General features: G+C 39.9%; 1 protein-coding gene and 1 non-coding gene across 2 annotated transcripts; both read left to right on the forward strand.

Moving 5' to 3' along the window:
• The first annotated feature begins 23758 nt into the window (after nt 1-23758).
• Nucleotides 23759-40854, forward strand: GPR37 (G protein-coupled receptor 37). The gene is made up of 2 exons (XM_047763702.1): nt 23759-25874; nt 39519-40854. The coding sequence occupies exons 1-2, from the start codon at nt 24849-24851 to the stop codon at nt 40335-40337; spliced, it is 1845 nt and encodes a 614-aa protein (XP_047619658.1). The 5' UTR covers nt 23759-24848; the 3' UTR covers nt 40338-40854.
• Nucleotides 40855-44752: 3898 nt separating this feature from the next.
• Nucleotides 44753-44896, forward strand: LOC125117825 (U4 spliceosomal RNA). Its single transcript, XR_007132733.1, has one exon. It is a non-coding gene; the product is annotated as a U4 spliceosomal RNA (small nuclear RNA).
• Nucleotides 44897-72089: the final 27193 nt, after the last annotated feature.

The raw sequence follows: 72089 nt of genomic DNA on the forward strand, positions 1-72089 counted from the left end.
TCTCCAGAGGTCACTTCCCATCCCATCAAGTAAAAAAAGAAACTCTTCAGAAAATACGCTGATTTGAAATCAGGGAAATAATTTATAGTGGTAAAGTGTGTGTGAAGATTACAGGTACAAATTTCAACCTGGATTTTACAAAAGTGGAATCTATGGATTATAAATGCTTATTTAATGTACTCTAAAGACAATTTTTTTCTTTTCTTTTAAAGGCCTCACCTGCAGCACATGAAAGTTCCCAGGCTAGGCGTCAAATGGGAGCTGCAGCTGCTGACCTATGCCACAGCCACAGCAACACCAGATCCGAGCCACATCTGCAACGTATGCCACAGCTTGCAAGAGTGCCACCCAATCCTTAACCCACTGAGCGAGGCCAGGGATGGAACGTGAATCCTCACAGACACTATGTTGAGTTCTTAACCTGCTGAACCACAATGGGAACTCCCAAAAACAAATTTATAATCATTTTGGGATTACTGATCTTTTTTCCCCTCAGTAGCCTTCCAGGATGGCAGATAAGGTTCAGTATGTCTAGGGAGTTCCCGTCGTGGTGCAGTGGTTAACAAGATTGAGGGTTCAATCCCTGGCCTTGCTCAGTGGGTTAAGGATCTGGCATTGCCGTGAGCTGTGGTGTAGGTCGAAGATGTGGCTCAATTCCCGAGTTGCTGTGGCTCTGGCATAAGCCAGTGGTTACAGCTCCGATTAGACCCCTAGCCTGGGAACCTCCATATGCTGCGGGAGCAGTTCAAGAAAAAGCAAAAAGACAAAAAAAAAAAAGGTTCAGTATGTCCAGGTATGTAATCTCACAGGAATCCTTTTGTTTTTTAATTTAATATTCTGATCTATGATTATATCAACTTAGTTTTTCTATATCTGACTCTCTGAGTTGGGATTTTTCCCATCACCGAATATTTATTGAGTAGTCAATGTGTTTCATCTCTGTCTTCATTTCTATTGGTCCAATGAGAGGTGCCTACAGTTAGAGACAGTTACAAGATACTGTGTCAAGTGCCATGAGAGGGAAGTACAAGCACACAGGAAAGACAGGATGTCAGAGAAGGCTTCCTGAGAGATGTAATCTCTAAGGTGAGACTTAAAGAATGATTAGGGTTCAGAGAGTGAGGGGGGGGTGGCTACAAAAGAACATTCCGGGAAGAGGAATCAATATGGACAAAAACCTAGAGGTGGAGAGAGCATGGACAATGTAGTAACCCCCAACCCCCCACCAAAACTTAGTCTACCTGAAATAACAGATGCAAGAACATTAATTAGTGAGTGAGACAGAGGCTTGTGAGGAAAGCAGATGCAAGATCATGGAAAATGTTTGACATTTAGGAACTTGTATCAATGACCAGAAATGATTACAGCCTTTTAAAGGGGGGATGGCATGGTCAGATTTCCATTGTAGGACGATCACTCTGGCTGCATTGTAGAGAATTGGCTGGAGGGTGAATTTGGCAGGACGAAGGTTGGGAAGATGAGTGTGGATGCTGTCAAGTAATCCATGTAAGAAGTGCTGGTGATGGACTGGGCTGGGGACAGTGGGATAGAGAAGAGTACAGATTCCTGAGACAGATAAATGATGGAATTACAATTGGAGAGAAGGGTAATTGGAACGGCCTCTCATTCCAACAGTAACTGCTGTAAAATGGGGAAGGCAGAACTTTTTGCAGCTGTCCAGACTGAGATTGTTGAGAGCAAAAACCAGGCCTTATTATCTTTTCTTTGCTTTCAGGGGTTCTTGCAATTTTATGATACTGTTTCGATGTGTGAATTCATTTATTGTTTTCTTCTTGGGCTTCACCGAGAATCTTCTGAATCAATACAGATACCCTTTAACAGTTCTGGAAAATCTGTAGGCATCATCTCATCATCTCTTCAGATATCTTTAATATGCTTTCTAGAATTTGAATAAATGCTTGTACCTTTTACTCTGCCTACAGTCTCCTTACTCTTGCTTTCACTTTCTGGATAATTTATTTTCCCTACAGACTCATTCATTCTCTCTTCAGCCATGAAATCCTATATAATCCTTTCACTGGGTTTTCTAACTTTAATGTTTGTCTTTTCAGTTTCTTAAAGTTCTTTTAAAAAAAAATTAAAGCCAGGACTACGTTTAATTACAATTTCCACTCAAACTTTCTTCCGACATCAAGAGCGATAATGACTTGGACTCGTGCTCAGCAAGAAAGCTCAGTAGTGGCTGTAAATCCGCAGAGGAGGCATCAAGTTCTAGACAGACAAGTTTCTTTGTTATGCTCTTTTAAAGAGAGGATTTGTTTCTCATTCACCTTTACTCTGAGGGTTTCGTATGCTGGGGCCCAGGCTGTTTCCAGGCTTTAGCCGTTACCTCTCGCCTGCTTGCACCCCAGTCCTGCCATGGGGTTGTCAGAAGCCACTGATAACAAAGCTAATCTTGTCACTTACCTCCCACAATTCTTGTTTTCACTTCAGGACTCTCTATTCCTCAGTTTTGTGCTAGGCAGTTTAAAAGATGTTTTTGATGTTACATCTAGTATTTCTCTTGTTCCAGCAGGAGGACCATTCAGGGTATCTAACTTGAAAGCCTTCAAGTTCACTGTTGAGCAGGAAGAAGGCAGCTTCTGAGAGAGAAAAAAACACAAGGACCTTCTCAGAGTGGGTGGTGAAAGTTCCTGGGAGGGATGGAAATGGGAAGGGTTACATGGGTTACTGATACCACTCAGGATGAGGCAGGAGTCTCGTCTCTGAGGAGTGTAGAGGGGTAATCAAGAATTAAGATGACTGGAGTTTCCATTGTGGCACAGCGGAAACAAATCTGACTAGTATCCATGAGAACGTAGGTTCCATTCCTGGCCTTGTTCAGTGGGTCGAGGATCTGGCATTGCAGTGAGCTGTGGTGTAGATCATAAGTGTGGCTTGGATCCTGTGTTGCTGTGGCTGTGGTGTAGGCTGACAGGTGCATCTCCGATGCGACCCCTAGCCTGGGAACTTCCATGTGCCACGGGTGCAGCCCTAAAAGGAAAAAAATAAAAGAATTAAGATGATCATGATAAGAAAACACTGGCCTATGTTAAAGAAACATGAAGTGTCTCTGAAGAGTGTGGAGGTGTAATCAAGAATTAAGACGATCATGGTAAGAAAAGATTGGCTTGTGTTAAAGAAACATGAAGTATGCCTCTCAGAAAGAGTGCATTTTATATTATCATGGGAAAAAATTGCTTCTCATCAGCAAGTGCTTGAGCGATCTGTTCTAGACAGATCTACATTAAATGGATCTTATATGGTTAAGACAAAAGATCCTTTTATTAAAAATGAGAAAATATGCTAATCGTAATTAATGAAAGCAGATAATGAATTTGAATCTTATCTGTGAATGTAATGTTTATTCCTTTTTATTCCCTGGAAAGGGAAAAGAGCTATAAAAGGGAAAGAAACTAGGGTGAAAATTAAAACTCATGGGAGGTAAAGTAAAATGACAGTAGTACTTCATCTTTGTGGGAAAGAGGAAAGAGAAAGTGAATGGTCGAGGTTATAAAGGAGAAAATGGGGAATGTGGACAATAGGATATGTGATAGAAATGGCAAACAAACATGTGAAAAGATGCTCAACATCACTGATAATTAGGGAAATGCAAATAAAACCACAATGAGGAGTTCCTGTGCTGGCTCAGTGGTTAACAAATCCAACTAGGAACTATGAGGTTGCGGGTTCAATTCCTGGCCTTGCTCAGTGGGCTAAGGATCTGGCATTGCCCTGAGCTGTGTTGTAGGTTGCAGATGTAGCTCGGATCCTGCGTTGCTGTGGCTCTGGCATAGGCTGGCGGCTACAGCTCCTATTAGACCCCTAGCCTGGGAACCTCCATATGCCGAAGGTGTGGCCCTAAAAAGACAAGGAAAAAAGAAAAAAAGACAGATATCCTGTGATCTGACTTATATGTGGAATCTAAATTTCAAAACAAAAGGACAACAGACTCATGGTTACAGAGATTAAAAGGATGGTTGCCAGAGGGGAGGGGGCTGGAAGGAGCCAAATAGAGGAAGGGGATTAAGAGGTACAAACCTCCAATTACAAAGTAATTAAGGCACAGAGTTGGAATACACACAGAAGGAATGGTCCATGATAATGTAGTAATTCATATGGGGGCAGATGGCTACTAGACTTATGGTGATCATTTCATAATGTATGTTAATAAATCACTGTGTAATATACCTGAAATTAATATAATTATAAGTCAACTAATAAAGATAGAAAAAGCAAGTGATACCATGGCCAAAAAGAAAACAAAAAGATAAATGTCCAATAGTATAAAAGAAAAAGACACTAGGAGAAATACACAATGAAGATGCTTGAAAAACTGAGAGACTACCTCAAGAAAAAAACTAATAGACTGAAGAAACAGAGAGATGAGGAACAGAAAATGTAAAATGAAAAATAATTCAGAAAAAAATGAGAGAGGCGTTCCCGTTGTGGCTCAGAGGTAACAAATCTGACTAGTAACTATGAGGATGTGAGTTCGATCCCTGGCCTTGCTCAGTGGGTTAAGGATCCGGCATTGCCGTGAGCTGTGGTGTAGGTCACAGACGCGGCTCAGATCCCATGTTGCTGTGTGAGGTCCGAGTAGACCCCCAGCCTGGGAACTTCTATGCCACACGTGTGGGCCCTAAAAAGCAAAAAGAAGAAGAAGAAAATGAGAGAAATCCTGAAGGAAGGAAAGAAAGTGTAATCGGGCCGTGCCTTTTGGATGAGTTGTGACAATGTTTATGCGTGTCACCAAACAACACAACTTCAAGTCTTTGGGGGCACTTACAGATTATCCAACCACAGGGAATTGAATTGTCTTTTTTTTCTCCCCCCGTGGTAGTCTAGAAAAAAAGCAAAGGTGAAGGATAACCTTCCCATAGACAGTGAAATTTTCATAAATAAAACATTTGCTTAGAATTTTTTTTAGTTTTTATAGGATTTGACCTCCTTTTAAAAATTCCTTAAAGTGATTAAAAAAAAAGTATCTTTCAAATAATATGTAATTTGAATAAATATCTAAAGAAAGAAAAATTAAGGATTTTCCGTGTTTAGCTCCCTACACAGGCAGGCCCTGTAGAATCTTATTCCCATTGTGATATGGAATTACGCGTCAGAGCGAAACATCAGATCCATTTATTTGAAGACACATAAAACATTTACAATCTGATTCTTGCATTTGTACAATGTGTTTAAAAATACTTTGAGATATATTCTAGGTTGGCAAACATGCAAAAAACATAATTTCTTGGATGATTTTGCACATCCTTTATTAGTTTTGAAGGGGTTAAGGTTCACCTCATTAAAAGTGTATAAGGATGGGCCTCTCAAAGGGACTTGGATTAAAGGTGACAGCATTTCCACATGTCTAACTCCCTCTATGGGGACTGCCATTTAAATGACCGATGGATTATTTCACCAACAAAGAGAGAAAAGAAACCCTTCACTCGTGCAGTGTGTTAATATGGAATAGTGATAGCCTCTCTTCAGAACTTGAGATTTCTACTCCATGTAGAGCAAGTAGAAGAAGATTGAAGGGCAAACCTCGGGAGCAACCTTATTGCGCAGTGCACCTGGGAGTAAGTGGGGATCTCAAAGAAGCCCTTGATGCTCACCATCTGGGGGTGTGGGGTCTTACTTGCTGCTAAAGTCACAATGACTATGGTGCATCCTCCAGATTTAAGGTGTCCTGGTTTATCATTGCACACAGAATAGTGCCCCATTCTTAACTTCCCATTGTCAATCAAAACAAAGAAAATAATGTCTCACAGAAATAGTTTGCCTCTCTTCTCTCCCTCCAGTCTGTTAAACCTCTTAGCTAAGCAAGTAAATGCCCAGCCTAGATGTATCCCTTTCTTTTTCCTCTGGTCCCAGAAGATTTGGACAGATATCTATATCAACACTTGATAGACCCCATTTCAAGTGTAGATCTTCCTTTAAAAGATGGAGTAAACAGAAACATAAAAGGTCATTACCTAACTTATAAAAATAAATTCCCATTCATGAAAAGTGGAAATATTTTCTTCTCAAAAAGAATGCAGCAGGAAATTTTAAAGAAATTTTTTCTATCTCTTTAAATAAATGTGTACAACTGAGGGAGCTCCCTTTGTGGTGCAGTGGAAATGAATCTGACTAGTATCTGTGAGGATATGGGTTCAATCCCTGGCCTCGATCAGTGGGGCGGGGATCCGGCATTGCTGTGAGCTGTGGTGTAGACCAGCAGCTGCAGCTTCAATTCAACCTGGGAACTTCCATATTCCATACGTGTGGCCCTAAAAAGCAAAAAAAAGTACCATGGTTACAATTAGAAATAGTATACAGAATATTTCCAATGGAGCAACCAAATGATACCTATTCAAGATCCTATACAACACCTCTCTTTATTAGCTCCCTCTCTCCTTTTGCTTAAATGTATGTCAGCATTTGAAATAAAAGGGTGGGGGCTAAATTTTTGGCTCTTTAAATTCTGTCAGCTAAGTGTCCTCCAAAATATTGAGTACATCCATCTAAAAAATGAAGAAACATATTTTAAGGTATTTTGTGCTGGGAGCAGTTAATGTGGAAATTAAATGGAGGGAACATGTGAAATGTGCCTATCCCATGAAGAATTCCAAGTAACATTTTGGTTTCCCACACTGGCCTTTTTCTCTTCCTTTTTCCATCACCTCTTACCAATTACTGGTTCATTTTTCTTCTTCACTTCAAAATTACATTTCTTTAAATAAACATGACCTTTGACCTTTGGCATTTTCTAATACCCATTCCATTTTCTACTTCATAACTTGCTGTCTCACTGAAACCCTATCATTTGTTAAGTATCTGACCAGTAAGTATGACTTTCTTTCTAGTTACCTGCTTTTGATTTTCTCTTGTCCTGTACACTAAAAACTAGCATTTCTCCTTCTTGAACTCTTAATTGGCACTGTAGGTGCTTATCCAGACCTTACCTCCAACCTCAGTTCCACACCAAATTCATTAACTAGATGAGTAACTGGCAAAGGATTGTGGTGAAAGCATTGTTAGTAAATGTTTTAGTCTGAAATGTAGAGTGAAGTGGTTACGTGCATGGGGTCTAGAGCCAGGCCTGGTTGAAATTACGGCTTCACCCCTTCCTTGAAGTGTGAGCTTGGTCAAGTTATTTCATTTGCTTCATCTCAGCTTAAATTTTCTTGAAATCCTAAGGTCTAAAGGAGAAAATGAATGTAATGCAATTAGCAGAATGCCAAGTACATAATAGCGAATATTTATGTAGCACTCAGTGTTAATTCATATTAATTTGAGAATCTTCCAAATGAATGATGAGAATTAAAGAAGAGATGTGACATTACTGAAAATTACCTTAATTATGTTTGTGTTTATCTTTTAGTCTCATACTTTTCCAGAACAACTCTTTTCTTTATTCAGAATCTTGTAAAGTTCCTAATGAAAGTTGAACTCTCATGACTAAGATTCAGAAACAGTAGTACATTTTCAGGTATTCATCGACAGAAAAAAATAATTTTATCACAGAATGATCACTTAAATATACTCACTTTAATTCTGCAGACAAGTCTAAAACCTCTATTAACCAGAATGAATCTTGTGAAATGAGTTGTGATGGAAGTGGCAGGTGAGGTTTTTGAGTACCAGTGTTTTCTTCCAGCATTTCGAGTATTTATATTTCATATTTCCCCTTTTATCAATAAATGAAAAATTATCTGAGTATTATTTAAACTCTCTTGATCTTCAATATGTCTAGAGGTAAGGCAGATCTTTCGGCGGTTTGTGTCATTTTCATTACAAGACTAAAGCTTTAAATTTTAATATTTGGCACCCATACATCTGTCAAAACTCATTTAAACTCATCCATAAACATGTCATTTACATGTTAGTTAGGTGTCACAATTTCCTCTGTAACAGTCTAAGATTGGAAGTGCATATAAATCACTACCGAACAGATTTCTATTAATTCCAAAACCTCATGTGAAATAATGGGTGTTTTTCTGAAGAAAATCTGTAGCCAATGTGCAAATTATCCATTTTGTTTATACATGCAATCTATAGTTGATGTTTTAATTATACATTTGTTTATACATAAAACTTGGATTTCCAAATCAAGGACCGTAAATAGAAAAAGATCTAGCCAAACGAAAATGCAAACTTGCTGTCATCAAATTCATCAGTGTGGCAGCCGGAGGCCAGAAATGGATCCGCCCTGGCAATCTGACACAGTGCATTTCCTACTTCAGGGCAGGCGAGGGCGCTCTTCCCCACAATATTCTGACCTAATTCTCCAGGAGCAAATCAGGTGTGAGAAGCCAGCCCGGCTGGAAGAAACACCCCACAAGTTCAAGCCCCATCTTGGCAGAGTCCTGCTTGGAGACCTTGAGAAACAAAATTAGACCTGTCACAGCTAAGGATGAGAGGACTTTTCTCAGTTCTGCTGAGGTTCTCATAAATTGCAAATGGTTTTGGAGAAATAGTAAAGTAACGGTGTCCACTCAGAACTAAAGAAAAGGAGTTCCCGTCGTGGCGCAGTGGTTAACGAATCCGACGAGGAACCATGAGGTTGCGGGTTCGGTCCCTGCCCTTGCTCAATGGGTTAACGATCCGGTCTTGCCGTGAGCTGTGGTGTAGGTTGCAGACGCGGCTCGCATCCCGTGTTGCTGTGGCTCTGGCGTAGGCCAGTGGCTACAGCTCTGATTGGACCCCTAGCCTGGGAACCTCCATATGCTGCGGGAGCGGCCCAAGAAATAGCAAAAAGACAAAAAAAAAATAGAACTAAAGAAAGGAGGGCTTTCAAACTGTTAAGAGCATCCAAGTGCATTCCCAGCCAACAATCTTTTTTGTCTTTTGTCTTTCTAGGGCCTCACCCTCGGCATATGGAGGTTCCCAGGCTAGGGGTCTAATCCGAGCTGTTGCTGCCAGCCTATGCCAGAGCCACAGCAATGCCAGATCTGAGCCGCCTCTGTGACCTACACCACAGCTCATGGCAATGCCAGATCCTTAACCCACTGAGCGAGGCTAGGGATCAAACCTGAAACCTCATGGTTCCTAGTTGGATTCATTTCCGCTGCGCCAGGATGGGAACTCCCCTGCCAACAATCTTAAGTGTGCTGGAGCCAAAATATAGCAACTTCCGTGTGCCTTCTGATCAGGTTTCCCCTCGGTAATTAGGGCAACATTTACTACTGGACAAGGTTCTGAGATGTGGAAGATTTCACAACTCTGAAAATGTCGCGGACTTTGAATTCTGGGTCTCTTCCTTCACATATCCTTTAAGAGTTTGAAATGCAGAATAAAAGTTCATGGTCTTTGGAGGGTTGAAGCTTTGAACTACCTCTGCCCCCTTTGAAGATTCTGTATTTTGGTTTTGCTGGAATCAGCCTGCATTATTTTTATTCTGCTTTAAATTGTGCTATGGTGGTCATAAGCCTCATTACTTAAAGCACTGCTGATAGCATAGACATATTTATTTATTTTAGTTAACAATAAGAGGGAGATTCGCATACTCCCAGCTTTAAGACTGAGTACCTACAGATGCCTATACTGATAACATCTAGGTCTATTTTTCATTGAACTATTATTATCTTTATTATTATTATTATTTGCTTTTTAGGGCCAAAAACCTCCGTACCAGGCTAGGGGTCTAATCAGAGCTGTAGCTGTAGCTGTTGGCCTACACCACAGCCACAATAATGTGGGATCTGAGCCACATCTACCACCCACACCCCAACTCCTGGCAACACTGGATCCTTTACCCACTGAGCAAGGCCAGGGATCGACCCTGCGTCCTCATGGATGCTAGTCTGATTCGTTACCATGACGGGAACTCCCATTGAACTATTATTTTTCATCTTGTCTTTCTAAGTTAGTTTTATGTGTTCTATATTATAGAAGCTTTGGGGTGCTATTCTATTATCCCAGGCATTGTTAACGCCCAAAGAGCACTTTGCTCCTGCTTTTAGCAAATCAATGGGCATTTCTTAGTTTCCGAGATAGGCTGAAAATAAAAACAGGGTTGACCCTGAATTGTGATAGGATGAATTAAATAGTTCACAGTAAATTTGTTCTCCGAAATGAATTTAAAAAACCCATCATCTGTAAACAGGTTATCATGTTGAAATGATGACGTTTTTCCATAGGTTCCTAACATTCAGAAAATAATTGAAGGGGCTGTGGATGTTTTCAACGAGGAGCAAGGAACATGGAATGAAAAGGCATTTTATTGGCAACTCAACATCTACCTATTCTTCCACTAAAATCTTTAGCTAGGGTGACAGTTTGTGCCCTAGAGGGGGAAGCAGGAAACTAAGGACACCTGAGTCCTGGGTCTACCACTAATTAGCTGTAAAACTTCCAGGTTTATTTGCCACTCTTGAGTCTCAGGCTACAGGATTGTAACATGTGCAGGATTAGGCATTGCAGATGGCAAAGTCATTTGAGAAGTTATCATTATTCACAGTTACATGGTATTGATTGGAAAAGTAAAAGCATATATGTATCTACATCTAAACATACAGCTATAAACTCATACCTATATGATAGATACAGATAGAGAGAGACACACGTGTGGCCAGTAAGGCAATGGTGAACAGGAAGTAAAGTGTAAGAAAGGAAGGGAAAAACCAGTTTGTGGGTAATAATGCTCTCCTATTTCTTTTCTTGGCAAAGTTGCTTCCAAGTTCCTTGAGTTAAAAGGAAAAAAATTATGTATGGAATAATTCTGTCGCATGGAAATAAGTTTTGTTTCTTTTCCAAACTGGATGAATTACTTTGACTTAATTAAAGTCAAAATGTCAAGGATATTTTTTTCCAGAAACTAATACATAAATTTGACAAAGCGCTTTTCCCCGACATCTTTTCAAGTTTGACAGGCTGCAGCTTTGCCTGCAGTCCGGAAGCTTTGCACAGTTCCTAACAACTGACCCATTTATTTCTGGTGGCCAAGGAGATTCTTGGGGCTCCTCCTCCCTTCCTGCTCCTCCCTCTCCCCCTCAGCCTCCACCTCACTCTCACCCAGTCTTTCACTCACTCCCCCTACTCCTGACGTCTCTCCTTAGGCCCACACTGTTCTTTCCTGCCTGGAAGCTCCTTGACCCATGAATCTCCTTTATCATCTTTCTTTAGCTGTTTCTTAGTTCGTCTCTCTGCCTACTCTATTCTATTCTATTTTTTTCCTCACGCTTTCCCTTTATCTGTCTCCTTTATTCCTTCTTCATTGAGGGCAATATAAATTGGACCTATAATTTTAAAATATTTGGTGTATAAATTAATAAAATGGTGCGTTTCATGTTCTAATTTCCAAATAGGGTAACTGATTCTTTTAAAATAACAGTCAAACCACAGTAATTAAAAGAACGCTATGTGTGACATGTGGGTGTGCACACTGCCCTTGTGTGTTATTAATCAGTCAGCTGGTTCCCAAGCGGTGCAGAAGTCCTGCTAAGACAACAACGCAGTGTCTCAGGTTGCCCTGAGGGATCCACGCTCCGCCCTCCTCTCCGCTGGCCACGCCCCCTTGAGGCTAATCTGCATGAACTCCTTCAACAGAGCTCCTAGGCCCCAAGTCTGGCTTAACGAATGGGAGTTCTGGGAGGATGCAGGATGAAGGTCACTGCTCAGTGCAGGTCGAACCCACTCGTTCTTTCTGAGTTCTGGTAACTCTGGTAAATCTAGCTAAAATGCAATGTAAATGTCATAGTCCAAGTATTATAAGCAGTAATTTTATCTCCTTAGAATACCTCCTAATAGATGTTCTGCCAGAGTCCATGTGGGAGCAGCAGGTGCAGGTGTTTCCAGACAGGAGCATCCTAATTAGCTGCCTAAATGTCCACCTGCTGGAGTTGAAGTCCACTGGCAAAATTTGCTCTTGCTTCCAGGAGGTCAGACTTTGGTTCTTTCTATTCAGGCCTTCAGCTGATTGGATGAGGCCCACCCAGTGTACAGAGGACAATCTGCTTTACTCAAAGTCCATCAATTTACATGTAAATCTTACCCAAATCCACCCTCACAGAAACACCACTTTTAATATACTCCCCAAATGCCAATCTGTATCTTTTCACCTTAATAAAATCATGAAATATTTCAGATCAAATGCATTCTGAAAATTTTAAAATGTATGTATTTCATGACTGTTACCTGCATGGCCCTTGGCTCAATCCTGGCTTTACGCAGGTAAATAGATTTCCCATAGTCACAAAACTTACACTTTGATAGTAAAATAAATATATTCCTAAGATCGTATGATTTTTTTACATGCAATGTGAAAAGAAACGACCTAAATTTTCTCGCCTCGGGGTCACAGTTCCATATTTACAAAACCGATTTCTTCTTTTCTTCACAATGCTGACCCTATAACTGTTCCATCAGCCTCCCTGACCTTTTTTTTTCTTATTGTCTTTTTGACTTTCTAGGGCCACACCCAAGGCATGTGGAGGTTCCCAGGCTAGGGGTCAAATCGAGCTGTAGCAACCAGGCTACGCCACATCCACAGCAACGCAGGATCCGAGCTGTGTCTGCAACCTACACCGCAGCTCACAGCAACGCCAGATCCTTAACTCACTGAGCGAGGTCAGGGATCAAACCCAAGTCCTCATGGATGCTAGTCGGGTTTGTTAGCCCCTGAGCCATGTTGGGAACACTCCCCCGACCCCCCGACCCCCGACCTTTTCCAACAGTCACATCCACGCGGATCACGGCTGAGTTAGTGTGACCAGGACGTCAACACTGTCGCTTGTTCATGTGGAGGAGTCGGTGTAATGCTCAGGGCTCGGTGTCTTCGTTTCTAAAGCGAGTGTGATAATGTCAACGGTGTCGCCATGGAGTGGTAATGAGATTGGCAGAAAGATGTCAGGCTTTAGTGGCAAATGGTCAGGAAATGTACAGCGACAGAAAAAACAGAGACCAGTTACGTAAAGCAGGGGTTTACACAGTGAGGTTTCAGAGGACAGTGTGGTTTCTCACATTCCCCCAGCACTCCCATTCCTGAAGAGTGTGAGGATCCTGCTGGGGTGGGGGGGGGCGGAGAAGCTGCCTTTGCCATTTTCAAGGTTTATTTAAATCCCCTACTGCTGGTATCAGCCAGGCTGTCCTGGAGACCCTGGCTACATGCCTGCCTCCTTACTGGGTGTAAATAACTAGCACAAAACAAAATTAGCACCTTCCTGAGTGTTTACATGGAAGTGGATGAAGCGAGGTTCTATAACCAACAATCAGGCTTCAGCAGGCCTCAGCTTTAAGCCCTATGAGCATCTCTCCTGCAAACAAGTAGCTCACAGAGATTGGATGTGGGAATGTTTAAAGTACCCAGCCTGTGATGGGGACTCAATCAGTTAAAACTAGAATTCTGTGATCTGAGTAATATTGGCTATGTTACTATATCATTAAAATGGCAGGAAATGATACTATTCTAGGACCTGGGTTCTCTTTATTGCTAAAGTCACTCCTTACAGTAAATTATTATTATTATTGTGTTATTCTGTGTATTATCATTTAGTGATACATTTAGAGTATTTTCAGATTTTTCATATTCCCAACCTCTTGTACATTTACTATATCCTAAGTTTCCTAAAAAAGGAACACTATTCCTCTTTGAATGTAACTATAATGGTAGTTATATAATTGTATTCATAATTTTTCTCAGGAATAACAGTATTTATGCTCAAGATGATTATACAAATAATTGGTTTTAGTCAGAATGAGCTTTCTTTTGATTTTCTCCAAGAATAACAAACGAGGGTACTTGTGGAAACATTTTAAAAAGCCATTCAGTTGTATTATAGTCCAGCTGAAAATGTGCATAACTTGTGATTGTGTTTTTATATTTACTGCTTTACTATTTTCTTTATATATGATGTCATATTTGTGCTTTCCATAACCTCGATATAAAACCACTTTATAGTCAACTCCAATTGCCCTTACCATGCGAAGAAACTGTTTAAAAGGACTGTTGTCTATTGGTGAAATTAAGAAGTGATTAAATATAGAGTATGAGGGAGTCCCCATCGTGGCTCCGTGGAAACGAATCTCACTAATATCCATAAGGACGCAGGTTTGATCCCTGGCTTCACTCAGTGGGTCAGGGATCAGCATTGCCATGAGCTGGGGTGTAGGTCGCAAATGTGGCTCAGATCCAGTGTTGTTGTGACTATGGCGTAGGCCAGCAGCTACAGCTCCAATTCAACTCCTAGCCTGGGAACCTCCATATGCCGTAGGTGCGGCCCTAAAAAGACAAAAACAAACAAACAAACAAACAAATAGTATGAATGCAAATCTGATTGTTCCATGCCACTCAAATAGCATGACCCTTTATGACACACACCATTCATATAGACACACACATGCAGAGAAGCACACACAAACCCGAAATATTCCATTGACTTTATATATCTCTTGGGATAGAGGCAAAACCCTTTACCTCGCCTGTGAGACCCTTCATGAACCGGCTTCCTTGCCACTCTTTACCCCTGGGCACTCTCTGCTTTAACCACAGTGACTTCCTTTCAGGCCCTTAAGTGATGGTACCCTCTCCTGCCATCATGCCTTAAGACATGGTTAGCTCTTCCCTTAAAGAGTGGTTAACTCCTACGAATTCTTCAGGACATTTTTATAGAAGTTCTCTTTGCTTCAGGATTTGATAAAATACTCCAACCATAGAGTCTAAGCATCACACAGCTCATCATCCAGTTTGTCTCCACTGCAATGTCACATTTGCTTGTGCAAACACTTACTATGCCCGCCTCCCCATCTCCATCAGACTGTGGGATTGGTCCTTGTTGGTTTCTGCTCACCAGGACATTCTCCCAGTGCCTGGCACTGTGCTTTGGAGTGGTAGAAGCTTGATGAATATCTGTAGAAAGGGTGAAAAGTGAACATGAGCAGAGTGTGAAAACATAAAAAAATGTTGGCCAAATTCCAAACTCATATATTAGTACAATTGAAAGTCAGAAAACATAATAGACAGTTTAATGTATCTATTTGCAATATTGAAATTTAAAGATTTCAGTGAATGAAGTCTGATTTGTTCCTGCCCCTGCTTTTGATTCCTGAGGGCATCTGCTAATTTGCTGATTGCCTTTGATGAAAATATTTGCATTTTGTTTAATTTTTGTTTGCTTTCCTATTGTCCTCCGGGAACAGAATGCCTGTCTGACTCACCCTGACAGATCAGCTATGGCAGGTCTGCTGTTATAGAAAATTCTCACCCCAAAGGCTGTAGCTCTCCTGCAGGGAAGCCTCATGAGCAAACGCTGTCATTAGCAGCCATGCATTGCTGAAGACACGCCGTGAGAAAAGATGTCAGGCATTGTTTCAATGTACAGGTTTTAGTGAAAAATTATGAAGAATTTTCAGGGTGTTGATTACAGATTGAAACAATGACAACCTTTAACGTAAATCCTGAGTTTCCCTTATCATTTTTATTTTCTTATTTTTCTTGTCAATTTTAAAAAAATGAATGTATTTGCCCCCGAATTCTTTTAGGGAAAGCTGCTTTCGTCAGAGAATTTTTTAGCCCAATTATTTCACTTCACTTTTTACACAGTCTATTTCATATTTTTTGATTTAGGTTCATCCAAAGAAACCTTCCCTAAAGCTAGGACAATAGGGATATCAAGCTTCCTTATATAAGATCTCTTTTTTTCCTTTTTAAAAAATGTACATACAAGTACACTGCACTGTTTTGTGCGTAACAGATAGTCAGGGAATATTTATGGAATGAGTAAACATTTAAAATAGTTATATATCTGTATATTTCTCCCCTAACAAACCATCTGAAAAATAGGCACACTTCATTTAATTTGGTCAAGACAAATATTTTTTAATATTCAAAACTATAAACTACAGCAATAATCCTTTGCTCTGTGTGGGACAACAAAGCTGGATGAGTGGGCTTATTTGACCAAAAATGAATTCCCTTGAAAATAACAGTAATGAGAATAATAGTCAGGATTAAAAGCAGATTGTTAATGGATACTGCTGAGATAATTATCTTCAGACTCTTTTCTTTTTTTCCTTTTTAAAAATTTTTTACAGCTGCACCTGTGGCATACGGAAGTTTCCAGGCAAGGGGTCAAATCGGAGCTGCAGCTGCTGGCTTATACCACAGCCACAGCAACACCAGATCTGAAGTCACATCTGCTACCTACACTGCAGCTTGTGGCAAAGCTGGATCCTTAACTCACTGAGTGGAGGGAGGCCAGTGATTGAACCCACATCCTCAGAGATACTGTGTCAGGTTCTTAACCCGCTGAGCCACCACAGGAACTCCCAGGCTCTTTTCTTCCAGGTTGTTATAGTTCAGGGTGTATCTATGTTTTGTTGATAATGAAAGAAGGATTTGGACAGAATGGAATCAGTAGAAGTTCAGGGGTAAGACATAGTGGAAAAGGAGCCGCAAATGATTATTTAATATATTAGCCTCTAAATAAATAGTTATAATAGAAAGTCTCTCCCTAATGCATAGACCCAGTTGTTGGTCACATCACTGAAAAGTGGTGAATGTGAGAAATCATTAAAAAGTGATTGACACATACCTTAAATATCCTCTTCTAATCTAGAACATACAAATGTATTGTTTATTCACCAACCTTTGGAGATAAGGCCAAGAATTTGACTGATGTCTTCTGACTGAAGGTCATCTTCTTTCTTACACAAACCACACCCATGATGCATCATTTCCAGCTTGAGTTTCGTTAGAGTAGAAAAAGAAGTTAACACTTACAGAGCAAGCTAAAAGCATGAGCATTTTGTCTCTATCATAATATTTTACAGTTGGTTCACCTAATTTAACAGTATTTTTATTAATTCTTTATGATATTCAAAGGAACAACTCTTTGTTTTCATGAAAACGCGTCCATTTTTATACAATGTTAATTTACATAATCACAATCCCAAGAACAATTGGCTTCATGGGTAAATAAACACAACTGATTGAGCCTTTGGTACCCAACAGAGTTCAAGGAGCAGAAAGGGAACAGAAGTGATCCGGTTGCCTAAAGAATAGTCAGTCTAATAGTGAATGGTTAGGCCTTTGGCAGCCTGTGTTTCACAGGTGGAATAAAGAGCATTAGTGAATCTGACAATTTGATTAATTCTCTTAAAAATTTACTTTTCCATTTTTAAAGATAACATGTTAATTAATGAAATTTGAAAAAAAAATATAAAGTAAAAACCACACCCACATCCATAAAGCACCACCTGGAAAATCACTATAAATACTTTTCACCATTTCTCTAATCATTCTGAACCTATAAAGTTCTTTTATGCATGGGCCACATACAACATAATAGTTTTAAACACAGTCCATGTTGTTAGCTAATGGTGCATGTGTCATATAAAGATAAAACAATATGTACTTATAATGAGCCCATCATAACTCATGAATATGAGTAATGATGTTAGACCATCTAGAGTTTCTAGATTTCCTTCTTTTCCATAAATGCCCTTGTAGAAAAGAGATTTTTTTTTTTTTTTGGTCTTTTTGCCATTTCTTGGGCCGCTCTTGCGGCATATGGAGGTTCCCAGGCTAGGGGTCCAATCGGAGCTGTAGCCGCCGGCCTACGCCAGAGCCACAGCAACACAGGATCCAAGCCGCGTCTGCAACCTACACCACAGCTCACGGCAACGCCGGATCGTTAACCCACTGAGCAAGGGCAGGGAACAAACCCGCAACCTCATGGTTCCTAGTCGGATTCGTTAACCACTGCGCCACGATGGGAACTCCTGAAAAGAGATATTTTTTAACACACAATATAAAGGATATGAGTCACTAATATGGAAATTATATAAACACAAAAATTTTATTAAATCTTTGAATATTCTTTAAACAATGCCTTAACCAATTACAAATGAAGATACATTGGTAGAGAAAGGTTAGAGATGCTTCCAAGTTTACCCTACTAGTTAGTTAATATAGAGTCTGAATTAAAATCCATATCTCTTCTCAATATTGTAACATATACTTGTGCCTGATAAAAGTCTAGTTTTTATGATCTAGGTGAACAGAATGCTATAATGGACTGAGGATATGTTTTCTTCCTAACTGTAGTTTCATCCATTAAAATGGCAAATTTCTTGGAGTTCCCATTGTGGCTCAGCAGTAAGCGTACCCAACTAGTATCCATGAGGATGTGAGTTCAATCCCGGTCTTGATCAATGGTTTAAGGATCTGGTGTTGTCCCAGGCTGCGGTGTAGGTCAATGACACAGCTCAGCTCTGATCTGGGTTGCTGTGGCTGTGGTATCGGCCGGAGGCTATAGCTCTCTTGCGACCCCTATCCTGGGAACTTCCATATACTGCAGGAATGGCCTTAAAAAGCAAAAAAAAAAAAATTTTTTTAATTTAAAAAGGGAAAGAAAAAAGAAACACAACTATGGATTGCTTTTGCAAGATGGAACCTGAAATTAAAAGAATTTCAGAACTTGTTAGAAATAAAAGTTCCCCTGGAGAGTCCCCTGGTGGCCCAGTGATTATTAAGGACCTGGTGTTGCCGCCGTTGTGGCTTGGGTTCAACCTCTGGCCCAGAAAGTTCTGCATGCTGTGGGCGTGGCCAAAAAATGAAATAAAAGTAACCTGTATTATTGCTTCAAAGTCCAAAGTTAAAAGTATATAATTTTGAAGCCCAGTTTTAGATTGTAGACAACTCAAAATTAAGACCTACCTTGGCTCATTTCACTTGTCGGGCACCTAGCACGGCACCACATAAATGATGCATGACTGATCCCTGTTGTTTGACCAATTGCCTCCAGTCGTTTTTTTTTTTTCTGTAATATAATCTCCAAGTCTTTCTCAAATGTTGTATACATGTATTTTATTTCCCTTAACCTTGGCCTGGAAAGAAGTGTTTTCTTCTCATATCGCTCACATTTGGTGCTAGAGTCAGGTAAAACTTGAACTAAGGATCTGGGACAATAAACTGTGTCTGCGTACTTCCCAGAAAAGGTGTGTATGTGTGGTTGGGGGTAAGAGAAAACAAGCGGTCTGGTAAAAAAAAAAAAAAAAAAACCTTCTATCTCTTCACTGATAGTCAAGCAACCAAAATAAATCAGCGAAACCACAGTTACTGCAGTATCTGCTGCAGGTCGAAGCGTGCTTTGAATTTACAGTCATTAGTTTCTCAGTTATTACAGCTCTTTGAGTCTGTGAACATTCATGATTTTTTCTGTTTGCAACCCCTTCTCATGTTGGGAAATGCCCCCACAATTCTTCTGTGAACTCATTTCTCTGTATAACTTGCAGGTGTCTGTGGACGCTGTCTGTTTCAATCTGCTCAGGCCCTCTGACCACATCTGAGAGATCCAGGCACGGTCATCTGACTATGTCGGGTCTTTTGCTGGGATACAGGAACTAAAAAAAGGGAAATCGATATCTTTCTCTCTCTCTCTATTGACTGAATATTTAATGTGTAAATGTGTAAGATGTTGGCAGGTGTATTTTATATATCTGAAGTGCATAAAAAACTGGAATGTTGGAAGAAAGAAAAAATGGTGCCTGGTAGAAAGAAGTAGAGACAAAGTAGAGACATGAATCATGATTCCGATTAGCTTCCTCTGCCGCCTCTATTCACTCCCCGTCACACCCTCAGGGCATTCTGTAGGGCTTCCTTGCAAGGTTTGCTCTCAGAAAGTCCACTGGCTCTTGAGTCCATTCATATTGGGTCCCCTTATTGCTTCTGACCTATCTCTTCCAACTCCATTCCCAGCCACACTGTACTACAGCCACTGTTACAAGTCTATCATGTTGAATTTTAGTTCTGCCCTAGTTTCTTCTGGATGTAGGAGCCTCCTCTCCTCCTCTTCCCCCTCCCCACCTCCCCCATGTTCACTTGTAAGTCTGTTTCAAACTTTCTTCTTCAAGGGCATCTTCTTTGACCCCTCCTCCAGTCCCAATAAGATCTCTCTGTGTTTTCATAAGCAACTCCTTCTTTCCCTAGTTGAGAGCTAACTCTGTCATCCCGTATTCTAATTAGAAGCCTTCGTACTTAATTGGATTCTCTACTGCAGTCAGAGCTTCTTGTGGGTGTGGATCCCAGCTGTTTTGCTCACCACTATACACCAACACACATAGCACCGTTCCCGGCACAGAGGAGTAAGTCCTGTTGAATATACAAGAGTAACATTTTAAAATATCACAGAGTAAGTAGATCTCTCAGTCAAATATCCGTAGGTACTAGTAATTAAGCACCCTTCAAAAAATAAAATTGACATTAAGCTTTTCTTTTAAGAATAAAAATTCTCATAATTTCTAGCAACATTGTTCTATACACCTCATTCTTTTTCTTTTCTCTCTTTCTTTACTGGAGTCAGTCCCTCTGCTTCCAAGTTCTTCCTCCTGTGCTTCAGTAACTAATCTCCTCCCCTCCTGCCCTTTTACCGTCCTTGTCCTTTAGGAAAACTCTCTGAACTAGTGGCCCTTCCTCTTCACTCACAAAGTATTTGGTTTTTAGTCCAAATTCTGTTTCTACTGCATGGCATAATATAGGGCAACCTTGGCCTCGGTTGCTTTGTTTCTGTAATGAAGGGGTTGTTCTGGATAATTCATCTTTAATTTCTTTTTTTAGCAGCTAAATTCTTCTATGACGTCCAGTATATCCATGGATGGGAGTCGTGTCAGAGAGTAAATGGAGCTTCCTTTCTCCAGTGAGCTAAGAAGCATTTTGCAACAAGGAATCCACCTCAGCTTCACTACATAAAACGAGCCAGCCTTGTAATCACCAGGGGCGCCTCTCTTAGAAGGTAGACGCCCGTGAGGGGCCTGGGTCATATGATCACTTCAATGTCCTCTCTTTAATAGGCTTCTTGGTTATCTGAAAATGGAAATGTTCAGGGAAAATGGAGTTCATGAAGGGGTAAACAGGAAGTTGGTCCTGAAAAACCCCTCCGTGGGCCAGCTGGGGCCTTGGAAGTAGCTGCACGCTCGACTCTGGAAATGCAAACACTAAAGAGCTAATAGTCTCCAGGATCTAAATTTGATTACCTTGGCCACATCTTATCCCCCATTGTCTTCCGGCTGCACCCACAGCCTGCGGAAATTCCTGGGCCAGGGATTGAACCTATGCTGCAGCAGCCCGAGCCACAGCAGTGACAATGCCAGGTGCTTAACCTGCTGCGCAACCAGGGAACTCCTACCTTGGGCCACATCTTAACATTTTGTTAACTTGACCATTCAAAATTTCTGTTATCAGACCAATTTGTTGTAATCATCACACCCAGTCCCACCCTCTCCACACACTGAGTTAAATATAAAGCAGATCTCCTAAAAAGACTGATCGCAAATCAGCAAGAGTATACCATTAAAGTCCATTGTTTCTTATTCGTTGACCAATTTTTAGGGTAGAATTTTATGACTCTCACAAAGCAGACCTCGTTTTGGCACCATTTATATTTCAACTGCTAATCAAGATAGTAATGGTTAAAAGTGCCAAGACTCAAGGCTTAGATGAATCCACTGAATCGATTGCTGGAGGTAAAATTTAGTAGCTTGCCAAGAGAGCCAAATCAATGGTGCGTTCATTCTTTTAAAAAAAATCCTTCTAACCATCTCAGAGTTTCATTTTTCCTATAGAAATGCATGCTCTTCCTTACTGGCTTTGTATAGAAAAATGACATTCTAGTCAGTTTGCTAAACATTCAAATTTACTAGTAGTTTAAATTTTTAAACAAAGATAATGCTTCTGTGGTTTGCTTTGACTTGCCTGTACATTTGAGTATTATTCAGTATCAACATTACACAGAAAACTGAGATTCAAAGAATAATGCCTGATCGGAGATGGAGCAAAAGTAGAACAGGATGGTTCTACATTGGAGAGTCTTAGAAGGACTCTTATGGATACAATATACAGCTTGGACCCAAATAATGGAGGAAGAAAGTAAAATATGTATCTTTATAATATCACATTTTCTTTGGGTAATTGTTGAAAAGTTCTGCCTATTGTGATTATTTACAGGTTTTAAAATTAATGTGAAACTGTAGGGAGGGGCAAGAGATAAATTAGGAGGATGGGAATAACAGATACACACTATCCGTATCAAATAGATGATTAACAGGAACCTACTCTATAGCACAGGGAAATCTACTCAATAGTTGTCATAACATATATGAGGGGAAAGAATGTATATGTGTGTGTATGATTGATTCACTTTGCTTTGCACCTGAAGCTGATACAACACTGTAAGCCAAAAAAAAACAAAAATAAAATAATAAAATTAATGTGATATAATTGCTAGGGGGAATATGTTGTTTGAAAAGTTATGAGGCACAAAAGAGCCCAAGGTAGTCTGGTCTTCTGCTGTATCATATTAACTCAGTGCCAATTAAGTATCTTTGCTTCTCAATGGATTTTCATCAAAAAGTAGGGCTACATGTCACAGAAAATTTACTCCTAAAGAGCCAGGAAAGGTTAGAATGTTTGTTTATATGTGTATCAATTAATCCTCAATTTCACCCTTTTTACATTCGATTTTCTTTCTAATTAAAAATTAAGTCTTGATTATGCAATATAGTGTAGTTTTCTAAACATATTTTATGTAGTCCAATAGCTACATTTTTTGTCATGAATAAAAGACTATTTTAATTATTGTTGTTTCATTTACAAATTTAAATACCTTTGAGTTCCCTGGTGGCTCAGTGGGTTGTCACTGCAGTGGCTTGAGTTGCTGCTGTGGCATGTGTTCCATCATTGAACCAGGAATTTCTGCATGCCATGGGCATGGCCAAAAAGAAAAAAAAGTACATCCATGGTAATTGACAGGTGGTTTGAAAAAAACCGCAAATTCATTATCTTTTCATCCTGCAGGTCAGAAGTCTAAAATGATCATGCAGGGTCTTTTCCTTTCCTTTGCCAGTTTCTGGAGACCTCCAGCAGTCCCCTAGCTCAGGGTGTCCCTTCATTCAGACCCTTCTGCCTCCCTCTTGTAAGGACCCTGGTGACTTCAATGGACCCACTTGGATAATCCATGACACTCTCCCCATCTCAGGATCTTTAACTGAATCTCATCTCCAAAGTCCCATTTGCCATGTAAAGAAACATTTTCACAGGTATTAGGCATTCGCATGTGAACATCTTTTGGAAGGCCATTTATTCTGCTATCACAATCCACATTATTTCTCGTTGCATTTTCTCCTGTCTCTCTAGATGTTCCCTTTTGTTCAAAATGTGTTTATTTCTTCCTCTCTCACTTACTCTCGCTTAATCAATTGATCCGATACTTGTTGTATTAGCTATTCCCTGAAAGCTGTGGCAGGAGTGTGGGGTTTTACAGTATGAAGGGTGGACAGGCCTGGTCAGCCATGCTGGAAGTTCTGTTCAAGTTAATGTCCCCCCACCTGTCACTTCCCACTACATCATCCAGCAAAACTACTTTCCTTGTGCTCTGAGCAGTCCTAAAGTAACCCCTGACAGGATGCCTCCTGACTTAGTGTTGCTCAGCTAATGGTGTATCCTGAGCATCCTCACTGTGTCCCACTCCCGGAAGTGTTCATTATTTTATGATAAGAAGCCTCTGAGCTTCCTTTTTCCCCCCGTCCTCACCTCTTGTAAATATGAAGGAGGTGAGCCCTCCACCTCACCACTCCCTCCGTACCCAGGCCTGGGCACGCACAGAGGCCACAAAGGATCTGAAGCGAACGCATGAGCCTCTCCCCCTCTTCCCGCAACCGGGCTCTGGGACCGGTCGGGCGGGTTCCGACAGCTGGGGAATTAACATGTCCCGCCCATCCCAAGCCTTGAGCCGCGCAGGCTCCGCGCCTCCGCCCTTGTTCCCTCGCGGCTTCCAGCTCCTACGAGTGAGAGCCGCTACAAAAGGCCTGAATGAAACGCATGTGGGTTTAGTGAGTCGTAAGCCACCAGGGGATCCCGTCTCCCTACAAACCAGCATCTCTTGCAGGAGGCAGAGGAGGGGGAGGCGGCAAGCAGGGGAGATCTCGGCTTCGCCGGCGCGCGCAGCGGCTGGAGCGGCGGGGAGAGGCCGGGCCACCTCCCCCTTCCCGGCCATGCACCGCCTCGCCCGCGGCGGTTCCAGGCACCACACTCTCCGCCCGGGCTGCGCCCGCTGTCGCCGCAACAAGCTCCTGCGGCTGCCGGCACCGTACATCGAGGATCAGCGCCAGCTCTCTCCGCCCCACCCCCATCACCGATTCCCTGCTCTGCGGGGACGCGCCGCCCAGCAGCCCGCGCCGCCCCCTGGTCAACTTTGAAGGAGAGGAGAAACAACTTTGGCAGTGGCCGCGGGTTTCGAATCCCGTTTCTTCTCGGCCTCAGTAGCCTCGGGAGTCGCAGGGGTTAGGTGGGGCAAGAGTTTCCTGGGCGCATCTGCGCGGCATCTGGCTGTTTGCAACCTGTTTCCAGCGAGCGGGAGCGGGATTGTGCCTACTAGTCATCTGAAGGATGGGAACTTGTTTTTCTTTCCCTTGAGCGACCGCGGCTTGCAGCTGGAGAACGCAGTAACCAAAGGACATAAATAGGCAGAGCAACTGTTACCAAGAAGGCTACCAGCCCAAGGCAGGGAGAAGCGTGGGGCTTCGTCCGGGCTTTACCCAGTTGCTACATTAATCAACAATCAGGTGTTGTTGGTTGCAAGTTTTCAAGGTCAGCCACCGAGTACAGCGAATCCCTCTCTGAACCTTGGAGATACGCAGCGCTCGGGGAAGATGTGGCTGAGAAATGCACGGATGCCAAACGAGCAAGGCTTGTAGAGGGGGAGGGTTGTGACCCCCCAAGCCCCATCCCCCAACCGCCCGGTAATCTCCGGTTCCTCGCTGCCGGGGCGGGGGTTAGTATGTGACATGTGTCTAACTCTCAGCTGCAACTTGGGCAGCAGGTGTCGGTCCTAAGCAGGAGCCACCGCCGCCGGGTGCGCCCTCGCCCAGCCATGCGGGCCCCCGGCGCACCTCTCGCCCGCACCTCGCGACTGCTGCTTCTGCTTTTGCTTGAGGTTTCTGCTTCTCCTGCCCTCGGGTCCGCCCCTGCGCCCAGGAACGAACATTTTCTGGGGGGAAGCGGTTCATCTACACGGATCCAGCGTCGCAGCAGGGACGCCTGGGGACCGGGAAATTCGGCAGGAGACCTTTTGCCAACCGGTGCGCCCATGGAGAAGGAGCAGGCGGCAGCGGTGCTCTCAGCGCCCTCGTGGGACCTACTGGAGGCCAGGCGCAGTGACCCAGGTGCGGGCAGAGGGGCGGGGGCGGCGGCGGCGGAGCCCTCGGGACCTCCCGGCAGGCCACCTGGCGCCTGGAGGTGGAAAGGTGCCCGAAGTCAGGAGCCCCCTGAAACTTTGGGGAGAGGGAACCCCACGGCTCTCCAACTCTTCCTTCACACCGCAGAGGAGAAGGATAAGGGTCCCAGAAGCGCTGGCATTTCCGGGCGCAGCCAGGAGCAAGGTGTGAGGACAGAACCCGGAGCCGGCGACCTTTATTACTGGCCAAGGAGAACCGGGAAACTCCAGGGTTCCCACCACGACCCCCAACCCAAGATGGTCAATGGACCATCATGGCACGAAGGGCGGACAATTGCACCTCCCGGCAGGGCGCTGGCTCAGAATGGGTCCTCGCTTGAAGGAGTTCACGAACGCGGGGGTCCCCGCCGGGGCAACGGCACAAATCCGCGCTTGCGACTGAAGAACCCGTTCTACCCGCTGACCCAGGAGTCCTATGGAGCCTATGCGGTCATGTGTTTGTCGGTGGTGATCTTCGGGACTGGCATCATTGGCAACCTTGCGGTGATGTGCATCGTGTGTCACAACTACTACATGCGGAGCATCTCCAACTCTCTCTTGGCCAACCTGGCCTTCTGGGACTTTCTCATCATCTTCTTCTGCCTTCCGCTCGTCATCTTTCATGAGCTGACCAAGAAGTGGCTGCTGGAGGACTTCTCCTGCAAGATCGTGCCCTATGTAGAGGTATGCCTTCCCGGGGGTCTCAAGCTACTGGCTTCATTCCTTTCCGGGATTAATAGCATCAAAACTGCTGCTCCAGGCGCCTACCTGCCTGCTGAACCTCTTCACTTTTTCTCTGAGCCCCTCCCCTATTTCTCTTGCCAATCATTTATACACATTTTGGCATTTATATCCTGGGCACAAGGGGTGGACCCAAGCAGTTTGGCCACTCACCTTCAAACTCACCTACTCCTGAATTGTGAAATAATTATGAACTCCTAATATATGGGATTGCTTAGCTTTTAAATTGATCTCTCTAAATATGGTTTTGTATATTTATGATTTGGAATCTATCGGAGATTCTAGGGTTAATAAGTAGTCCGTCCATGATTGTCATTACTAGAACCTCGCAAGGAAAAAAAAAAATGTGTATTATTTGTCTGCTAGGTTTCTAGTGCTCCAACAGGATTTCTTCCCCAAGAAGATTATTACATTTTTTCTTAAATATCAAAATTGGAGTAATATTTTATTTAACAGAGGAAATCTGCTTTTCTTTGTTTGGCACTTGACCTCAATATATTAGTAACATCCCAAATTAGTTTAAGCGTCTTTGGCTGTCTGCCATGCCACGCCATCTAAATTCTTATGTCGTTTCTATTTCTCTTTTTTATCCCCTTCTCAATTTTGTAAGCATTTTATATACTTTGTATGAATGAGCCTAAGCAAAAATAACACTTTGTACATCATGGCACAGAATTTATTTAACATTTTCAGAGTATATAGTATATATTTGTCATTTGTTAGGGTCCAAGGGGTTGGCTATTTTAAGAGGTTGACTCTAGGACTTCAAAATTTCTTAAGAAGAAGGGGGTACATAATAGCTTCCAAACTTCGGAAAGGAAAATCTTTCTGAGTAAAATTTGACTGTTGCATCCTACAGCTAGTGTCCTTAACCGTTATTATGGTAGTTGGAATTTGCTCTTTAAATGGCCTCTCTTTAAGCACCAGCTCTTGGAAGGAGCCCAAGTGCTTTGTTGCCAGTTGTGTTTTTAGCCAGCTGGCCCTTGATTTCCTCCATTCAGACTGCACATTTCATTTATGGAAACAGAAGAAGGGAAACTGTAAATATTCCAGAGCCCCTGATCCTGTCTGGCACCAGGGCCAGTGACACTATGTTCAACATTGTTCCAGGTCCTAAAGCTAGGGGATAAGTAAACAGAAAACAGTACCTACTTAGAAGGACTAAGTCAAGAGATAGTAAATCAGACCCTCTGTTATCCTGGCAGGGATCAGATGCAGGATCGTTCCATGCTTGCTAAATCAGCTGTTGCCACTTTACCAAGATCTAGGATTTCTCTTGTTGCCAAGCCCTAAGTTAGCTCTGAAACATCTAATTTACTTGGTAGACAGCTCATTTTTGAATTGCAGAGAAGGAAATTGAATTTATGGAAAAGAATATGCGTCTACCAGTTGCCTTTTCAAGGTCAATTTCAATTTAAGATTTCTCTGATTGTTTGAATAATGCCAAAGAAATTGACATATGCAAAAAGGAAAGGAAAAAAGTATACTGTAAAGTGAATAGGCGCATTACCTCTGGTAAGAAGGAAGCACATTGGCTTGTCTTAAATGAACTGGACAGGATGAAATTTTTATCCATTAGAGGGAAAAACAGTAAAAAGGACAGAATAAAGAAACCAGGGAAAGAAAAAAAATTACCAAAGTTCTTCTAAAAAAGTTACCAAAGTTCTTCTAAAAAAAAAAAACTTTAGAAATCCCATTCAAAAACAAAGAAGAATATGAAAACTTTGGTTAGTTTAATGAGACCTGTGAGCTTTAAGTGATGATATTTATTATGTATGTGTTTTAATTTTCTTTCTAATTCTGAGGATTTTAAAAATGTATATGTTTATTTGTATTTCATTTTTAAGTTTAATTCTCAGCTCTTTAAGAATATTTTCGTTTTTACTTCTTCTCCTATTATTAAAACAATTATTGTTATTTTTTCCTCTCTGTGTTTTCCCCCTTCTTTCTAGCCCTTTCTGTTTCAGTTATAGGTACTAGGCTTTTTTTTTCCCCTAGAGAAGCAAAGGCTTGGAAAAAAAAGGTTCGATCTTTTTTTGCTTGAAAAATTAAACTGTAATATACATTTTAACTGTTAGAATAATAAATAAAACCCTTAAGATTTAGTATTGCTATAGTCATACCTAATCCCGTTCTTCTGAAATAACTATATGTTTCAGCATACTCTGTGAAAATCATTATCAGATAGTACTATTAGCACCATACTTACTAATTATGAGAACGAGAAATAGAATCTAAATCTCAGAATAAAGCATTTCTGCCTCCAGGAGGCACTGCTGCTTTCACAGAAGTAAGAGGGATCCAATGCCTATTCCATGTTGGGTTCCTGACAAAACAGATGCTAATGTGGAGATCTGCCTCAGGGAATTTATTGGTGTGAGCTCAGGTTCAACACCAGGTAGGGGATGAAGGTAGCAGGATTGGGTGGAGAGAGAAGCTGCACTATGATGCAGATGCCTCAAAGACCTCAGCACACACTGTAGGGAGCTCTCAGGCTGGACTGGTCCCATGAGGATGTCCTAAGTGAAGGCAAGAGGGCCCACCCTTCATATCCCTTAAGGGACCGGTCAGTGATACAGGTTGCTCCTAGGAAGGGGGCATAACCCTGAGCTGGGTGGATCTCCTTGGTCAAGGGCAATTCCTAGAGAGGGATGTAGCCAAGAGCCATCAACCAGCAACAGCCCCAGCACCTGGGGGACCCAGCATTTCATTCCTGAAGGACTTTAGGAGGAAGCAGTCTGGGGAGGAACCACAGCATCCACTACAGTGGCTTTTGAATTGTCATGTTAAATTAGAACCAGATGGCATTCTAACCCAAACTTCTCATTTTAAAGATGAAACATGATACTTAGACAAGAGCAATGACCATCCTAAGCACATAGACCTAGTCAATGTCAACCAGATCCTTAGTCTCACAACTTGGTGTTGGTGTTTGCTTATCAGGCAAATGTCTATGAGGCAAAATGGTGTCCAGTGAGTGTTTCCTTTTTCTTTCTGCTCTTTGGCATTAAAAAAAAAAAAAAAAGATTTATATATATACACCAGACAGGAAAAAATAATAAGCCCAGATAACATCATTTTTATATGATAAATTTATAGCTTTCTATATTCTTAGAGTTCATCTTGTTTCCCATAAATTGACAGTAAATTCCACAGTTGGTAGCTCATTAAACTTTTAAAATTTGCAATTATCTGGGACAACTGCACTTTTAATGTGTCAAACACAATTATTTGAGTAATCAAATGAAGTCATATAGGTTATATTTTATGTTCTTAAAATCACAAAGTGTTTTAGATTGGGGAGGACATTACAGATATATTACATTTCAAAAAAACTTTCTCCCCAATTTACCCTCATTCCAAATCTTTCTCTTCTTGACTTCTGAAAATGGACATTTTATCTCCATTGATTATCTAGATTTTTCCTTTTCTTTATGTGTTAGTCTCATTTATTTATTTTTTTGGATAGTCTCCCTTTTTTCCTACCACACATCCTCTTACTGATTTATATAATTTGCATTTCCTAGGAGTCTACCAATTTTCTCTCCCATTTTCTCTTTTGCCTTCTTTTCCTTCTACCACAGTTCTTTTCTCTACAGCTTGAGTATTAGCATAATCTTAAGGAGGTAGTAGAATTTGGGGGAGATTTGGATTTGTGTAGAAAGGTAATATTTCTTCAGCAGAAATTATAGTTCTTTGCAATTTTCATTCAACTCTTTTATTTCAATTTGTTGACTTAGATTTAAGGAGAATACCCAACTTCCAGAATCTATCTCTAGACAGAGAGTTTTATTCTATTTAATATGGTCGTGAGTGGGAGCCTAGAGGGAACTGTGGTAGTTGATGATTTCTCTCTTTCTATTCCAGGATTATGATGTCTCTATGGCCTAATGCTACGTCCCATAAAGACCAAGGGCAGATGGAATTGGTAGGAAATGGGGAGAAGGGAGAAGGAAATCTGGGTGAATGGCGTTTAAAAGACACGTCATTTTAAACTGGTTTATCAGAGAGTTAGCAGAAAAAGACTATACTCCTCAAAGCAATAGTTGTATGTGGAGGGAGAGTGTATGTGGGGTTGGATATGGAGGGTGGATGTGGACTTTGGTAGGAGGATGGCAGAGAAGTTCTAACAAACGGTTAAGGCCAGATAACACAGCCCTTGAGTGTGGGAGCTGGAACAGCTCTTTGCTTGTTACTTGATAAAAGCCGACCAGAGTCAGATCATCTGATCTAGATCCGGTGCTAAATATTTATTTCTGTTGGGATGTTAATTGATTTTGAATCATATAGACTCCTCCTTAGTTTAAAGAACCCACACTGGAGTTCCCGTCATGGCTCAGCGGTTAAGGAACCTGACTAGCATCCATGAGAAGGCAGATTTGATCCCTGGCCTTGCTCAGTGGGTTAAGGATCTGGTGTTAAGGCGAGCAGTGGTGCGGGTTGCAGACGCCACTCAGATTCTGCGTTGCTGTGGCTGTGACGTAGGCCACAGCTCCAATTGGAGCCCTAGCCTGGGAACCTCCATATGCCGCGGATACGGGCCCTCAAAAGACAATAAATAAATAAATAAATAAATACCCCACACCTTCATGGGGTGTGTGGTAGGGAAGAAGGTTTCAAATAGTTCTAAGCTAATCCCAGGTATAACTGTATTTTTCTTTTCTTGGGATACAAGATTCCTGCCTGAGGGTGGAAGGTGGAGGGTGGATTAAAGGAAAGCATCTCACCAGCGCCTCTGGACCATGTATGATTTGGTCTAGAATCTTTTGTGAGGAAAAGAGCCAGACTCTCCAATGGCTTTAGAAATACTGGTTTTAAACTGAGTGAGGCCAATGACTTTTTCATCTTTTAGAGCGTAGCTGGCACTGACAGGTAAGAAAAGAGGGGTACTGGAGCTGAAGATGATGTTACTATTACAGGTATGCGATTCTACACAGGTTTCCCTAGAACTCTTACATTCAGGTAAGAGTCACACTGATCCTGCAGACAGTAAATTTGCTTGAGGGATGGATTAGCCATTACATATTCTGATGGACTTTTAAGTGGCAACGTACAGTTTTTTGAGCCATTTGAAAGTTACTAATAATATTCCTAAGGAAAGTAGACACACTGTACGAGAATGGTATATAACAAATATTTTATAACTTTTCTATTAATCCTTTCATAATAATTTTCTACATTCCAATGCAAGTGAAGATATTTAGCTGACAACATCAGCAGAAAAGAAAACAAGTTATAAAATGTATTCTTATGTATGACTCCATTCACGAATAATGTGTGAAGTATCCTGAATTGGGGTTCTACTTAAGAAATAAAAGCTTTATGGTATGCAAATGTAAATTCAAATACTTTCCTTAACTATTGATTGTAACAGGAATGTCATCCTTTTTTAAACATTTTCAGTGAAGTATAAACATTTTCAGTGAAGGAACATGGGTTTTTCTTTACCTGCCTTCTAAAGATATTAGTTGGCATTTGCCTTTTAAGGATTATACATAAAATAGCAGGACCCAATAACTGATTAAAGAACAGCTTGAATAATTCATTATTTTCTATAGTCCTTTTCCATATATGTCATCATTCATTCATTTATTTACTATCCACTCATTCATCAAACATTTATTGGGTTTTTCTTCTATGCGAAATACTATGTTAGCAGGGAACAGGAATGGAAGGAGGAGGGGAAAAGAAGAAAACATTTCCAGAGATGAGTAACATATATGCTATTAAATGTATAAACAGCTGGAATCATGTCCTGTAGTGTGATGAATATGATATAAGAGAGATTTAAGCAAGGTGTTATAGAAGTTCAGGAATGGCCCTGAAAAGTGTCAGCTCACAAATGTACTTAGTTATGACCAAAGATGGAGAAATTCAAGTGAAAACTATGTTCCCTCTCATTCTTTTTAATAATCTTCCCATTAGTTTTCATAAATGCCTCCAAAAAAGTTTGGAGAGGCATGAGAATGAGAAAAGACATCAATTTTTTTTTTTTGTCTTTTTAGTAGGCATATGGAGGTTCCCATGCTAGGGGTCAAACTGTAGCTACAGCTGCTGGCCTGCACCACAGCCACAGTAACACAGGATCTGAGCCGCATCTGTGATCTACACCATAGCTCACAGCAACGCTGGGTCCTTAACTCATTGAGCGAGTCCAGGGATCAAACCTGCATCCTCAGGGATACTCGTCAAATTTGTTTCCGCTGAACCACAAGGGGAACTCCCTATGAACATATTTTAATTCTTGCTTTCTTCTCTTTTCAAATTTTCCTAGAATAGGAGGCCTATAAGAAAATTCGGTAGAGAGGACAATTCTAGAAATTTCATTTAGAATACAGGATTATTCTAAATATTATTAAATTAGTATTTAGAATGCAGTGCCTGAGATAACCGTTTGTGCTTTGGAATTATTCTTCCTTATTAGCCATAAGGACATTAAGTAAATCAAATTTAAAAACTTTACTTAAATGAGCCATTTATTTAGCAATGTAAAAGCAGTACGCTAAATAGAGCCCTTTTCTTCCAAAAATCAAAAACCCACCTGCTATTTCATTTGACCTTAGAGATCCTAGGAAGAAAGGCTGACAAGGGAGATACTTTAGAGCCTATTATAGAGTCTGGGGAAAGGAAAGGATGGACCTTCCTAAGAACTGGATTCATCTCTCAAACCCACAATCGGAGTGAGGACTTATCCTCTGTTCTTGAGGACCACCAAAGTGTCTGGTTGTATCAACAAAATATCCTTCAACAGCAATAAAGAAGCAAATATTTCTGCAGAAGTAAAACAGATCTGAGCTTATGAGACTACCCGAGGCTGAGGAAGTGGGGGGCCTACCCTGTCCTGCTGGAAGCACAGGGATCTGAGCCTGGGACATGGACCACGTCCATCGGGAGAGGGATGAGCAGGATGCTCCAGTAAGGTTTGTCTCTGCCACTGCACTTCTGCTCCCATCCTCCAGGGATGCTGTGTCATTTTTCTCACCCAGAATGGACCTGCCAAGGTCCCGTAATTAACTCAACCTTGTTGCCAAGACTAACTCTTAAGTATCCAATGAGAAGGATATTCTTTGTGCCAGAAGAGATGATCTCATCTGAAATTTCAAGGTGAAATGGAGAATGGAATTGCTGCAGCCTCCAATATGGGGTCTGTGTATTTGCAGAGGAGGTACAGACACTTTCCATAAAACTTCCATAAAAACAGGATATAGTCACAGTTCCGGACATATTCTTAAGACGGAATAGTTTCAGTTTGTGAATTTGTGACGGTTTTCAGTGTTCTCTGTCAGCACGCTTGAATGGTTCAGAGCATTAACCAGGCCAAGGTCACTGATTTGATCCTGGCCTAGAATGAGTCATTTCAATTAGGACTATGACTGTACTCAGCGCTGCCGTTTTTACTTCCTCCTCATCACTCCCTGCCTTCAGGGATTTTCCTTCTACCTTGACTGTCTTCTCCTTGGTTCAAATAGCTGAGAGTTTGTCACTGTTCTTTGGCTATTCGTCAGAACCCCTAGGTGAAAATCAGAAATTTCAGTTCACTTTAAGAGTGATTGGAAACATCTTATAATAATACCAAGGGTCGAAAACTGGATTTGGGGCTTGAGAAAAATATTAGAGTTTGAAATAAATTTCTAATTATTGACAATAAACATGGAAGTATAGATTTCCTTAAGATCTATCGATTCCAATAGATAGCTTTCATTTTAGAACAAATTATGTTAATCTTGCTTCATTTGCATTTTTATACGAATTCACTGACACATTTATAATTAAATTATAACATTTTAGATAAGTTGTAGTAAACTGATTTTTTTTTTTTTTTTTTTTAGCTGCAAAGGAATGTACTTCTTCAGAAGTCAGAAGTTGCAATTGGTAGGAAGGTCAAAGTGAGACTATAAAGTAAAGAAAGATTTATAGGATCAAGGCAAATTGGGGGAGGATGTGTTGGCTTTTAAATAATCTCCCTTTCTTTTGTCTTTATAGGGCTGCACCCATGGCATATGGAGATTCCCAGGCTAGGGGCAGAATTGGAGCTGCATCTGTCAGCCTATACCACAGCCACAGCAGTGCCAGATCTGCGCAGCATCTGCAATCTACACGGCAGCTCATAGCAACACCAGATCCTTAACCCACTGAGGGACTGAACCCTCATCCTCATGGATACTACTCGGGTTTGTTACTGCTGAGCCACAAAGGGAACTCCTCCACTGTTTTTTAAATAAGTAAGAGTATGTTACTCACTTTTAAAGAAAGAGAGGGAAGCTGAGAATGAGGCGGTAATGACAGCTGATACCCTCAAAAATATATATATATTTTTTTGTGTGTGGAGTTCTTCTTATGGCTCTGCGGGTTAAGAACTCAACATAGTGACCATGAGAATTCAGGTTCGATCCCTGACCTTGCTCAGTGGGTTAAGAATCTAGCATGGCCCCAAGCTGTGATGTAGGTCACAGATGTAGCTTTTAGGGAAAAAAAAAAAAGTTTTTTGTGACATTGGAAATCACCATATAGATGAAATAGGCTGGGTATAATGAAAAGAAATAGATACTTAGAGTATGTGGGTGTATGAGATTAAATCTCATCAATACTGATAAAGGTCAGAAGCCTTTTTGAAGAGAGGCCCCAGAGGAGTCTGTTTCATTTCAGAGATGCGTGTGTACTTGTGAGGGTTGAGGCAGATCTCTCCTACTCACTCTGCTTTGATGTGGAAACACTGATGAAAGTGTATCACTGCCATAGGCTCATGGTTTGCAGGCACTCTGAAGTGAAGACCTTTTGACAAAGGCCATCTCATTCACAGCGGGGTGGTAAACAGTGGCTCTGAGAAACATGCTCTCCCCCTGGTGCTCAAAGAAGGGTCTCTGATGGGGAAGTTGCCCTGAGGTATGGCAAGGATAAGGGTTATGGAAAATGCAAGAGGAAGCCAGGGCACACAAGCTCAAGCCATGTAGTGTTTCAAAGGAAACTCTACCCTGTGCTCCTCCTGCTTTTTTCCTAACTGATTGTTAGGTCTGTAACCACAGACTTATAATAGATTATCATTCATGGCCCTAATGAATGGGCTTTCTTAACAATAATGCCCTTGTTTCAAGGGTTACTTGTATACAAAGGACAGCACATAAATAGATACACTTGAGCATCCTTTTGAGGTAAAACGTAAGTTAGGCTACAGTACAGTCATCGAGCCTTTGGTTAGAAATTTTCCCATTTTATAAAAATTAGTATATTCCAGTCACTTCACTATACCTAAGCATGTAGATTCAATCCCATATGAAAGAATTTTTGCTTGGAAGTACATTGGTCTTTTCTTTCCCCCTCTGTGTTATCACTGATACATATCAGAAGGCTTAGCAAAAGACACCATTCATTTGGTATGTTATACCTTCATAGCTTACCATCATTCTTAGAGGTTTCTTATTTGTCAGCAATAAGCTTCTGAGAAATGGAGCAATCGTTAAAATAGGATTGCCACAGATCACTGTTTTTCTTTCTTTCTTTTCTTTTCTTTCTTTCTTTCTTTTTTCTTTTTTTTTTTTTTTGGTCTTTTTACCATTTCTTGGGCCACTCCTATGGCATATGGAGGTTCGCAGGCTAGGGGACGAATCGAAGCTATAGCCACCGCCCTATGCCAGAGCCACAGCAACGTGGGATCTGAGCCACGTCTGCAACCCACTCCACAGCTCACAGCAATGCCGGATCCTTAGCCCACTGAGCAAGGGCAGGGATGGAACCCACAAACCTCATGGTTCCTAGTCTGATTCGTTAACCACTGCGCCACGAGGGGAACTCCCGGATCACTGTTTTTCGTTAAGTATCTTCACATCGTTTCGAATGAGCAAGGATTTAATACAGTACTAATGGAAGAGGGTGTCCCAGGTTTCCTGAGGGCTGGATGTTTGTACTGAGTTAGAACCTTGAATGATGGAGAGAACATTTTGGCACTGGAGCTGCCAGTTTCCCATGTGAGTGTCTCCACTTGCCTGTGCCTGTCCTGTGCCTTGAAACGATGCTGCAGGTGACTGCAAGTGACCACAGGTGACCACAGCAGCCCACAGCCTCACCTCTCTGGATGTTAACTAGGCAAGGGCTGAAGGAGCTTTACTGTTGTTATTCCAGGACAGAGAGAAGAGCAGAACATTGCTGTCAAAAGAAAAGATTTTAAGGTTGTGAATTTTGATTCTCTTGTCTTTGTATTTTGAGGCTAGTCCTCTCAAAATGCTCAGCATCTCATTTTCCCAAATAGTTAAAGATTTCTGCTTCTAGCTTTCCTCTGGTCTTGATTCTCAAAATTATTAGTCTTGTCTATTCAAAGTGTTTACAGTTCTGCTTTTGTTGATGTTAATTATTCCTCCCATTGCAGTTTAATTAATAAGAGATTGCATCTCACTCATTCCATCTCTCAGGATGTTGCTTCCAAGAACCACCCATCTAAGCTAACACTTAACAGCTTTACTCCCAAGAGCGTATTTCCTAGTGATATTGAGTTTTAGCAATCAGATATGGTCATTAAATGTAGAAGATCCAGCCTTCATGATACAGTTTTATAATTGTATATAATTGCACCATTCATCTTGGTAGAATTTCTAATGAGCGGTATGTAAACAAGTATATTTAAAAACTGTGATAGAAATCTTTTCATGTTACCCCAACATTTAGCAATTTTAATTACATGGCTCGATTCCATGTCTGGGTGGGCAGAAATTAGCCCACCACCCATTGTCCAGATGATCTTTCTCAATTAATTTCTGAGTCATGCAGTTAATCCTTTACAAAGGTTTACAGTCTCCTGTAAATAATTTGGCAAAGTACTAAGTGGGGAACTCATACCTTTCTTGCTCTTTTGTGTCATAAAATCAAGTGTGTTAGTGAATTTACAGAAAAAAAAAGTCTAGAGTAGTAACACTGCAGGCACTGGCAGCAGGAGGGAGAAGCTATCTGGGACCAGCATTTGCGCTGTGGTTGCTGTTGGCAACTGCGGTGTGAGCGCGATCTGCATTTGGGCGGTGTTTGCCTCAGCGGCTCCTTTGACAGCTCTCTGTAGCTCTTGTGACCTACCTGGACCATTCAGTTAGATCCTAATTGCAGAGACTCATATCGGAGAGATATGATTGAAAATAGGAAACTGAAATTTGCATATGACGTCTAGGAAGTTTCCCTCAGTCCATGTCTCCTCAAGAGGACTGCAGGTCAAAGATATTTGAGTCCTCAGAACTGAAGCTCTTGGGAATATGGCTAAAGAACTGAGCATCTTCAAATAAGATACAGTATAAAAGGATTCCTGATGGAATAATTGGAGTGCATGCAAATCTTGCTTAAAGTTTGTCCTGGCTTTTTTTTTTTTTTTTTAAATCTTGAATTATACACAATTTAGAAAAGGTAAGAGTGGATGTGCAGCACAGTCTATGATATTAAGGAGTGGTAATCTAACATACCTGTCTTAATACCTGTCCACCCACATTCATTTGCTATTTGCTGTTACCTCTCATGAAATGCTTTGTATCAGATTTGGAAATAGGTATGCAAATGCTAGCACTTGTGACAGTTGGTCCAAATTTTAAATCTCTAGATTTATCTGTTTGTTTGACCACACCCACAGCATACGGAGGTTCCCAGGCCAGCAGCAAACCCACACCACAGCAGCAACCCAAGCTGCTGCAGTGACAACACTGAATCTTAACCTGCTTCACCCCAAGAAAACTCCCTTAATCTCTAGATTTAAAATTAGGGGGATTAATCAGGGAGAAGATGCTATCTCTTGTGTGTTGTGTTCTTTGTAAGTAATGACAGAAAATTATCAAGCAAATGTTCTGAGCCTTTAAGAGCTTGCTTCTCCTCAGAGTCTAGTATTTTCATATCACCAAGCTGTCCTTTAAATAGAAATGTTATTCATAATTTAAAAAGAATGCACAGCACAAACCTTTGTAGCTTTGTATTTGTGGACTGACTCAAGATGTCAGTCCACACAGATTTGCCTCAGTGAAGACTGCGCAGAGAGCCTTGCTGACAGTTTGTGGACATTTGATAGCATGAGAATCTTTTAATTTTGTTTTATATCCTTATAGAGAAATGAATCAAAACATTTGAAAAGCTAATACATAAATAAACCTTTCAAAACTCTGTAAAATAAAATACAGCAATTTCCAAATAACACGTTTTGATGAGAACCTTTAGAAAATGGCACGTCCTCAGATTTCCATTCCAAGTATGATATTTGAAAAATGACTGACATTAAAACAAAATCTGATTTTAAGATTTTGTACAGTGCGGACTTCAATTTAGAATTGTGTTGAGTCTCTAGGATAGAAGCAGAATAAATTTTCATCAAGGTGAACAACTCATTAAGTTGAAAGGTAATTTTCAAAAGGTAAATGTAGAAATTACTCTTTTTATGGTGGACATATTAGATTGGTGTTTCTTATACTGGTGTTTATGAGAAACTTTACGAAAATTTTGTAGAACAAGAATTGTGGCTGTAAGTTCAACCATGACTTCTTGATTTGCCCTGATCTAGACTTTGTTAGGCATATTTTCCCTTCACTTTTGCTTTTTGTACAGTTAACCCCTTGTTATATCTCATTTTCAATCCGTTTCCACCAATAGTTATGAGAATAGTCAGGGCATGGATGCAGTGCCCTTATTTTCCATATGAGCATTAGTAGACACTGACTAATGCATAGTGTGTAAAATGAAGGAATATTTGACATTGGAACTCTGATAAAATCCACACAGCAAGTTGCCATTGTTCTGGGGAGAGTGACAGCTTGAATGTAGGAGATAAACAACTAATGTTTTTTGAGTGATAAAACTGTTAGAGCAAATGATTTTCCTTTTGTCAGCATGATCCCTTTGAGTTCTAACATTGTTGACACTATGTTCTGTGTCTATTTCCTTGCCCCTTTGCCAAGCCATGACCCATAGCTATGCTTCTTAAACATTCCTACTAGCAGGCAGCGGGAGGTGAATGCAGGTTTTAGGGTACACGCCAAAGCATCCCATTCACCTAGGGAATTTTCTGTTAGTCTCCTGTTTTATCTTAACCTTGGTGAACCTTTTACTCCTATCCATTGTCTTGTTTAAATATATACACATACACAATTCTTATTAAACATTGTTACTTTAACTCCTCTTGCTCAACAGTGGAGTAAATTTGATGCTCTGGGATGATTTCGTGTTTATTTTATGACTTTTGAGATCCACTTCCCCCCTCTTGATTGATTAGGAGACCTAGCTGATCTTTGTGGATCCTTCCAGCTTTAATAATTGTTGGCTCCATGACCCTGAACCACTATATTTCTTCTTCTTCTTCTTTTTTTTTCTTCTATTTTAATCTTTCGTCCTTACCAGGATTCAGTTGAAGAACCCAGTTATCCATGCCCCATTCCAGGAAATTTTTCTTTCTTTCTTTCGTTCTTTCTTTCGTTCTTTCTTTCGTACTTTCGTTCTTTCTTTCTTTCGTTCGTTCTTTCTTTCTTTCGTTCGTTCTTTCTTTTGTTCTTTTTGTACTTGTTGCCCATCTGCATTTATTGCCGAATGCTGGGGCCTTTCAGAGACCACCTGGCATAAATGTCTCCTGTGTTCCTCCCACAGGTTGCTTCTCTTGGAGTCACAACCTTCACTTTGTGTGCTCTGTGTATAGACCGCTTCCGGGCGGCCACCAACGTACAGATGTACTACGAAATGATAGAAAACTGTTCTTCGACAACCGCCAAACTTGCTGTCATATGGGTGGGCGCTCTGCTGTTAGCCCTGCCGGAAGTGGTCCTCCGCCAGCTGAGCAAGGAGGACCTGGGCTTTAGCGGGCGCGCCCCGGCCGAGCGCTGTGTCATCAAGATCTCCCCGGATCTCCCCGACACCATCTATGTGTTAGCCCTCACCTACGACAGTGCGAGACTCTGGTGGTATTTCGGCTGTTACTTCTGCTTGCCCACACTTTTCACCATCACCTGCTCTTTAGTGACTGCCAGGAAAATCCGCAAGGCCGAGAAAGCCTGTCCCCGGGGGAACAAGCGGCAGATTCAGCTCGAAAGCCAGATGAACTGCACAGTCGTGGCTTTGACCATTTTGTATGGATTCTGCATTATTCCTGAAAATATCTGCAACATTGTTACTGCCTACATGGCTACGGGGGTTTCCCAGCAGACGATGGACCTTCTGAATATCATCAGCCAGTTCCTTTTGTTCTTTAAGTCCTGTGTCACCCCTGTCCTCCTTTTCTGTCTCTGCAAGCCCTTCAGTCGGGCCTTCATGGAGTGCTGCTGCTGCTGCTGCGATGAGTGCATCCAGAAGTCTTCCACGGTGACCAGTGATGACAATGACAACGAATACACCACAGAACTGGAACTCTCCCCCTTCAGTACCATTCGCCGGGAAATGTCCACGTTCGCTTCTGTTGGGACCCATTGCTGAAGGACAGCCTTTGGTTTGCTTAGATTTGTTTGATTTTCATATCCTGTGAAAGTTTTTACTGCCTATTTTCCTTACTGGGAAAAAATGCAAAAAGGAGAGAAATATTAACTACTGTAGAACTGATTTTGCAAATTAATATTTGTGCTTTGAAAAAAAGTTTATATTTAGTTATTGAAGAAGTATGAGGCCAGTAGTTTTAGATTATTTTATCTGGTATGGTGCTAATACTTTATTTGAAAAAAAAAAAAAAAGACTGCACCTTAACTTAATTGCTAACTTTCCTTTATTCTTTTAAAAATATAATCACTGTATATTGATTATAGCCATGTGATTTTGTAGGTTATTTTATGTTTGAGTTGTGATTGAAAGTATATTGTATATGGTATTGTGAGATGTGAGGTGAGTTGTAGTTAAGAAGCATTCACAAAATAGCACCAAATAAATTACACTTTATCATTTAACATCATTGTCAATCTGCTTTTAACCAAGAGTCAATAAATCTTTTAATTGCCTTAAATACACAATTACTGATTCTATGCACAATTTAAAATTTGATGTTTTATAATTCTCTATATAATTCTATTCAATTATAATTCTATAATTCTATTTTCCTTTAAGGTGGCCCATCACTATGTTATAAAGGTTTTCTAACTACTATTTTATATGCCTGATTCGTAAAAACTGCATTGTATGTTGAAATTATATTTTTACTATTCAGATAGAGATGTAAAATTACGTCCAAGTACTTATAAATTCTGACTCAATAGCAGAGTAGGAAGAAAGTATCTTTTTAAAAATCCACCTTTGAACTGGCAGGTAGAGCTACAGGTTTTCCCATGAAGAATGCTGAGCAGAACTAAGGTCTAAAAAACAATGCCCTTGTCATCTAACTTCATCTTGACACTGACCTTTGAAGCACCATGCATTCCATGGGAGCACTTTGATTTCTAACTTTTCTCCCTTTAAAAAACGAACTTGATTAAATCCGCATGAGTTACTTTCTTTAGGCAGAAAGAAATTACAGTGGCGGAATAATAAAATATTTATATATCTTGGTTAGAACACTTGAATATTCAAATACTGCCTTTAAATTGATATTCCATAGACTCCCAACAAAACACTAACCCTCTACATTTGAATTATATGAATCCCTTAAGGAGTTCCAGTTAAAGCAGTAGTTAGGGTGCGTGCCATGTGGGACATGTCTAAATCCAAAGGCAGAGACAGTGACCTAAGCGACACAGTGTGGTTGTGATGGTGCTGTCTCCAGAAAAATCACAAAGGGGAACCTAGTTTTCTGGCTGGAAACTGCCCCACGTGTTTTCTGCTTGTCAATTTTTGCACTATTTATCAAGGACCTTCTTTCTTCCAGACTATAACATGATGTTATTTAAATCCTTAAACTGTAGTGCTAGAAAAATAAAAGGTGCTTAATTCAGACCAGTTGTCTTCCACACGAAACCCAGACTAACTAAATGACAGGACCCAGAATATCTCCTTTTTCCCAGTCCAGTACTCTTCAAATACAGTACTCTTTAAAGGGATTTTTTACTCTCTATTCTAAGGAATTTGAGGGAGAATAAAAACAAGGCATCGTTGTCCTCTCACAGATCCCTGGAACAGATCTTTGGGAAACTTCTGAGGATGGCTAAACTGGATTCTGGCAGTTGGCTAGATCAACAATTATACATCCACAGTGTCTCTCATCATATTTAGGTCAGCTTTGTAAGCCGAGAAACTGATTGAGCACATGGTGTAGAAAAGGTCCTGTGCTATACCCTGCAGTAAATAAAAGAAAATAGAGCTTAGTGTCAGGCTTTTCGAAACCAGGCAGGGTTGGAATGAGAGGAAAGGAATAAAACAATATGACTATGATGGAAGCTGGGAACTGGTCAGGAAGGTGGCAAGTCCTTTGACAATTCAGAGAGAGCAGTCAGATGGGAGGAAATCATGAGAGGCTTTCTGGGGTAACTGGAGGGACAGGTCTTCAGAAGGAGCTGATGAAAGGTAGATAAATGGACGCTTTAGTTGGGAGGAGAGAACTAAACAGGAATAGAAGAAGGCATCACGGAGTGTATCTGAAGAATAAATAAATAGTCCAATTTGATTCCTAAGATACACACAAATAGAAGCTTCATGGAAAACCCTGGTGGAAATATGTGTTGGGTTCCCATTGTGGCTCAGCAGTAATGAACCCGAGTAGTATCCATGAGGACGTGGGTTCAATCTCTGGCCTGTCTCAGTGGTTTAAGGATCCAGCGTTGCCGTGAGCTATGATGTAGGTCATAGACTTGGCTCGGATCTGGTGTTGGTGGCTGTGGCGTAGGCTGGCAGCTACAGCTCTGATTCGACCCCTAGCCTGAGAACTTATATATGCCATGGGTGGGGCCCTCAAAAGACCAAAAAAAAAAAAAAAAAAAAAAAAGAAATAGAAAAAAAGAAAAAAGAAAAAAAAAGAAAGAAAATACGTGTTGAGGCCATATGATAAAGGGGTGTGTCTTTGTGTCTTCGGCATTCAAAATGTTCTGTGTTCCCAAGACACCCCCTGCCCCCGCCCCAGCCACAGCTCTCAGATGCTGGGTTCATTAGCACTGGGGTAAAGTGGCTTCCTTTCCCCTGCATTCACACCTGGTCCTGGACTGAGACATGTTTGGTAGGGAGCGTGATTCCTTTGTGTCCATTTAAGATACTTCCATCAAGAAATTTTCTTCTCCACCTCTTCCCCATCACCATAAAAATAGACTTTTTTCCATCTTCAAGGATTCTCCAAGATAACAGTTTTCTTCCTGGTGATTTGAATTCATCTTGCCTTTTAAAGTACTCTTCAATTACTTTCTGTTGGTTTGGCTTTCTCTCTCCTCCTTCTAGGAAGCATATTCCCAGTATTATCTGATTATGTAACCCTTCTCATAAAGAAAGAGGAAGGAAAAACATATTAAAAGTTTCTGCAATTTCACGCTCATGTTTTATGAGTGTAGTCTCCTTTGTGGGGAGTAGAAAAACGTTTGCTATATGTTCATTGTCTCAGTCTTTAAAGTGAAAACAATTGAGTATTTACTGAACCTCATTTTGGTGGGGATAGAGTAGACACAGGTGGTTGTAGAAATCCCAGTAGGGGATCGTAGATAAAGAGAGAAACGTGGGAGATGTTGGGAGACCACTGTGAGTTCAAGACAACCATCAGAAAAGGGCAGGCTTGCTTAACTAGCGGAGGTGTGAGAATTGCCTCAGGTCACTGGGTAGGGATGAGATGAGGTCTGCTGTTCAGATTCAGACCAAGGGCAGGAGTTTGAAGACCGCCCTTCTGCTGATTTGAATACACATCTTACTGGATACTAAGGAGGAGCTACTACTCCCAGAAAGGAAGAGGCGGGCCTTTCTGACCCCCTCACCCCTTGGATGATGCAACTGTGGCCCACCGGATCCTCAGGGTAGAGCTTCCTTGCCTGCCTGCTTGCATCTCTTACAAGTGTCCTATCCTGATAAATCTGTTTCTTACTGAATTCATTCTGCACAGAGGCATCAAGAACCTGAACCTTAATGAGTGCAGACACAGGGTGAGTAACTCAAATTTAAAACTGTAAGCTCAAGTTCCAATCTGGGTTTTGCCTGGGTTTGAGTCCCGGCATGTGTGTTCAAGTCCCAATCTGTGTGCTGGCTAGGTTCAGGCCGTTAGTGCTGTCAGTTTCAGTTTTGCACATCTATGTATATTTTCAGTTTTTTAATTCAAATCATTCAACATGGTACCTACAATAGATTGGAATTACATTACTGTAGAGCTCAAAGTGATCTCAAAGTCTTCTGGTATTAATTGTTCAGCTCTTTCTTTGTATACAAAGCTGATTTTCTGAGAAGTTAACTGAGTAACAAAAGGTCACATAATTTAACCCTGTTTGAATATTGCCTTAGCATAAGAATTCTTAGAAGATCTCCTTTTAGGGATTAGAAATAATATTTCTTTTCTGCTTAACCACTACACTCACAACAATCTTTGAAATACTATCCCCAAACAACACGTAGTAGGTTTTCAATAAGTACTTGCTCAGTGCAAGGATAAACAAATCTTTAAATGAAAGAACACTCAGGAAATGCTGTTTAGTAAAAGCATAGATGGAAAAACAGGACTCTGAGTTAAGAAGCAGTGACAAAGGAAAGGTAAGAAAGTATAGTTTTCTTTTAATTGTGTTCAGATCATAAAATTAGCAGTCCAGCCCTAATCAAATGATGTAAATATCTATGGCTGTATACATGGTATGTTCTAGACAAATTATAAAGACTGGGTGTTAGAGGTGAACTCTTCAAACTTCTCCATTCCAAAGTTATTAAGTCCAGGTATCCTAAAAGCCACATTAGCCCTTTGTAGATTTTATTCTTTCAACCATTCACTCCATTCATTCAGTTAAACACCTTTTGCTGGCTTTGTGCAATAGCAGCATCGTTGCCACTGAAGTTTATCTGAGGCATAATTTTTGCTAATTGAAAACAACATGCCAGACACTATACTAAATCCTAGGGATAGAAGAGTGTATGATTTAGATATGATTCAGTTCCTTTCGGAGTTTACATTATGTGCAGTGTCTATAGATGTTAAACATTATTCCCTCAAGCAAGTACTTAGTGAGAATGTGAGTAGTGCTGAGAAAGACAAACTCAGGAAGTGCTCTGAGAATCTGTTTGAAGGGGTCCTGACCTAGCGGTAGTGTCAGAGAAGCTTCCCTTGGAGAAGAGCTCAGGTAGAGGAAGGTTTTATTAAGCCTTTTTATTAAGCCTTTTTATTAAGGCTTTGTGTGGAGACAGAGCAGGTTCAGGAACCAAGGACCAAGGAAGTCTGGCATGAAAGATGCAAAGGCAAGCACAGGGTAGCAAGAGACCAGAGTTTATAGGAAACAAATTGCTATTCATTTACAAAGGGTCTCAGTTATAGGTAGATAGAATAACTTCATTTTATGAATGTTAGACTGCCCTTCTGTGGTTTATGGGAGAGTACTTATCATTGTAATTAGAAAACTGGCTTCCTTTTTTATTTTAATATAAAAGCCTCACAATTCTAGGTCTTAATTTTCCATTATATTTCACTGTATTGTGTTTCCATACTTTCACCCCAAATATTGTAGTATGAAATGGGATAATAATTCCTTAACCGAAGAGATTGTATTGGTACAAGTAGAAGAGAATTGCTATTTACTTTCAAGTTATGAGATCTTTGATTCCTAGAACTCGAGTGCGAAATCAGCTGTCCACTGAATTTATAAATTTGTAGAGTATTAACAGTCTTTTGGCTCAAGTGCTCAGAATTTAAAGATTGATTTAAAAAAACTGCATACTTAATCGATCTCAAAGTGATCATTCTCTTAAACTAGGAATATTCAATCCTGTCCATGGCTGTTAAATGACATTTTCATTTCCCTTTAGTCCAACTGCTGTCAATTCCACAAACTGATTTCAATATATTTCTTCAATTTTTAAGAAATATAAATAATTTATATGCAATACATTGTGTGAAATCCATAGAAACTTTCTGAGTTGAATGCCTTGCTGTAGAGACAGGGGATGCGACTGGTTTGTTTTACTCTTTATATATACACATCGAACTTAAGTATAACCAGGAGTTTCTACTGTGGCAGCATGGGTTAAGAATGCAGCTGTGGTGGCACAAGTCACTGTGGAAGCACAGGTTCAGCCTTTACCCGCTGCAGTGGGTTCAAGGACCTTGTGTTGCCACAGCTGTGGCATGGGTTGCAGCGTTGGACTCGATTCAGTCCTAGGCCCGAGAACTTCCATATGCTGTGGGTGTGTCCATAAAAGAAAAAGAAAAATTTAGGTATAACCTTAGACATTTTAAAATTTCCTATGTAATATTTATTTTCCTGAGGTTTAAGAGAAGGAGTCTTTTGTCATTTTCTTCCTTTGATTTGTATTTGCATTGAAAGTGCATTTAGAAATGTAGGTCTATGAGGATTTATTTTCCCTAATCAAAGTATTATGAACTTGAGAAAAATGGAGAGTTTGCCTCAGACAGAATTTGGAGGTTTAAGGAAACAGGTTTAAGGTTTAATTTTCTCTGAGGAGAAAAATGAGAGAGAGAAAAAGAGTGAAAGCGAGAGTGTAAGAGGGAGAGGAGAGACGAGGACATTTGGGGTGTCTAGAAGAATTGTGATGGCTGTGGGGGACGCTTCCAAAGGAGTTCGTGAAAATGGCAAAGCATATTTTTCTTATCCCCTCGTCTTCCACCAATGACTTTTGTTCCTGAACGGGTTATTGTTTCTAGTTCTGTTTACCAAGAAGAGTAGACTCTCATCGCCAGTGCTCTCAAAGCAACGGGACAGCGAGCTGAATCAGGAGCATTTTGGCACCGGGGATGTGACACTGGGAGGTATGATTCCGTGCTTTCATCATTCTAAAAAACTCTCTAAATTTAAAAACTCTTCCACGGGTTGCTTCTATCGCATTGACATTTCAAGATTCAAGTTTAAAAATGTTAAGAACAGGGAGTTCCCATCGTGGCTCAGTGGTTAACAAATCTGACTAGGAACCATGAGGTTGCAGGTTCGATCCCTGGCCTGGCTCGGTGGGTTAAGGATCTGGAGTTGCCGTGAGCTGTGGTGTAGGTTGCAGACGCGGCTCGGATCCTGCATTGCTGTGGCTCTGGTGTAGGCCGGCGGCTACAGCTTCAACTCGACCCCTAGCCTGGGAACCTCCATATGCCGCAGGAGCAGCCCAAGAAATCGCAAAAAGACCAAAAAAAAAAAAAGCAGACGTAAGAACAGTTTAACAGGACAAAACTATTCTCTTGCGAATGATCAGTATGTGAACAGGAAGGACCTACTGTGATCAAGAACCACATTTAAGTCCCAGAAAGTCCTGTGGGTCATGTTTTCTTTCATTTTGAAATTAGGCTCCTGTACTGAGAGTTGGACTATTGTAGGCAGCGTTTTGTTCCATGAAGTTTTAATCCTGCTTTCACCACCCCGGGAAAGAAGATGTTTTGGGGGTTTGTTTCTCTGTTTGGCTTAGCCGTAGTGACTTGGTGTGGGGGCTGCCTTCTCTCCTGATTTACTCTGATTTGAATTCCAAATTGATTGCACAAACCCCACAGCAACAGGTTGGCATTATTCTATGGGCACAATACAGTGATTGTTGGAGAAGTGTGGCTTGAAAGTCCACCCAGGGTGTCAGAGAGTAAATGGGCCTTTTGTTAGCTTTGGGGGTTGGATTATTTTTCTTTGTCTTGCTGATTTTGAGATTGTTGGACAGAAATTTAACTTTTTCTTTTTTTTTTCATTTTGGCAAGAGATTAAAAAATTTCAATAGTGTTTCTTTAAAAGGCTTCATTGACTTCCATAAAACTTTGTTTCTGAATTAACTTTTATCTCCTGAAAATCTTTGGGCAGGACAAGCCAGGCATTTACCCGGCATTCACAACAATTAGAAAATTCACCGGGTGGGACTGATCTTTGGTCACCGAGTTTAAAAAGATTGGATGCTGTAATGCCCACTGATGGTGTGATTGTTTAAATCTCACTCATAAAGGATTTTAGCTGAAGAGTCTTTGTCTAGGCCAGGCCTGTGAGATCCAGCTGCATGGGTCCTGGAATGAATGCCTTTGTGTAAGTGGTCAGCTCCCTCTGATATTTGATCAGCTCCTATTTGTATGGCAACCTATTTCTAAATCAGCAAAGTGTGTGTATAATGCTGGTCTTTGTAATCTGGTGGAGAAAATGCATGAGTGTTCAGAGTTTCCCCTATGCTGTCACCTTCGGATGATTAAGTCTAGTAGAGAGGAGTGTTATGTAAAAGATTAAAAATACAGATTGATCCAGATGAAGTTGAGTTAGGACCATGACTTTTGTCTCCAGTGACTTGGCCACTTTGACTTATTACATTAACTGGAAAGTTTACAAGACCTTTATTTCATTTTCTCCAGGCCCAAGGACTATGTCATCAGGCTCTAGCCACTGAAAAAGGAGTGAAAATAATTTTTATTGTTAGAACCTTCTGGAGAGTAAAGAAACTCATACAAAGCCAGCTACACACACACCCCACTAGGTACAATGATATGGACACTGAAAGTTAAACTGGGCATGCTGCTTCCTGATCTAGCTGTGGTAAATACATTTGGTCCTTTCTGTTTTAAATCATAATCTCAGAAAATCTCTAGCAATCCTTACATCATAAGGGACCAGGAGCAATGTTTCTCTACAGAAATACAATTGGCATTTAGAACAAGACAGCGCTTTGTTCTTTGTTGTGTGTGACTTTCCCAGTACTGCAGCATGGTTACTTTAGTATATCTGACCCCCCCAGGACCCAGATACCAGTAGTATCTCCTCCTAGTTGTGACAAGAGAAAGTTCCTTACTTGTTATCCCCCCTCCACATTTCCAAGTATCCCAGGAAAGCTATGGAGTGGTGCCAGGTCAAGCAGATTGAGAACATTGGTAAAGTGTTATTATTGCTAAAATATTTTGAAAAACACAGAGGCATAGCCATTATCCATAGTTTACCATGTTTCATGAAAGTTAGAATGTAAAAAGAAAATTTTAGACCTAAAATTATAGAATACACATAGACAACTCCTGCCTTTAAAAATATTTTCCCAAGAGGGTTTTTAAAAATGTTTTATTTTTTATTATAGTTGATTTACAGTGCTCTGTCGATTTCTATTGTTACAGCAAAGTGACCCAATCATATATATATACACATTATATAAAAAGAGTCATATATATATATATATATATCCATTATATAAAAGTGACCCAGTCATATATATATATATATATATATATACACACACACACATTATATATATGAAAAGAATATACATTCTTTTTCTCTTATTATCCTTCATCCTGTTCCATCACAAGTGATCAGATATACTTCCCTGCACTACACAGCAGGATCTCCTTTCTTATCCTTTCCAAACACAATAGTTTGCATCTACTAACCCCAAACTCCCAGTCCTTCCCACTCCCTTCGCCTCCTTCTTGGCAACCACCAGTCTGTTCTCCATGTCCATGAGTTTGTTTCTTTTCTGTAGATAGGTTCATTTGTGCCATTTACTAGATTCCAGATGTAAGTGATATCATATGGTATTTGTCTTTCTTCTTCTGACTTAACTTCACCTAGTATGAGAATCTCCAGTTCCATCCATGTTGCTGCAAATGGCATTATTTTGTTCTTTTTTATGGCTGAGTAGTATTCCATTGTATATATATATATATATATATATATATATATCTCACATCTTCTTAATCCATTCATCTGTCAATGGATATTTAGGTTGTTTCCATGTCTTTGTTATTGTGAATAGTACTGCGATGAACATATGGGTGCATGTATCTTTTTCAATGAATGCTTTTGCCTGCTGGAGTGGGACTGCTGGATCATATGATAGTTCTATATTTACGTTTCTGAGGAACCTCCATACTGTTTTCCATAGTGATTGTACCAATTTACATTCCCACCAACAGTGAAGAAGGGCATACTTTTCTCCACACCCTCTCAGCATTTGTTATTTGTTGACTTGTTAAGGATGGCCATTCTGACTGGTGTGAGGTGGTACCTCAATGTAGTTTTGATTTCTAAGAGGATTTTTAAAATTATTTTAATTAGATATTTATAACTTTATATACACTTTTCCATGTAAATGGTTAGGCTATATCTCCAAAATTTAGTTAACAAGCAGTAGACTTTTTTTAGTGACATCAGGTAAGAGATCTTACAGAGATGAATGAATTTGCCACAAGTCCAAAATCTGTTTCTTGAGCTCGAACCCTTTCAGTATAATCCAGTGAAAATGTGACTAGGGTTGACATACTCACTAAGATAGGATAGAATATTGATTAATTTGCATATATCAGGATGTATACATATGCTCCACAGTTCTGTGTCCTGGTATCAAAGACTTGAAGATTTACATTATTAACCATCACATGGTTGCTTGGTGAGTGAAGGGAAATGACAGGTCTGCATGGCTAGTTCCTCTAGGTCATGGCAACGCCTGGGCTAAGTCCTTTCATGACTGAAATGTCCATGTCCCTCAAATTATCTCCTTTGGAAAGTAGTAGATAAGCTGCAAGATACTCTATGGCAATTTCACTCATTAAGTTCAATGCTGTTCTAGCCAAGTTTACATGGCTAGAACATTTCTATTCCCACATATTCCCACATGTCTGAGAAATTATCTGTTACTTCCTATGTACAGCTGATATTTATTTTACCTTCAGAAGGAAACAGTCTTCTGAATATTTTAGAATTACTCTGGAAGAAACTCAAAGCTATCTCCTGTACTGCAGATATTCATTATAGAGATACAATAGCATCAATAATAGCAAATATTTATACAGTATTTACCTTATTCAAGAAATAGAAGCACAAGAGTTAGAAAATAAATCTTTGTTGGTACACAAACACTTAAAGAACTCTTGAAAATCTTCAGTGAACTACAGCCACTGTGAACATTTTAAGCAGTTTCCTGCAGTACTTTTTCATGAGTTTATGATTGTACATTGTTCTCTCTAGGTAATAAAAACATTGTGCCTCCATAAACAGTAAGTGATACTTGTGTCTTGGCCTCATTTTTCTTCTGCTGAATCATTTTTTCCTCCACTAGACACTGAGTGAGCAGTTTCCAAGCATGAAACATCACTCACCTCATTCCAGACAGGTCCTGTGACAAATTACAACCTCCTCAGACATTAAAAATACATTGATCAAGAGAAGTTGTAAGACATGGAAGAAAAATTAATATATGCCCTTTTTAGAAAGAAAAGATGAAACTGCGTTTTTGACAAACTCTTGCGCTGAACAGACCCTGGAGTCCCAAAGATACCTGCCAGTTTCACACCTCAGCTGAGGTCAGGGCAGCGTAATATGTATTGCAGACAGCCTGCCTGCGTTTGGTTCCACTGTGGGACAACCATGGGTCATGTGGATTGCTTCTCCCAGATCCAAAGTTAGGTTCACTGATTCTTAACTTTCTCTGCAGAATAATATGCTTGGTTACTTAACTCATGCTTCAGTCAATCCTCTCACAGCATTTCTCTTACCTCTGTGCTATGTTTGGCAGTGGGTCTAAATTTGTCCAATCTATGTCCTAATTCAGCGCTTTAGTATTCTATGGCTATTCTAACAAATCACCGTACATTTAGCAGCCTATGCAATGTGAGTTTATTCTGTTCCAGGTCTGTAGGCCAGAAATCGGACACCTGTATCATTGGGCTGAGGTCAAAGTGTTGGCAGGGCTGAATCTTTTCTGGAGGTTCTAGGGGAGAATCCCGTTCCTTGTCTTTTCCAGCTTCTACAGGCTGCCTACACTCTTGAGTTTATGACACCCCCTTCCTCAGCCTTCAAAGCTAGGAACTCTACATCTCTCTGATCATTCTTCTGTGATCACACCTCCCTCTTATTACAGCTGGGAAATCCTCTCTACATTTAAGGACTCATGTGATGAGATTGGGCCCATTTGAATGATCCGGGATAATTTCCTATTTTAACATCCTTAACCTTAACCACATCTGCAAAGTCTCCCTGCCACATAAGGCACTATATTCACAGATTCTAAAGATCAGAACAGGGATGCGTTTGGAGAGGATCATCATTTTACCTATGACACCCAGATTTTTGTTCAATGGTGGGAACATTGACTTTATACTGACGGTTTCATCTGTGAGCTATGACCTGAACTGCTCTAACCACTTTGCTATCCTAAAGAAGGCCAACCTGGGTATAAAGTCAGCATAAGACAGCAGCAGAGCTGGGTATAAAGCAGGGTAATTATGCAGGACTCATTTAAGTGCACAGCTTTTCTCTAGCCTTTGCAGTGATACGAGCCAATTTATTTCCCTTTGTGTTTAAGCTGGTTTTAGTCAAATATTATATTGTTGTCACCTGAAGGGTCCTAACATACATATATATATTCCAAGTGACTCATTTCAATGTAAGGTATACCATGATTTTTGAAACATGTAGGGAATAAATTAAAAGTGCTTTTTGAGCTAGGTAGAAGAGTTCCACTAAAATATTTAAAAACATGTACCATCCTATCCAGCTCCTATTTCATGATCTGTAACTAAAAAAATTATAAAATTTCAAAATCTTTAATAGTCTTAAAATGCAGATACTTCCAGAAGAGGTTACTCTATAGGATTTAAGGTATGGACTTCTCAGAGACCGATTTGGATAAAAGGAGAAATAAAAGAATAACAAGGCGGTGAATTCCCACATTTAGATTTTAAGACTTTATTTCCAAATGTAAGGAAATGGCACAAAAGGCAAAAGAAAATTTGTTTAAATCAAAATTCTGCCAGGACCAACTCAGAAGAATGAGAATTGATCAATACTAGTGGTGTTTGTCAAAATGTGCAACTTTGGATAGAAGGAAATCCTTTTCACCCCTAGTATGAGAAAACAAGAAGAGCCCCAGAGAGAACATATCACTACATTCAAAGGAAAGAAAAATGGATACAAGCAAGATATTAACATAAACATTTTTCTAAGAATGATGATTGTTTCTTTTCTATAGCCATCCCTTGGTATCTACAGGGGATTGCCTCCAGGACCCCTCAGATACCAATACACCAGGATGCTCAAGTCCTTTATGTAAATACTACATTATTTTATTATTTATTTATTTATTTATATTTATGGTTTTTTTTTTTTGTCTTTTTGCTATTTCTTGGGCCGCTCCCACAGCACATGGAAGTTCCCAGGCTAGGGGTCTAATCGGAGCTGCAGCCACCGGCCTACTCCAGAGCCACAGCAACGCAGGATCCAAGCCGCGTCTGCAACCTACACCACAGCTCACGGCAACGCCGGATCGTTAACCCACTGAGCAAGGGCAGGGACCGAACCCGCAACCTCATGGTTCCTAGTCGGATTCGTTAACCACTGCACCATGACGGGAACTCCCTACATTATTTTATATAAGGGGCTATTTGACCATAACCTGTGCACATCTTGTGGTATATTTTAAACCAACTCCAGATTATTTATAATCTTAATACAATGTAAATACTATGAAAATAGCTGTAAATACAGCATAAATTCTGTGTGAATAATTGCTGGTGTAAGGTAAATTCAAGTTTTGCTCTTTGAAACTGTTTAGAATTTTTTGGGGGGAGTATTTTTGATCTGCAGTTGTCATGGCTACAGAGGCTGCAGATACAGAGGGCCCACTGTACAGCCTTTTCATTTTGTTTTATTTTATTTTTCATTTTCATTTTCTTTTTTTTTTTTGTCTTTTTAGGGCCACATCTGCAGCATCTGGAGGTTCCCAGGCGAGGGGTCGAATCGGAGGTACAGCTGCTGGCCTACACCACAGCCATAGCAATGCGGGATCCAAGCCACATCTGCAACCTATACCACAGCTCATGGCAATGCCAGATCCTCAACCCACTGAGCATGGCCTGGGATCAAACCCGCGTCCTCATGGATACTAGTCAGGTTCATTAACCACTGAGCCACGACGGGAACTCCTGTACGGCCATTTTAAATAAATTAAACAATTAAAGCAATCAAATAAATTAAGTATTAGGCATAATATATAAAAAATACAGTGCCACAGACGGAACAGTATTAATATACTTCCCTCTGATAGTTCAGGTAACTAAGGAATAAGGTTTTGTTGTAATTTGCAAAGTGGGAATCATAAAACTGGGTCACCATCTTTTGGATGAAGAAAAATAAAGAATTACACTTTAAAGCTAAATTATTCCTCCTCTTTGTTTTATTTTCCTTAGGGAAAAACTTTTAAACCATAAAAACTGATAATTAACAAGGCAGTGTAAGGAAATAATGAGAGGAAAACATTACTTAGGAGTAAAAGGGATTATTATTAACATCAGAGATCACTAGTTTTCAGCTGTTTTTAATCAAGTGAGACTAGAAATTATAATCACATATTTAAAAGAGTAATGTAGAAGTGCAGGTATTTTTAAAAATTGTTAATAATAAAAGGATATAATCATCTCCAATATATTTCAGAAAACATGCTAGTAAAATATTGCAAAAAACTCACTGGTTTCTGTAGTTTTTTGTTTCCTCATGCAAATTATTGCTTCATCTAAGATCCCTAATAATTTTCTGTTGACGATGATTTTAAGCTTAATTTTAAACTATTTTTTTACTACTTGTAATAAAATATTGATTTTGTTTTCCAATCTAGCCCACAGGATTAAAATAATTTTCAGAAGTAATTATCAGAAATTCTACTAGCAGGAATCTTAACATATGATTCAAACAAACTTTTTGAAAGATTTCAGTCATATAATGCTTAGAGTCTTAACACTTAGTATTTTAAAATTCATGCTTTTTCCCTCTTAAAAAACAAGTTAGGAGTTCCCATTGTGGCTCAGCATGTTAAGAACCCAACTAGCCTCCGTGAGGATGCAAGTTCAATATCTGGCCTTGCTCAGTGGGTTAAGGATCTAGGGTTGCTGCAAGCATGATGTAGGTTGCAGATGCAGCTCGGATTTGGCATTGCTGTGGCTGTGGCACAGGCCAGTAGCTACAGCTCTGATTTGACCCCTAGCCTGGGAACTTTCATATGCTGCAGGTGTGGCCCTAAAAAGAAAAAAAAATAAGTTAAGCATATAATGGCTTAAATATAAATATTATGAAAATAATGATTACAAAGGCAGGCATTTAAGCCTTGAAACTGTTGTCTTGGAATACACACTTTTTTATGTTTTACTTTTAATAAAATGTCAGAAAAAATGTGTATTGTTTTGATTTATTAACAAGAAAGTGGACCTTGCCACAATAGTCAATATCAATTACAAAGAAAAGAATAAACAGCAAACCTCTCAAACTGAATAAAAAATGTTTTTCCATTGAAATTCAATGTGTTGCTTTAAAAAAAAGAGAGGTACAGCAGGGCAACCTCAATATAGAATTTGTATTAAGTTTGGGTAAATTTAAAATCAAACTGAAATTGTATAAAAGGGTTCCATTTTGTTCTAATTATTCAGAAACACTCTTGTCAGGCAGCCAGAGGGGGACTTCTTTTTTTGGATGCCCTAAAATTTTGCTTGGACTCCTTGAGTAGTTGCTCCCAGAAAAGCTCCTGACCCTTCTGAACCCCCTGTGGAATTCATAGAGGTAATGAGCTTCAATGTGCAGTTTCCAACTGTTTACTCATTTTCTAGCATTCCTGCTATATCTTGGGCAGCTGCAATGGAGGGTGTCAGGATACATTTGTGTTTGAAATGGGTACAGAAGAGCTAGGAAAAGAATTGCAAATCTGAGCAACTTGATGCTTCCCAAGGTTTAGTATCAGGGTTCAGCTTAGTACTGACATTTCTTTCTCTGTATTCTTCTTATCTTGGCTTGTCTCTTTCCTGGATGCCTGGGGTGTCAGTTGGAAGACTCAAAGGGTGGAGGCGGAAGTCTTCTGGAGGATCCCTCATTCACATCTCGGGTGGTTGATGCTGGCTGTTGGCTAGGACCTCAGCTAGGGCTATGGGCTGGAACACCCGCTTGTGACCTCTATGTGAGCTGAGCTTCCTCAGAGTGGAGAAGCTGGGTTCTGAAGGCAAGAGTCCCGGGAGGAGTCAGATGGAAGCTACATCTTTTTTATAACCTGGCCTCAGAAATCATACACTGTGATTTTATGGATTGGAAAAGTCACAAGTCTGCCCAAATTCAAGGAGTAGGGAAAAAGACTCTACCTCCTGATGGGGAGTGGCAGTTTTGAACCAGAATATGGGCTTTGGGAGTATATGGGACCAGAAATCTTAATGGGGTTCATTTTGGAAAATACAGTCTTTCATATCTTGTAGAAATGCAACCCAGACCATTAAATTACTTGTAAAAATTTTACATCTTCTTTTTAAAGCCCATTCACTCCAGTCCTACTCTCTGCATATGAATAGTATAAAGTGTACTACATGGCAGCTCTTTATATACTTAAATTCTGTCACTTTGAAGTCTTCTTTTCTTTATTTAAACATTCCCATTTTCTTTTAAAATTCCTGCAAATACACTCTTACTTGTGTCCTTAAAATGTGAAATCCCAAAGTTAACACAATATCCCAACATTTCAGGCCAAGTTTTGGTAAAGAATAAAATGAATTGTGAGCCTTCTTACTCAGGTTTATACCTTAGATGGTATAGCCTAAAGTGACTAGCTTTTTAAAGTAAATCACACTATTATTTTAATTTGGGTACATTGCTAACTAAATCTAGTATTTTTTTCTGTTGCGAAAGCTCCATCAAGTGATTTATTTTCTATTTTATCCTTTTAGTCTCCTCTCCCCCTCCCTCCCTTCCTTCCTTCTCTTCTCTCTCTATTTTTCCCTGAGTTCAGAATGTGAACAAGCATTATTTTCTTCTCCAAATGTCACACACATAAAATTTAGGACAACATTTATGCTAATTGAGCCTATCAATTTCCTTATGAAATTAGAACATTACTCTCAATAAACTGTTCTCTCAGGTCATATACCTATGGTTCAGTTCTATATCCATGGCAGATAGAAAACTCCATGGCCATGAAAATTAGAACTGAGAAAAGAAAAAAAAATTTTCTGTCACTCAAGGAGGAAAATACATAATGAAAACTGAGTAGTATAAACACTAGTTTAAATCCTTTTAAAAAGCCTGCCAGGTCTTGGCCTATTTAGATGCATCTTCAAATAATGAAAGTAATGATAATAACATAAATGAAAGCAACTACAACTAATATTACTGTCATTTTAAAACGCTTATTGTGTGTATTGTATAATTTCTTATGGCAATCTTGAAAGATGAACATTGCAGTATTACTATCCCCATTTTACAACTAACAAAACTAAGCTTTAGGAAAATGAAATAACTTGTTTAGAATTAAAACAGCTAGTAAATGGCTCAACTTGGGATTCAACTGTTGACAGGTCTAATCCCATACTGTATGCCTTTCTAAGTATGTCATGATTTTGTTTTTCTGAAGAATGCAATTGATTTTTTTCTTTTCTTTTTTTTTTTTTTTTTTTGCTATTTCTTTGGGCCGCTTTACTGTTCACAGGATATTTATTTATTTTGTCTTTTTTTTTGCTATTTCTTTGGGCCACTTCCGCGGCATATGGAGATTCCCAGGCTAGGGGTCCAATCGGAGCTGTAGCCACTGGCCTACGCCAGAGCCACAGCAACGCGGGATCCGAGCCACGTCTGCAACCTACACCACAGCTCACGGCAACGCCGGATCGTTAACCCACTGAGCAAGGGCAGGGACCGAACCCACAACCTCATGGTTCCTAGTCGGATTCGTTAACCACTGCGCCACGACGGGAACTCCTGCAATTGATTTTTTTCAAGTCAGCTATCTTGAAACACAAGGGGTTACAGCAACGGAAGTTTTTCTCTAGCTAATATAAGTGACAAAATAAACTTATTGAAAGGATAGAGCTGCTTATATCTGAAAATAAAGGAACCATGGTAGCTGTGGGATTCAGGTTAGAATGAATATAAGGTCTTTTCTGGGAAGCACAATGGAGGTGAATCTGATCAAACCCTTTTCTGTGCTAGAACCACTCTGCTAAGATTCAAATCTTCAAAAGAGCTTCATAGGCCTTTGCTGGGTCATATGCCCACTCTGTGGTTTATGGGAGAGTACTGTTATTGACAACCCCCCCTCCTCCCGCCCAGGATTGCCATTATAGAATTTGGAAAGTGGTGGGCAATTCTCTCAAGGGACGCAGGGATATTATTACCAACAGAAGGCAGAAGGATCTGGGCAGCTAAAACCCACAGATGTTCACTGTTATATTAGGTTTGCTGGGGAATTAAATGAGATAAGAAATAAGAGATGGCTGGAACATAGACCTCAAAAAGTAGCCATCATTATTATAATCATCACCTAAGTAGAACAGTCAGTGCCTGACACATCAAATATGCAATTCAAGAAAAACCAATGACATTAACCAGATTTTCTATATGGGAGAAAGATTAACCCACAGGAGGCTGAGGCACAGACTCCAGCACATTCAGAGTCAGGTAGGGAGCCAACCAGCTAAGCACTTCAAGCACAGAAACACCAATAACTGTCTCTCTTGTTCCTTCCCAAGCCAATGCCCAGACTAGGGCAAGGTCCAGCACAGGGAAGGCTAGCTTAAGTGGGCAGTGACTATGGGTGAAGAGCCAGTATTCCTTTGGTGATACCCAGCCAGGAGAGTAATTGTTCACCGGATGACATGCAAAGGCACATAAGGGCCCACTTGGGACCCTTAATCTCAAATACCTACAGGTGCTAGAAAAGCAGTGTGTGGTCATGGAGCCGATAAGAGGGATGGGTTGGCAGCAATTTGGGGAGAATGTGCTTGATCCAAGAGGGCACCTGGTATTCTGTCCCAGCCAGTGTAGCAAGGAGGGGAAATGCAGGAATACAGTTGTCAGACCATTTGATTTTCAAAAGGACTTTCTAGAAAGACAGATTTTTAGGTAAGAAGTTAGCTTGCAGTGAATTCAAAACATTTTAAAATATACTTTGTAATCTGTGTAGGCCAAATAAAACCCATTTGTTGGTTAATTTTGTCCCATGGTGGGCTGTTTGCCATTTCTGTTCCCAAAAATGTTATCAGCCCATAACCTCATTGTTGATAAATAAGTTCACTTTACTCACAGTTATGCACTCCATGGGTTGCTGTATTTTCTACATTATTTTCCCACTCATGTACCATTCATTGCCATTCATATTAGCACGAATTTATATAGGAGAGATGTCATGGAGAAGGAAAGAGGAGCATTGGGAGGGGTTTTCTCAGGCAATGACTCACACTGCTATATACCTATTCCTCAGGCTTAGACTATCAGGCTAACCTACCTCGTGAAATGCAGGCTGAAGAGGGTGACTGCACATGGTTCTTGGAAAAGGGAAGAAAAGAGAATTCTCCCCCACCCCCCCAAATCTCTTTCAAATGCTCACTCCACAAAATACTTGTAGAGTTGAGAGCTGGGGTAAGAGACATTATTTTGTTCAGGTTTTTCTTGTGTGACATTTCTTTCCTTTCTTCTTTGTTGGGCTTCTCTTCTGTGAAGCTCTTCTGGGGAACTTCTGCTCTCTGAATAAGATCTCTGCTGGATTTTTATACAGTGGTAGTAAGCACCAAAGGCTCCCATTGTATTCTGCACAGACTTTTGCAAGCTACAAGTTTTGGCTTCTGGGCAATTTTTCCAGCAGTGAGGCATTTCTAAATGACACTGCGATACCTAGAAGGGTCAAAGAACATTAGATGTTTTTTCAGCAGGGATTTATCATGATGCTGTAATGCTCCACAACATCTAGCTTACTACTGGTCACAGAAGAAATTCTTCTTGACTGATTTATAACAGGAGCGAAACTTCCATAAGGCAGAACTATAGGACAATGTTAGTAGGATGGCTTAAAAATTCCTAAAGACATATACCTGAAAATATCTTCTCCTATCAGCTTATTAAAGTACTTAACATAATAGTCACTTTTTTGGATTTTTATCTGAAGATAAAGTGTAATTATTACTAAGAAAAGCATGCTTTATTCTATTAGCTACTGTTATTATAAGCAATGAAATAAATATAAAATAATGTGTAAAATGAAAAATGGATTCCAAAGACCCATGAGAACAATGGTTGCTTAAGGCATGAGGAAGATCCTGGGACTCTTAAGGTTAGAAGAAGCTCACTAGGAGCAAGAAGGGACTGCCAGGAGGGAAATTGTGTCAATGAACATTTGCCTGCTCTTAAAAGTTGGTCAAGATCTTTGGTCTCAGCATGGTTCCCAGTGGATGTCAAAGTTTTGGAAAATTTACCAAGGTTCAGGTTCCATCTCCAGTTATTTCCAAGAGAACAATGTGCACCTTCTGGAATAGATGAGAATAAAAGAGTAATAAAATGTATAGCATCCTCTAGTTTGTAATCAGTGTATGATTGAAACTATTGAGGTTTATAGCCTCTCTTACTGAGTGTCCCTTCAGTAACCTGCACATATAAAAGAGGAAAAGGGTCAGGTGCACTTCTGACTTTAAATGGTTTTCTTGAGTGTTCTTCATTTGATAGAGTATCTAAAAAACACTTTGAGAAATCTGAGTAGGAGATGCATTACAGCCACCTACTCAAATACACTTGCCACATCCCAATGGAGGCTGATGGCTTTAGTTCAATAGTAATTATAAACATTATCAGCAAATCTGTCACATCTCATTTTTAATTATGAATGTGCTTTGTTTTTTCAGTTCTAAAACTATCCATTAGAGGTTCCTTAATAACCCTAGGGACTCAGTGACCATTTTATGCTGTTAGGTTTCTGTCTTCTCCTAGTGTGAACACTCAACTTTCACCCTGGGTTTATTCAGTCTTAAGACAAATGAAATAAATCATTGACCAAAATCCTTAGATTTTATAACATTGTAAAAAAAACACTCCATTAAGGAGTTAAATAACTTTTTGAATGTGTGTTTTTAAAGCAAATGTCTTTTGAGTTTCTCAGAGCCATCCTCCTGGGTTTCACTGGAGCTGCATGCATGTGTAAGATACAGATCCCATTCGCAGTAGCAATGGAGCTCAAGCTCTATACCTGGAGGCTTGCTGATGGAGATGAAAGTCTCAAGGCAGTGAAGTTGTTGGAACACCATGACAAGATTTGCCAGAACCATTAAATTAATTTTTTTTTTGGCGGCCCCTGCAGCATGTGGAAGTTCCCCAGGCCAGGGATGGAACCCATGTCATAGTAGTGACCCAAGCCACTGCAGTGACAACACTGGATCCTTAACTTGCTGTACTACAAGGGAACTCCCAAATTGATTTTATAAATGCAAGCAACCTGGAATAAGACATGTATCAAATATGTGCACTAAGACTATATATCAACAAAGCATATTGTTAGAACACGTCCAACCTGATGGCATGACTACTGGCAAATAGTCTATCATTGATGAAGTAAACTTTAGGCTCCCAGGACCACAGACTATATACATAAGATCAAATAAATTATTCTATAATGTGATTTATATTTCTTTAATGGCAAATGTTATCAATTACTAATTTGTCTATATAAATCAGTGAACTAAAGTAATGAATTTTAACTATTACAAATAATACCTTCCAGTAAATACTTTGACTTAGAGGAAGTAAAAAATACTATAAATGCACTTATACTTTCCCTATAAGTTTATAGGAACATTACATTTAATCACAGCCAAAGAATGATGAAGCCACAGATGATGAATCATGAAATTGTCAATTTTGTAGATTAAAAACAGTTAAATATTGGCAGTTTCATATAGCTCAGCCTAAAAGTTGAGAAAGCCAAAACTTGGAGTGATTAAATGATTTGCACAAGCTCACAGAGTCTGTAGTGGCAGAGTCAGCTCTGATCCAGAGTGTGTCTCTGTGTACGCTCTTGGCCTCTCCACTTTCAGTGTTCAGTCCTGTCCTGTGTCTCAGCAACAGTGCCAGTGACCTGGCAGTTACACTGCAGTCAAAATCACTTGAACACAGAAACACTTCCACATTCTGGTGGGAAGTCACTTGAACACAGAAACACTTCCACATTCTGCTGGGACACAGGGACACGTTACAATCTATTTCATGCCTGAACCATTCCAGTTGGCATCAATCAATTTTCCTCCCATTCAATAAGGTCTTGTCCTTGGTTATACATCCCAAATGAGCAATGAAGCAGTCAAGAGAACTTTTCCCACTTCCTTTTGAAACCAACCAGCCAGTATTTTCAGGAGTATACTACAGCAACAAACTAACCAAGTCCATTAAAAGACAAAGTTCATACATACATCTTTTATAAGCCAATAAAATTGATTTTAATTAGTGTTCTAGATGTGCTCACCGAGACACCGCACTATTGTATGATACATACATCTTCCCCACCCCAACACATGCTGTCTGAAACAGGAAACAAAAATAGCCTTGGGTCTTAGCATAATTCATTTATTTATATTACTCTGTGTTTGAATCACTTTGCCATAGCTGACTTCCTTGTTGGCTTCTTTGCCCCAGTAAATCAAAATATGTTGCATTAAAAGAAATTAACTTGAGACAAATTAAAATGAGTAAAATTGTTTCATTTTCCTTCCAGGAGATTCAGTATATATGCATATTTTCTTTCTTTCTCCTTTTTTTCTAACAGTCTCCTGTATATGCAGCATTTTAGTGATATTTTATTTTGAACTAGTAAAAGAGACTTAATTTGGCATGGACTAGCATTCTCCTGGTGGAGAGATGTTAGATCATGTCAATCATGATTTCATTTTCTGAAAACAATTTCACGAGCCTTTTCTATCCTGTAGTACTATCATCTCTTTCTTTCCTTTATCTCGCTAAGATTTTTATTTCTTGGTATTTGTTGGGAACCAAAAATAAATATGTTTCCATTTTTAAAAGTCCATTTAAACTGTAACATCAGGGAAAAACAGGATTTTGAATTGCCTACAAAAACATATATTTATTTTAGTTTATCCTTTTTTATGTATCTATCCCTACAGAACTAGTATTGTAAGAGACCATTTTTTAAAAAAGGATATTGAGCCCAAAGCATAAATAGGGTATGTATTTTATTTCATGATTGTGAAGAGCATCAGATAAGTTGTCAGATGGAATGCTGATTTAATTAATATAGTCCCCAAATATGCTATAATGACAGTTGATAATATGAAATTGTATGGATGTGACTTAGACTGGAAATATTATCTAAAGCAAGATTTGGAAAACTATGGCCCAAAGGCCAAGATCAGCCTGCTGCTTATTTTTGTAACTAGACATGCTTATTGGTTTATGTATTATCTATGGAAGCTTTCTTGCTACAACAGCAGAATTAAAAAGTTGCAGTAAAGATCATATGATGCACAAAGCTGAAAATATTTACTATTTTGCCCATTTATCCTCTTAACTCCAGATCTATAGCAAAAGTATTTAGAAAGAAGTCAAGGCAGAAGATGAAGATACAATCCTACTTTTTTTTTCTTTTTTTTTTATTACTCACATGAATTTATCACACCTGTAGTTGTACAATGATCATAACAATCCAGTTTCACAGGATTTAAATCCCACAGCCCAAGCACATCTCCCCACCCCCCAAACTGTCTCCTCCGGAGACCGTAAGTTTTTCAATGTCTGTGAGTCAGCATCTGTTCTGCAAAGAAGTTCAGTCTGTCCTTTTTTCAGATTCTACAATCCTACTTTAAATCTGATTTAGAGAATAGGGAAGAAATCTTCCTAGGGTCTTAGGCTAAATTGGCATTCCTTTAAAGAACTTGAAATTTAAAGAAAACTTGGTATGTAGAGATGGGTGAGTATATGAAATGATGCGGTCAGTTCAGCATCACTTTATAACTGCCTTTATTGGACATGCAGTCTTCAGTAAATAGTTGCACTGTGTGCTATGCTTTACTAAAACAGTAAACTAATAAAAAATTGTAAACTTTGGTGATAAAATTGCAAAATGCTTTATTCTAATATAAAGTTCCCTGCCAAAATAATTGTCCACCAATGTTGATGCCAAAAAATTAAGACATTTCTTTTGTTTATTCCAAGTCTTTGGGAAGGTTGGAGCTTGAATTGGTCACGATAGGCTTGGTTATGGTGCAGCAATAAACAACTTCTAAATGTCAGTAGCCTCAAAATAAATGTTTAAATCTTGTTCAAAGTGCAGTGGACATCTAGTGCCCACCACCTCCAGCCTCCTCTCCTCCATGTAATGGCTCAGCTTTTTATCTCCACATCAACACATGCTCCCACGATGGTAGCAGCCAAGGAAGAAAGTTCCGAAGGGTCTCTGGTGGCAACGAAATGCATCTGCCTGGAGGAGGCATACATCACCTACACATCACCTGCACTCACATTCTATTTTTAAAAAAAAGTCCTATGGCTATTTCTAACCTTAAGAGGTAAAGAAGTGTAATTACTCCATGTATCCAGAATGAAGATAGGAAATTTTGAGAAGTAGCACAGTAGTAGTTTTCCATATCTACCCTCAACCTCCTCTCACTGACTCCCCAGGAATGTCTTCAGATCCTGTATTTAGCCTTTTATGAACAGGAGAGAATTGGTGGGAAAATTGCTGGTATTCAAAGCTTACGCAGGTAGGCGAGTGTATAGGTTGACAGCACTGTTGCTAAGGTTAAACTGGATGTCTGAATGCGTGGTTGTTATGTATTTCATTCTCTGTCCCACTAGCTACCAGTGTTTGGTAGAAACAAAGGCCCTTTTCTGATTGGGTTCCCAGTGCAATGGATAAATTAAAATAACACTATTATCTCTGCACCTATAAGCTTAGTTTCAATGAGAAACAAAACTGAATTAGTTGTTCTTCATCCTGAATTCTAAGGAATTCTAAAGGAAGAGCAAAAATCAATTCTCGTTCCTTACCCTTCAACCCAGGGTCAAACTCCAAAAGTCATTCCTCTAGCAGTTTCTTCTTGGTTGACTAAATTCTTCCTTATTTTCTGTGTGTAGGAACAAACATCAACATTCTTGCTCTACTGCCTTTGCTCTAATTCACATTTTTCCCTCTGATTTTCTCTTTGGTTCTAGTACATTTTTGTCTCTGTTTCTCTCTTGAACCAATAGCCATGTTATAGAGCAAATATTTGTGTCCCTATGTTGGAATCACCATTACCTCTCCAGTATAATGGGGGACTTTGAGAGATAGTTAGGTCATTTGGGTGAAGTTCTCATGAGAGGAATTAGTGACCTTAGAAGAAGAGGCCAGAGAGCTAGCTCACTCATCTTTCCACCGTGTGAGGATATGATGACAAGTCAGCCATCTGCAATGCAGGTGAGAGTCCTAACTAGAACCTGACGGTGTTGGCACCACCATCTCAGACTTACAACCTCCAGAACTGTGAGCGATAAACCTACATCATTCAAGCCATTCTGTCTATGATGCTTTCTCATAGCAACCTGAACTTGTGACGTCACCACAAACGTTTAGCATCACGTAATATTCATCAGATCATGTGCACATCGCCTCACACACGACTGGAGAAAAGCTATTCATGATGATCATTTTATTTACTACATCAGTTTTAGTAAGATTTCGTTAGGACAATGGGTGATTTTATTCTTGGGGTTCTGCAGATGGAAATAATGAGTGGTGGGCCACTTGTTCCAAACTTTGTAAGCCTCTCTGTGCCTGTCCCCACTCATTCACACATATTTGCAGTGATCCTCAGACTTTCTTTTCCCCAAACCTCTTATGCTTTTCTTTAATGGGATGAGTTTGGTTTGGTTCCCTTGGGGTGTACACATTGTAAAATGGTCCTCCATTCCTTTCACATCAAATTTCTTTTTCTAAAAATAGCCAATGAAAATGTTTGCTTTAAACGAAATTAATCATTGCCATGTATGGACTGAAGATTAATTCTGGAAATTTCACAGTATATGCCATTCCCCATGCTTTAAGTTGATATGCCTCACAAAGAAGATGTTGAATTCTGCTGGTCAGTGTTAATTAACTACTAATAGATCTCACTATATTTGGTTTGTATTTCTCACTTTAGGGATTGGACATGAGATAGAGTCCAAAGTAAATACATCTCTGTTCTGCTGTTCAGTTTTCAGTGCTTCAGTATCAACTTAGGTCCCTCATTAATCTTATATATCCCTTCCCCAGTAGCCAATTTGGAAAGGACTAAACCACCTGAAACTAAAAATAGCTAGCATTTGATGAATTTCTTGAAGGTGTCTGAGGGGCAGCACATAGAGACCTGCTTCAAAGAGGTGCCCAGAATTCATAAGTCTTTGTCTTGCCATGAGAACAGATCAATGGGCATCACCAGTGGGCAATTGAGCATGGGCCTGACGGTTTTCTATTAACACTGGGTGTTATAGATGATGCCTTCTCACATCCAAATATTCATGTGATTCACAGTTGGCCTCTTGCTGAAGATTAATGGCCCAATGTGAAATGATGGGTTTGTGATGGATTTTATTTATAACTATTTTTTGACGATTTCACTTAACATTCTTCTCCAGCTGGAAATTCACCAGCTAGAGTCACTGAATTCCTTCAATGCAATATTTCAAATATACACATATTTGCCAGTCATATTTTTTAAAAACCGTTCCTCCAAAACTGTCAATCAAACTGTTTTCTCATCTAGTCAATGAAAACTGTTCTTTTGTAGGCATAAACCTCTGGCTGATGGTTTCAAGCTTGGATTCAGTATAGGGTATGCTTTGTAATTTAAAAATTTCATATAACATACTAGTTACAGTCTAGTCATAAAGTCAATTTCTTAATGTTTAAAGAAATATAAAGGAAAGTAGTATAATAATTGGAAAAAAGATAAACATTTTAGAAATTGTGATTGAGTGTTCAATAAAAATAAAAACAGAAGATTAAGATCTGACCAGTTCAGTAAAACTTGAAGATTTTATCTCTGACTTCCTGCCTTTTACAATACTCTTCCTACTATGATTACTATTGACTGATTTCGGTACAACCATAATTGACATTCTGGTCGCTTGCTCTGCTGACTATCTATCAATAATGTCCTTCATACGACCTCAATCACTTACTCCCATATTTACCCCTGGATATTGAGTCTCTCTCTCTCTCTCCTAGATGACTACTTTTCATCCTCATCTTTCCTCACATGGCCAACTCTGCTCCCACTACCCTCACTCTCCAATGAAAACCTTGATTTCTGGTTCATGTGTTAATAGGAACAAAGAGACAACTTTCCAAAACTGCACAACTCCTTCTACGTATCTGCATCATCACAGTCTACATTCTCTGTCTTCCCATCATCACTATGGCTCCATAGCCATGGCTCCTAATTGAACAGCTGCTTCTGTTGTGTACTAGTTCCCATCCTTTCTCATCTACTCAATTTCTTTGGCTATTGTGTCCTCTCTCTCCCATCAACTTTCTCTCTCTGCTATATCATTCCCATAAATATAAAAATATTGTTATTTCTCCTTTTTTAGACAATCTTCTCTTGACCCCACTTCCTCTCCATCTATTGCCTTTTTTTTTTTTTCTTTTTGCGATTTCTTAGGCCGCTCCCATGGCATATAGAGATTCCCAGGCTAGGGGTCAAATTGGAGCTGTAGCCACCGGCTTACACCACAGCCACAGCAACGCGGGATCTGAGCTGCGTCTGCAACCTATACCACAGCTCACGGTAATGCTGGATCCTTAACCCACCGAGCAAGGCCAGGAATCGAACCCGCAACCTTATGGTTCCTAGTCAGATTCATTAACCACTGAGCCACGACAGGAACTCCTCCATCTATTGCCTTTTTAAAGTAAAACTTTTCAGAGGTGTTGTCTATAATCTGTGTCCAATTCATTCCTCCCCATCAGTCTTCAATCCACTATAAAGAGGCATCTGTCCCTTCTAGGCTCCTAAGAATTTTCTTGTTATGGTCACCAATAACTTCTCCATCTACCTGGAAAATCCCATTGGATCTAGCCTCATATTATATCCTAAATCCCATTACTTTATGTCACTTCTGTCGCTATCACAGGTCACCGGGATTGTAAACCACCTGGGTTACTGCGATAGCCTCCCATATGTCTCCCTGCTTCAACTCCCACTATAGTCCCCACAAACACCTATTTTCAGCACAACAAGGTGATTTGTTAAAAAGTAAGATCAAGGAGTTCCCCTCGTGGCGCAGTGGTTAGCGAATCCGACTAGGAACCATGAGGTTGTGGGTTCGGTCCCTGCCCTTGCTCAGTGGGTTAACGATCCGGCGTTGCCGTGAGCTGTGGTGTAGGTTGCAGACGCGGCTCGGATCCCGCGTTGCTGTGGCTCTGGCGTAGGCCGGTGGCTACAGCTCCGATTCAACCCCTAGCCTGGGAACCTCCATATGCCATGGGAGCGGCCCAAGAAATAGCAAAAAAGACAAAAACAAACAAACAAACAAACAAACAAACAAACAAAGGGTTTCTAGGGTCAATGAAGAAACAAAGTGTTTAGAACTCCCGCAAGGAAATAAAGGAAAAGAGTAAAAAAAAAAAAAAAAAAAAAAAGTAAGATCAAGCCAATCACCATTTAAAATATCCCAGTGCTTCCCATCTTCTTTTAAAGGAGTCAGTGTCCATATAGAGTACCAGTGGGATCGAATCACCTACTTAACTTTTTGACCCTTTTCTCCTACTAATCTCTCTTTCTCATTTTACACCAGTCACCTGGGGCTCTTGATATTCTTTTAACATCCCGGAACACTCCCCGCTCTGTGCTTTTGCCCTTGCTTTCTTTCCTTCTGCCTGGACTGCATTCCCCTATGTGGTTCACCAGGCTCACTAGCTCAGTTTTCTCAAGTCTTTGATCAAATATCTCCTTCTCCTTAAGATCCTCTCTGAACATCTTTTAATTTGCCCCCACACCCCACTATTCTCCCTACCTCCCTCTCCTGCTTAACTTTATCAACATTTATCACAATCTGGAATATCATACATTTTACCTTTTTGACATAAAACTTTTATTAGTTTCAGGCATACCATATAACAATTTGAAATTTGTGCATATCGCACGATGATCACCATAAGAAGTCTAGTTCATAGCTAAATCATTTTAGATTGCAAAACTCTAAATGTTCACATTATTAAATTAAAAAAAAAAATTTTACTGTAGTTGATTTACATTGTCTGTCCATTTCTGTTGTACAGAAAGTTAGCCACTCATACATCTATACACTTTTTCATGCTATCTTTCATCATGTTCCATCACAAGTGATTGGTCATAGTTCCCTGTGCTATACAGCAAGACCTCATTGCCTATCCATTCTTAATGTAATTGTTTCCATCTATTAAACTCAAACTCCGAGTAATCCATCTACTCCCTCCCATCCCTTAGCAACCACAAGTCTGCTGTCCATGACTATGAGTCTGTGTTCTATAGGTAGGTTCATCTGTGCCATATTTTAGATTCCACATGTAAGTGATATATGGCATCTTTCTCTTTCTGACTTACTTCACTTAGTATGAGAATCTCTAGTTCCATCCATGCTGCTGCAAATGGCATTCTTTTGTTCTTTTTTATGGCTGAGTAGTAGAGTAGTATTCCATTGCGTATATGTACCACATCTTCTTTTTTTTTTTCTTTTTTCTTTTTCTTTTTTGGGCCACACCTGCAGCATATGGAGGTTCCAAGGCTAAGGGTCCAATCAGAGCTACAGCTGCCGGCCTACACCACAGCCACAGCAATGCCAGATCTGAGCCACGTCTACAACCTACACCATAGGTCATGGCAGCATTGGATCCTTAACCTACTGAGCGAGGCCAGGGATCGAACCCACAAACTCATGGTTCCTAGAAGGATTTGTTTCTGCTGCACCATGACAAGAACTCCATGTACCACATCATCTTAATCCATACATCTATCAATGGACATTTATGTTGTTTCCATGTCTTGGCTATTGTGAATAGTGCTGCAATGAACATAGGGATGCATGTGTATTTTTGAATGAATGTTTTATCTGGATATATGCCCAGGAGTGGGATTGTTGGTTGGATCATAAGGTAGTTCTATACTTAGTTTTCTGAGGAACCTCCATACTATTTTCCACAGTAGTTGTACAATTTACATTCCCACCAACAGTGTAGGAGGGTTCCCTTTTCTTTACACCCTCTTCAGCATGTTATTTATAGTTTTGTTAATGATGTCTGACCAGTGTGAGGTGATACCTCATTGTAGTTTTGATTTACATTTCTCTAATAATTAGTGACACCGAGCATTTTTCATGCACCTATTGGCCATATGTATGTCTTCTTTGGAGAAATCCTATTTAGGTCTTCTGCCCATTTTTCAGTTGGGTGATTTGTTTTGTTTTGTTTGCTGCTGAGTAGTATGAGTTTGTATATTTTGGAGATTAAGCCCTTGTCAGTTGCATCATTTGCAACTATTTTCTCCCATTCTGTAAGTTGTCTTTTCATTTTTTCCTTTGCTGTGCAAAGCTTATAAATTTGATTAGCTCCCATTGGTTTTGCCTTTGCTGAATCTGTTGATCAGTTCTAGTAGTTTTTGTGTGGAGTCCTTAGGGTTTTCTATATATAGTATCATGTCATCTACAGAGAGTGACAATTTTACCTCTTTTCTTCCAATTTGGATAGCTGTTATTTCTTTTGTTTGTTTAAGTGCTGTGGCTAGGACTTCCAACACTATGTTGAATAAAAGTGGTGAGTGTGGGCATCCTTGTCTTGTTCCAGATGTTAGTGGGAAGGTTTTCAACTTTTCTCTGTTTGGTATTATACTGGTTGTGGGTTTATCATAAATGGCTTTTACTATATTAAGGTATGTTCCCTCTATTCCCACTTTGGTAAGAGTTTTTATCATAAATGGATGTTGGATTTTGTCAAATGCTTTTTCTGCATCTATTGAGATGATCATGTCGTTTTTGACTTTTCTTTTGTTAATGCGATGTATGACGTTGACTGATTTGCATATGTTGAATCATCCTTGTGAACTTGGGATGAAACCCATTTGGTCATGGTGTATGATCTTTTTTGCACATTGTTCGATGCAGTTAGCTAAAATCATGTGGAGAATTTTTGTGTGTATGCGTATCAAAGATATTGGCCTATAACCTTTTTTGGTAGTAGCTTTATCTGGTTTTGGTATTAGGGTGATGGTGACCTCATGGAATGTCTTTGGGAGTGTTCCTTCTACTTCAGTCTTTTTTTAAAAAGTTTAAGAAGGATGGATATATGTTCTTTTTGTATGTTTGGTAGAATTCATCTGTAAAGCCATTTGGTCCTGGACTTTTGTTTGTAGGGAGTATTTATCATTATATAGTCATTTCATTTTGAGTGATAGGTGTGTTCAAATGATCTATTTCTTCTTCATTCAGTTTTCATTAGCTATATGTCTCTAGAAAGTTGTCCATTTCTTTTAGGTTGTCGAATTTGTTGGCATATAATTGTTTACAGTATTATCTTTTTTTTTTTTTTTGTATTTCTGTGGTGTCTGTTGAGATGTCTCCTTTTTCATTTCTTATTTTGTTTTTTTGGGTCCTCTCTTCTTCTTTGTGAGTCTGGTCAGAGGTTTGTCAATTTTGTTTACCCTTTCAAAGAACCTGCTCTTGGTTTTATTGTTTTCTATTTTTTTTTAAATCTTTTTTATTGGTTTTCTCTCTGATCTTTCTGTTTTTCTTCCTTCTGCTGACTTTAGGTTTTGTTTGTTCTTCTTTTTCTAGTTCTTTAAGGTGGTAGGTTAAGTTGTTGATCTGACATTTCTTTCTTTTTGAGGAAGGCCTGTATTACTATGAATTTACCTCCAAGAATCTAATCCTATAGATTTTGAATGATTGTTTTTTCATTGTCATTTGTCTTGAGGTATTTTTTAATTTCCCTCTTGATTTCCTCATTTACCCATTGATTCTTTTAGTAGCATGTTTAGTAGCATGTTTAGTCTCTCTGTAGTCAGTTTTTTCTCATTTCATTTCCTGTGGTTGACTTCTAGTTTCATGCCATTGTGGTCAGAGAAGGTGCTTGAAACAATTTCTACATTTTTCAATTTGTTGAGGTTAGTTTTGTGCCCCAGTATGTGGTACATCCTTGAAAATGTTCCATGGGCACTTGAAAAGAATATATATTCTGATTTTTATTTTTTGGATGTAATGTCCTGAAAATATCAATTAAGTCTAACTTTCTATTGTGTCATTTAGGATCTCTGATGCCTTACTGATTTTCCTTCTAGAGAATCTGTCCATTGATATGAGTGGGGTGTAAAAATCTCCTACTGTTATTGTGTTCCCATTAATTTCTCCTGTTATGTCCGTTAGTGTTTGTTGTATGTATTTAGGTGCTCCTATATTAGGAGCCTATATATTGACAAGT

This window comes from Phacochoerus africanus, chromosome 16, assembly GCF_016906955.1.
Source record: "Phacochoerus africanus isolate WHEZ1 chromosome 16, ROS_Pafr_v1, whole genome shotgun sequence".
NCBI lineage: Eukaryota > Metazoa > Chordata > Mammalia > Artiodactyla > Suidae > Phacochoerus > Phacochoerus africanus.

Bases quoted from the DNA above. Each gene is read 5' to 3' on its own strand.
- GPR37 (XM_047763702.1), top strand. From the start codon at position 24,849: ATGCGGGCCCCCGGCGCACCTCTCGCCCGCACCTCGCGACTGCTGCTT. The intron at 25,875-39,518 runs GTATGCCTTCCC...TTCCTCCCACAG, and splicing joins AGATCGTGCCCTATGTAGAG to GTTGCTTCTCTTGGAGTCAC.